The sequence below is a fragment of the Euphorbia lathyris genome, chromosome 9 (assembly GCF_963576675.1).
Source record: "Euphorbia lathyris chromosome 9, ddEupLath1.1, whole genome shotgun sequence".
NCBI lineage: Eukaryota > Viridiplantae > Streptophyta > Magnoliopsida > Malpighiales > Euphorbiaceae > Euphorbia > Euphorbia lathyris.
Genome location: NC_088918.1, coordinates 13,586,994 through 13,659,082, shown reverse-complemented (window position 1 = coordinate 13,659,082; position 72,089 = coordinate 13,586,994). Strand labels below are relative to the sequence as shown.

The 72,089-nt window shown below is 33.9% G+C and overlaps 3 protein-coding genes and 1 long non-coding RNA gene across 10 annotated transcripts; 1 reads left to right on the top strand and 3 right to left on the bottom strand.

Moving 5' to 3' along the window:
- Nucleotides 1-6,312: 6,312 nt before the first annotated feature.
- LOC136206669 (DUF724 domain-containing protein 8-like) lies at nt 6,313-9,422 on the bottom strand. The gene is made up of 4 exons (XM_065997812.1): nt 8,714-9,422; nt 7,499-7,696; nt 7,296-7,404; nt 6,313-7,220 (listed from the first exon to the last, which is right to left on the bottom strand). Exons 1-4 carry the CDS (start codon nt 9,227-9,229, stop codon nt 6,613-6,615), a joined length of 1,431 nt encoding a protein of 476 aa, XP_065853884.1. The 5' UTR covers nt 9,230-9,422; the 3' UTR covers nt 6,313-6,612.
- A 10,754-nt stretch (nt 9,423-20,176) lies between these two features.
- On the top strand, nt 20,177-30,257 carry LOC136205891 (uncharacterized). 7 transcript variants are annotated; one of them, XR_010676124.1, is made up of 8 exons: nt 20,177-20,402; nt 20,505-20,641; nt 26,531-26,616; nt 26,866-26,943; nt 27,042-27,066; nt 27,190-27,519; nt 27,699-27,799; nt 29,728-30,257. It is a non-coding gene; the product is annotated as an uncharacterized lncRNA (long non-coding RNA). The 7 variants fall into 7 exon arrangements; XR_010676121.1 differs by having other exon boundaries at nt 26,827-26,943; nt 27,385-27,519; XR_010676120.1 differs by having other exon boundaries at nt 26,827-26,943.
- Nucleotides 23,687-25,611, bottom strand: LOC136205890 (uncharacterized). The gene is made up of 2 exons (XM_065996733.1): nt 24,135-25,611; nt 23,687-23,820 (listed from the first exon to the last, which is right to left on the bottom strand). Exons 1-2 carry the CDS (start codon nt 24,955-24,957, stop codon nt 23,786-23,788), a joined length of 858 nt encoding a protein of 285 aa, XP_065852805.1. The 5' UTR covers nt 24,958-25,611; the 3' UTR covers nt 23,687-23,785.
- A 4,887-nt stretch (nt 30,258-35,144) lies between the features above and the next one.
- LOC136206089 (DUF724 domain-containing protein 8-like) lies at nt 35,145-37,489 on the bottom strand. The gene is made up of 4 exons (XM_065997012.1): nt 36,866-37,489; nt 36,229-36,432; nt 36,026-36,134; nt 35,145-35,950 (listed from the first exon to the last, which is right to left on the bottom strand). Exons 1-4 carry the CDS (start codon nt 37,379-37,381, stop codon nt 35,334-35,336), a joined length of 1,446 nt encoding a protein of 481 aa, XP_065853084.1. The 5' UTR covers nt 37,382-37,489; the 3' UTR covers nt 35,145-35,333.
- Between the last annotated feature and the right edge of the window lie 34,600 nt (nt 37,490-72,089).

Genomic DNA, 72,089 nt, shown 5'->3' with positions numbered 1-72,089 from the left:
ATTTATGATTTATGAATTGGAGTCTAGAATTTTTTAACTATGGTATAATATATAAAAAATAATGACATATTAAGAATTAAGTTTGGTGATATGACTTAGTTGTAATTTTGTACTTAATTATGATATTCATGTATTTGACCCATTCTTTATATATATATATATATATATAAATTAAAAAAAATGTTTATTGACTTTGTTAAATTAATTGATGCATTTTAATTGTTCATCATCATTTTTTAATTCTAATTTTTTTTTAATATAAATATATTTGTTGGAGGAGCTGGATTAAAGCTAGAAAATTAGTTTTCGTAATCTAATGCCCCAACCCGATCCCAGCCCGATCTGATATAAATATATTGCGGATCGGATAACATTCAAATCTAGGTAGATCCAATCTGATCCACCAATATACAAATAGGTGCCGTTTGGTTCATGGAATAGAATGGAATGAAATAGAATGACTATTCCAATGGAATAGAATAGCAAAGAATTGAATAGAAATTCCTAGAAATAATTATTCTTATGTTTGGTTGGTAGAATAAAATAGAATGGAATAGATAGTTTTTTTTATTCAAAAGACAACATTACCTTCAAATGTAATGTCTTATTTCTTTTAAAATTTTAATTATTACTATAAATTGTTCAAATATTTTTTTTTTGGTAAGAATAAATTGTTCAAATATTTAATACATATTATTTTAATATATATATATATATATATAAATTCCAAAAAAAACCCCTGTGGTTTCACCGATTTCCAAATAAACCCCTGTGGTTTGTTTTTACTAAAAAAAAGGAGTATGGTTACGCCGTTACCCGAAAAACAGAAAATGGGTTAACAGTGTTAAAAATGCTGACGTGGCGAAGGGTAAATTTGGAAAAAACGATTTTTCTTCTTCTTCTTCTTCTTCTTCTTCTTCTTCTTCCTCTCTTTCTTTTTTTTTTAATCGGAAATCCCCAGATTTCTCTGGAAATATCCAGATTTCTCCGGAAATCTGGAATTTTCCAGATTTCCGAAGAAATGTGAAAATTTCCGAAACTTAAAAAAAAGAGGAAAAAAAAGGTAGAAGAAGAAGGAGGAGGAAGAAGAAGGAGGAAGAAGGAAGAAGAAGGAGGAGAGAAGAAGAAGAAGGAAGGTGATGAAGGAGGGGGAAGAAGAAGAAGAAGGAAGAAGAAAGAAGAGAAGAGAAGAAGAAGGAGGAAGAAGGAGGAAGGAGAAGAAGAAGGAGGAAGGAGAAGGAGAGGAGAGAGAAAAAAATAAAAAAACATAAAAAAATATAAAAAATTCGAATTTCCAACTTTACCCCTGTGTCACGTCAGCATTTTAACACCGTTAAGTCATTTTCCGTTTTTCGGGTAACGGCGCAAACCACTGTCCTTTTTTTTGTAATAACAAACCACAAGAGTTTTTTTGGAAATCGGCCAAACCACAGGTTTTTTTTTTTTGGAATTTACCCTATATATAAACAGAAAAAAGGAAACATGAAAGACAGAAAAAACATGAAAAATTTTAAAAACGAAAAAACAATAAAAACATAATCATAGAGACATGGAAAGCTATGAAAACGCAAAAATAGAAAAAATATGTAGAAAAAACTCATAAAAACAAGAAAATGCAAAAAAACACAAAAAAAAAACATAAAAAGATGTGGAAAACATGAAAATGTTAAAAACACGAAAATATGAAAAACAGAAAAACGTGAAAAGACAAAAAGTGAAAAAACGAAAAACATTAAAAACACGAAAATATAAAAAATGTGTTTATTACGTTTTCTCATATTTTCATGTTTTTTGCATTTTTTTTACGCTTTTCCATATTTTCTAAGTTTTATTGTTTTTGGTGTTTGTTCATATTTTCGTATTTTTCGCATTTTGTCACGTGTTCGTGTTATTCATGTTATTTTTTTTTCATTTTTTTGTTTTTTCACGTTCTAGTTTTTCCGTTTTTCGTGCTTTTGTTTTTTTGCGTTTTTGTATTTTCCGTATTTTCACGCTTTTTCGTGTTTTTCGTAATTTTTCACGTTTTCGTGTTTTGTTTGCGTTTTTTGTATTTTCATGTTTATCACGTTTTTCATGTATTGTCAAATTTTTGTGTTTTAACATTTTTTATGTTTTCGTGTTTTTCGTAATTTTTCACGTTTTTAGTATCTTTCGTGTTTTGTTACTTTTTCGCGTTATTCATGTAGTTGCTTTTTTTTGCGTTTTCTTGTTTTTCCCGTTTTCATGTTTTTCGCGTTTTTTTCATATTCTCGTGTTTGTAAGTTTTTTACATTATTCACGTTTTTGTGTTTTATATTTTTCGTATTTTTACATTTTTTAGCCGTTTTTCTCATTTTTCACGTTTTTTTGTGATATAAATTATGGATTCGCCAAAATATATAGGATTTGAGAAATGGGCGAGAGAGAAGATTGATGATTTAATGAAGGGTAATTTTATAAATTACAAAAATACAAAATTAGGATTAAGCTATTTCTTTGATAAATTAAAGAATAGCATTCCATGAAAACAAGAAATATGGGTTCCATGGAATAACTATTCCATAAAAAATATTGAACCAAAGGTGGGAATAGCTATTTTTTTGGAAATAGCTATTCTATTCCCTCTCTATTCCGCGAACAAACGAGTCCATATAGTTAAGAGTTCTCTCTCCTTAAACAAAATCTAGAGCAAACGTGCAATATACTACATTCAGGAGCAATTTTACCCTTAACGTTTAAAATGATGTAATTTTACCATCTAATAAACGTTAGGCTTTGGATTGCAATCTTGTATACGTTAAGATTAAGTTCATTTCCTCCCAATAACCATAGGGTTTAATTTGTAACTCATTTTTTCTAACCAAAATAATACAGTGTCATTTCAACTTAGGGTTAAATGCATCATTTGAACTTATATGATTATTGAAAATGGTGACCCAGCTTCAATTTGTCTTAATAAAATCATTCAATTTTGAGTTTTTTCTCAATTAAGTCACTCTAGCGATTTCAGTGACTAATTTCAGTGGTTAAAAGATATCGAATTAATGACATGGGTGACAAGTCAATATGAGTCAAATTAGATATCTAACTGAAACGACATATGACATCCACGTATGCGGCACGTGGCTGTCACGTTTCGTTTTGTTTCGATCAAAGATCTGAGTTGACTCATGTTGACGTGTCACCCATATCATTATTTCGATGTCTTTTAACCACCAAAATCGGTGGAGTGGCCTAATTGAAATAAAGTTCAAAGTTGAGTGATTTCATTGAGACAAATTGAAATTGAGTGGTCATTTTAAGATAACCATATATGTTGATAAAGTACAAATCTAGCCTTATGGTTGTTAAGGAGGGACAAATTTAGCCTTCACATATAAAACAATGCAATTTCAAGCCTTATTAATAGAAGATGAATTCTTTTCATTAACACAAAATGCCGGATGTTGGAAGGTGGCCAGAATTTTAAATTGTACATGAAAAAACTCACGTTTCATTAATAAGACTTGAAATTGCACCATTTAATAAATGTTAGGCTTCAGATTGTAATCTTTTGTATATTAAGACTGAAGCCCTGTTTGATAACAAGTTTCAACACTTGAAATTAATATATTAAGTGATTATTGAGTTTAACCTTATTTGATAACACAACTTAAGTTAAGTAACAAAATCACTTATTTTGGTAAGTCAAAATATTTAACTTAAAATTTTAAACTGAACATTATGATATTTTCAAATTCAGTATTTATTTTTAGTATTTATCAAACACTTCTACCATTTAGTACTTTCAACCTTTATAATATTGAGTACTTAAAATTAAGTACTTATTTTTTCAACACTTAATTTTAAATTTTAACAAATACCACCTAAATTCATTTGCTCCTAATAACCATAGAGTTCAATTTGTAACTCATCTTTTTTCTAACAAAATAAAACGATCTCGTTCCAACCTAATAAAACATTAAAAAAAAAAATCTAACCCAATCTTTGAAATTCACAACAACAGACATCTCTACGACTAGTGGCGAATACATGATTATTTGGTTGGGGACCGATTTTACACATGCATTCGTAAAAAAAAAAAAATTGCTAAATCAAACTTGTTCAATTTTTTTTTGCGTGTTATAATTTGAATGGTTAAGAACCAATTTTTAAGTATTAATATACAATTTCTCAAAATTAGATTTTGTTTAAGAGTCAAAAAATGGATTTAGGGAGGGTCGAACGGGTAAAAAAAAAAATTAAAATTTTGATTTGAGAGGGCCTACCAGGCCAAAAAAAAATAAATAATTTGGATTTAATGAGGACCTAACAGGCCAAAAAAATAGAAATTTGGATTTAAGGAGGCCTAATAGGTAAAAAAAAATTAGAAATTTGAATTTAGAGAGACCTAACAGACCTAAGAAAATTAGAAATTTGGATTTAAAAAGACCTAACAGACCCAAAAAAATAAAAAAAAATTGGATTTAGGGAGTATCTAATAAGTCCAAAATATTAAAATTTTGGACAAGTCTAATACTTAATGGGCCATTTTGGGGGACAAATTCAACACCCCAATATTTTTTTTTAAATAGGGGGACGAAACTACCTGGGATCAAGGTGGTTTCGGTGGCCGGAGGGGCCCAGACCCCCCTGTCTATGCCCTTGCCTACGACCTTCACCTCTTTTCACACCGATGTTCCACTCATTGCAATTTCTTCAGCCGCTGCTCAAAAGTAAGGATTTTTAAACCCATAGCATCTAGGATCCTAGTTCCGCCACTTTCAATTATTAGATAAAGCATAGGTACTCATATATCTATTTATATGGAACACCTTTAAGAGTTGGAATAACTCCTTTCATTTCAATTTAGAAACAATTGAACTAAGTTCAATTCATATAGTTTCTTTCTTCCATTCATCCCCACCTAAAGAGTTGAGTTGTTCAATCCAATCAATTTCTAGTGTTAATGACAACCATATGCTCAAATTGGGGACCATTATATCTTTTCTTATTATAAGATTAATCAACATTAAGATTTAGAATAGAATCAAAGTTTATCATCACTTCGTTTAATAATAGAATCAAAGTTTATCATCTTTTAAGCAAAAATAATCACAACTTAATACTATTTATTATTTATTATAGTTTAAAATTACTAAATATAGATTAAACTGAATGTTTTATCCATTAAAACACTTTCATTCATTGAATTGAAAGTATATATAAGTTAAATATTAATAATATTTAGTTTTTTTTATTCAGTGCATATAGACACATTTATATAAATCGGAATGAGGTGGTGAAGCTCTTAGCCTAGTGGCTGAGAGCTTACCTATACATTGGGAGGTTATGGGTTCGAATCACATCTGGGTCTGGTGGGAATTTTTCTGGGTCTTTTACATAAAGATCAGAAATGATAAAAATATTTATAATTTAATCAAATTAATAATTTTATTAGTATTATATCAGATATTTCATTTTTTATTTTAAAACTATCAAATATTTTTGAATTTCTATCATCTTTTAACATTTTCTAACCATTTCTAACCAATCATTTATTGATAACTTCCTAATTGACAAAATGCAAAATATGATTTGCTATAACTGTAAATTACTTTTTATAAAGGCTTTTCTGTGTAATTTTCCCAATTTTTCTTTTTCATATAACTTATTATTATTGTTATTATTATTATTATTCTATAATAATTACTAATTAAAAAGCAACTAAAATAACAAAAAAAAAAAAAAACAGAACAGCCTGTAATAATTTAAAAAAAATTAATAATTATTTAAATAATTATGTATAGTTTAAAAGATAAAAATGAATCCATTATATTTTCTCCACTTTTATGGTATATTATCACTCGGTTATAAATTAAAAATATCAAAAATATCGTAAATACAAAAAAAAAATTAGAATACTCCAAATCAATTAATGTCATATGTACATAATTTTTTTCGTTACACTAATCATCTCCCATGAAGTGGTATATAGCACTATTTTGATTCGTTGTAAAATTTATCCATAGAAAACACGTGGTATCATACGAATTTCACTTTTTTTGAATTTTTATCATACGTTCTCCATCTCTTGAAAGAAAATAATTTTAAAATTCAAATATTTTATCAAGTTTAAAGACATTTCATCCTCAGGGGTCAGAACATAAAATTACACGTAAAAAAATACTCATCTTCCATTAAATTAAACTTAAAATTACACCATCAAATAAACGTTAATTTAAACTTGCATTTCATTTCATGTTATGTTTTCTTTTTAAGTAACATTGGTATTATAATACATGGTTTGATTTAAATTTCATTTAATCAAATAATAACAACAACAATTCATAGTTTCTGTACTATCGAGCCTTATTAATATTATAAACGTAAAATTTACATTATTATAGTATTAAATAAAAAATCATCCGAACAAATTTAACTATATATATCATTGAATTTTTTTTATCTATATCACAATATAAACTATCATAAAAAAAATGTATATACATAACCAAAAAACATAAACTAACAGTCAATTCCTATGTATCCTATTATAACAAGGTAGACTATGTTTATATACAGTTTCGTTTTCACTAAATACATCTAAACTCCGAACAAAATTATCCCAATGAAAATACCACTGCAAAGGCTCTAGACAACTCTCTGCCAAGGGGCTACGGACTTAACTTTAAATCTATTCTCCAAGTCAGAAATGATAATTTTTAGAGAAGAAATCTTCAGTTGTAGAAGATTCTTCTTTGAATCTTCCATCACCATCTCTGAAACTTTCGATGCTTGTTGCACTATTAAATCACTTGTCGACATCATCTTGTCGATTGCAGCAATTTCTTCTTCCAGTTTTGCTTTTCTCGCATCAGAATCTGCAATCGAAGTTTGATATCTCTTTGATCGATTGTCAAGCTGTTCTTTCTGTTCTTTGAGAACCAACAACTCGTTAACACGATCAGCCATTACCTTAGCATCGAATCCAGTCACTTCAAGCATGGCAAGAGCTTCCACATAGCTGTCAAAACGACTTCTTGGATCGTCAATCTGTAACTTGGTTACCTTCTCCGCCATGGAAGCAAATGTCAGCATAAGACCGAAAGCTGATCCTTCACGAGTCTCCTTGTTGCTATCCGATAAGAAACTGAAGTGTGGTTTCTGTGGTAGGATACGGAAGATTTCTAGAGCATCAATGTGGTTCCACATATATAAGCTCTTCACGAAAGGCTGCTCATTCGTCGTGTCTTCTCCAGCTGCAAAACATCGGTTTTTCAATAAGTAAAACGAAACTGACACTCATCAGCTAAATATATGTGCAGTGTGCTTACATGCAGTAGGAATCTGATACCCCGTAACTTGAGAATCCGGTTCTCTTTTCCTCTTCTTCGAGGACTCTGTCATTTCATTTCCCGATCCAGCTTCTTGTCGATTAGGACGCTACATTCATAAACAAAACCATTCCTATCCTATCAAAAAATTTGAAACTAATAGATATTTAAGAAGGATTGCCTGAGGTAAGCGGAGCACTTACAGAACTAGTTTCGGGTGCTGGCATCTTGAGGTTCGTACTTGTTAATGTTGCACAGGAAGGGCTTGAATCCCCTACCGGATTCTTCCTCGACTTCTTAACGGAAGATTTATCCTCAGCATGATTGTCTGCTGTGCTTGAATCCACAAATAAGGAAGCATCAGCTGATTGTTCTTCAGCATGAGTTCCTCTTGGTAATACCTGAAACAAAGGCAAGTTTATCAGTTGTCTAGATGTAATTCTGCAAATTAGACAAATAATGCAAAAATCCAATAAGTTCCGTTCCGTTCATTGTTTTCACTAGGGGGTAGGGGTGTAAACGAGCCGAGTCAGTATTAGCTTGTTAATATCTCGACCCTAGCTCTCTCAAATCGAGATTTGAGAGAATCCGACCGAGTTTTAACCGAGCCGAACTTTAGATTCATTAGTGCTCGAACTGATCTCGACTCGAACAAAACTCTATCGAACAGTTTGTGAAAAATCGTCAGAGCAGTTGGCATTACAACCTATATAGTGAGAGCAGTTGGCATTACAACCTATATCAAATATAACAGATGCAATTAAAGCTTTCTTTCCAAATGAGCAGAAGCAGAGATCAAGAAGCATAAAGCCAAAAGGAAAAACATGTCATATATTCCACCTAATCAAGCTGCTGGATCCTTGACCTTGAATACATAATACATAATTTAAAAAAAAAAGGCGGTCCAGTGCATTACGCGTCCCTAAGCTAGGGTCCGGGGAGGGTCTCACCATAAGGGTGTCCTGGAGCAAACCTTCTCCTCTCAATTTTTGACAAGAGGGGAACCCATACCTCTAAGTCACACGATAACAACGTTTTAACAGAATAAAATTCTAATTGCCATTTCATTTCAGGATGGATCAGTCTCAGATCTAGGATGAAGCTTCCTTAAGATGAGAGATCAGAATTCAAAGTTCCATCAAAGAAGAAGCAGAATTCAACTGACAAGTGCAAATGTTGCTTCATTTGATTTCAGTAATAAAAGGAGCAAAGTTTGAAATGGTTCTGACCAAAAAAAGAAAACCTAATCTTCTCATTATCAGAAAAACAAATGAACAAACCACCTTCAAAATTTGCAATTTCCAATCAAATTGAAACCTCGGAAAATCTCCATTAAAATTGAATGGTTCAAATGAGTTTGAAACTACTAATTAGATTCCAAGCAAATGAAATTGCAAATTTAAGATAGAGAAATTCACCTTCTGTCTAGGGCTTCTAATCCATTTTCTCCCAATCCAATCATGGTGAAACCTCAAAGCATTTCCACTATAATTGAATCGATCACTTGGATTTTCAAATTCCACCGTATACCTTCTCCTTAACTTTCCCCAACACATTCGCAACTCAACATTCCTCACCACTCCTTTCCACCACCCGTCGCGATGAAACGCATCAAGGACGTCGTCCACCTCATATATCTGATCGGCCTCGGGCGCCGGAGGAAGAGGCCTGATGAAAGAAACATCCACAGTCTCTTTCAGTAGCTCATTCGAATCCTTCTCGGAAACTAAATTCTTGTACTGGATTAAGAATTTACGTTTCCTATTGAGATAGGATTTGAGGATTTTGGCTTCAAACCAAGCTCCTTTAAACCCTTCTTCATCGCTCGTTACCTCCACGAGTGAATGAACCGCTAAAAATGGAAATCTCTTCTTCCTTGGCTCTTTGCCAATGTTCGGTATCGATTTTGGACGTTGCCGCTCTGTTCTTCCCATCGGTGCCGGAAGAGAGGAAAGAAGATCAGTGTCCGAGAAGAGTGAAGAAGAAGAAGATCAGTAAAAAAAGTTGCTTTGCTTTTTTACTCTAATGGTAAAATTAGCGTAAGCTTTTCACTTATTTTCCTTATATAAGGTAAAATTAGCGTTACATATAGTTAAGAATCATTAATGTCTTAATTGCATTGGTTACCAAATAAATGTGACCTGAAAGAAAAACTGTTAGTTTCAAGTTTATATTCTATAAAAACTGTTGCATTGTTTACGAAATTAATGAAAAACTGTTGACCCAAATAAGAAATAATAAAAAAAATCCAGGTGTACGTTCAGTTTAAATCATATACCAAACTGAACCGTTTAAATTTTATGTTTCAGTTCGTTTTTTTTTTTACATTTCGGTTCAACATTGATTTTAATATTAGAGATATTTTGAGATTTGGTTCGATTTGATAAAAATTACAAAAAAAAAATAAATAATTGAACCACGACGAATTATACATATTTTACATTATTATATATATATATATATATATATATATATATATAATTTTACAAATTTATTTTTTCTATTATTATTCAGATAATAAGCTAATATAGAAATATTTTAAAAGTATTTAATTTTTTTTATTGTTGAGAAAAATCTAATAAGGAAATATAGTGATTTTATTTATTGTTTTTTATTCTTTTAATTAAATTCGGTTTAAAACTGAGTATTCCGGTTTTACATATTATCCAATTCGATATCGATCTTAGTAATTTTGATATTCGATTTTTTCAGTTCGGTTTTGAATCAATGCACACCTCTATTTGTGCGGGATACTTTTGTATTTTTTGGTGAAATGAAAAAAGACCATTTTAATTTTGTAGTGATAATAAATTTTAAATTTTTGAGAAAAAAAACACCAATTAAAAAATAAAATACGATGATTGATAAATTTTTGTTAATTATACATAAAATTATTAAAAAATGTTAAGAATGTTAATATAATTGGAATATATTAAATCTGATTTAACTGACAATAAAATACGATGATTGATAAATTTTTGTTAATTATCCACTATCACTGTACTTATTTCTGCTTTGTGTTGAAGGGTTAACAACATTATTGATTACAGCTGAGAATAGGAGGTTATTGCATGGTTGCAGAGTTAAGCGAGGGGCGCCTGCGATTTCACATTTGCTCTTTGCTGATGATGCATTTTTATTTTGCCAGGCTACAATTTCTGAAATTAGAATGTTAAAACAATTACTCAGATCATATAAATTAGCTTCGGGACAAGCTATAAACTTTCAAAAATCTAGAATCATGTTCAGTAGAAATGTGGCAGAAGACCTGGCTATAGGAATTTCTAGCATTTTGGGTATTACTAGTTCGTTGAATACGGGAAGATATCTAGGTCTGCCATCATTGGTGGGCAGAACAAAACGAGCAATCTTTGCACACTTCAGAGACAGGTTATGGCAACGGCTACAACGCTGGAGAGGAAAAGGAATATCAAAAGCTGGTAAAGCTACACTTATTCGAGCAGCTGGTCAAGCCATCCCAATTTATTTCATGAGTGTATTCCTGCTTCCTATATCGTCGGCTGAGGAATTACAACGAATGTTGAATTCGTTTTGGTGGGGTAATAAAAAGTCAGAAGGGAGAGGACTGAATTGGATGGCATGGGACAGATTATGTGCGCCAAAATTGATGGGAGGACTGAGTTTCCGAAATTTCACAGCCTTTAATCTTGCTATGTTGGGAAAACAGGGATGGCGGTTATTTACCAATCCATCTTCGCTTGTTAGTAAAGTTTTTAAAGCTAAATATTATCCAAGAGGGGATTTTATGGGAGCCCCATTGGGGCATTCACCAAGTTTTATATGGCGAAGTATCTGGAGTTCTCAACTAATTATTAAAGAAGGAGTCCGGTGGAAAATTGGAAACGGTCAATCTATAAATGTGTGGAGTGAGAGATGGTTGCGTGATGAGGAGGATGGATATATACGAACCCCTATGGTGGAAGGGTTGGAGTATTTGAAAGTTAATGATTTGTTTATCCATAATTCCAGGGATTGGGATGAAGAGCTGTTGGAGGAAATTTTCGAGCATAGAGATATTACGGAAATTCATAAACTGTCTGTTGGTACTTTGAGTATTGAGGATCGTTTAATATGGCAATTCCATTCTTCAGGACGATACACGGTGAAAAGCGCTTATCGACTGGCTACAAAGATGGAAGCAGGAGATAGATTTCATGTTTAGGGAGCATGGAAAAAATTATGGTATGCTGAAATTCCACACAAGGTCCGGTACTTTGGCTGGCAACTAGCACGCAATTGTCTCCCCACGCGTGTAAATCTTCAATTTCGCGGATTACAGGTATGTAGTAATTGTGTGATATGTAATGAACCGTGGGAGGATGGATGGCATCTTTTTATTGAATGTGCAGGAGCTATAAGAGTGTGGCAGAAGGCGGGACTTCTAGATCAAATTAATGCTGAGGCAGCGGTGGCTGAGAACTTGACAGCATGGTTTCATAATATAATTAGAGTAGCCCCGGAACAAATTGTTAAATCATTCTTGATGCACCTCTAGAGCTTGTGGCAAGCTAGAAATACCCGTATTTGGAAGTATGAGATTCGCACAACAGATCAGATTGTGGCTCAAGCTTGTACTGTACTTAATGATTGGTCAGAAGCTAATGCCTTGAGGAATCGGACTGGTACGGGAGAGCAACAGATCGAAAATACAGCAGTAGGAAATATTTCATCTGCTGATTGCACGGCTTGGCATCCGCCGTCGGAAGGAGTTCTCTCGTGTTGTGTTGATGCCGCATGTTTTAACGCTGATGGTCGTGCAGGGATGGGAGCAGCAGTACGGGATGCAAATGGGCAGTTTGTAACAGGGAGATGTGCGGGTCTGTTATGTTGTCCGACAACAAGAGAATGTGAGGCCGAAGCTTTACTACAGGCTATGCAATGGCTAGAAGAAGGTGGAATAAGGAACGTGGTCTTCGAATCTGATGCTAAACAAGTAATTGATGCTATAAATTCTACATTTGTTAATGATTCTGAATTTGGGGATAGAATTATTCAAATACGATCGATTCTCACTTCAAATAACTCTTACTCAGTCAAATGGATACGGCGGCAAGCGAATGGGATGGCTCATGTGTTAGCACAGTCTTCTCGTTTATCCACTCGCCCTTCTTTTTTTAATTTATTACTGAGTTTTGTTTCTGTTTCATTGTTACAATTTTGCCAAGATTCGGCTCATTAATTTATCGTTATTTTTTATTCAAAAAAAAGTATTTGTTTTTTTTTGAAAGAAATAAAATGTAAGTGTTTCAGTTATATATTTATCTTGCCAAATTTTTAGGTGCAATTTTTATTTAATTAAATTCATATACTAAGTCACAGTTTGTTTTCAATTTTCGGAACTGCTTTTTGCTTTTTAAGTCTAAACATGAGACAAAAAAGGTTTAGTAAAAATTCGAAACACCTATTTTTTACAGAAAAATCAACTAATATCGGTTACCTATCAGTAACAGCAAACAACAAACATGAGTAGGTGAAACAAACGAGCCCTAATTGTAAATGTAACGAAGTAGAGTCATTAAATTTAATGACATAATTGCAATTGAAACATATATATTTATAATTAGGAATTTCAGTCCTAATATTTAACCTAGAACGTAACCATTACGTGTAGTTAATGGATCATTTTTGTTTTAATTGCACTGTTTGGCAAATAGATTTGATCGGAAGAAGTTCTCAATGTTATAAGTAATGAATTTGAGGGGTTATTTGGTTCATCTATTAGCTAATGATTGTTGTTGTTGTTAGCTGTTTACAGCTGCAGTAAGGTGTTTGTTGTTGTTGTTAGCTGTTTGTTATTAGTTGCTTAATTATTAATGTTTGGTAAAATTATATTGAAATGTTTATGTTAGTATTATACGAACTAATAAAAATAATCTAAATAATTAAAAATTATTGAATGCAATAAATCATTTTTTTTTTGTAATTATGTTATAGAAATAGAAATAATGTTAAAGAAGAAATATATTTTGTAGAAATAAGAAGGATAATTTTGTCAATAACAAATATCTACAAACAGTTGTTCATGAAAAGCTCTAAAACGTTGCAATTTCCAGAGAAAATGCTAAACACTGCGGTTATATAAACCTAACTAAACGATATGTTTCCTGCAGTTTGGAGTGAAATGTTAAACGCTTCTCCGAAAAGCTGAAACAAACACTCTCTAATTGTAAATGTAATGAAGTAGAGTCATTAAATTTAGGGACAATGTGCAAATTTTCCTACTGTTTTGGAAAAGTGTAGATTTACCCCTAGCATATGAAATTATGTAATTTTATTCCCAACGTTGTTAAACAACATCAATTTTACCCCTAACATTCTCATTAAAGATCAATTTGGGTGACGGATTTGGGATTCTTAATGGTAAGTCATTCTCTACACTGATGTATATATGGAAGTGATGAACCGACGTAAGTCACTTTTTTGTAAAGCTTTCTAGTAAAATATATTTGAGTGACAGATCTGGAGTTCTTAGTCGTAAGTCACGCCCTACAGTGATGTTGGGTAGTGAGGAACTAGCGTAATTCACTCTGTGTAAAGTTTTGTGTCAAAACATATTTAGACTAGCTGATGTGGGGTTTTTAGCCGTAAGTCACTCTTTTTAGTATTGTACGGTAGGCGGGGATTGACATAAGTCACTCTTTGTAATATTTTGTGTGTTACCCAATTTCCTCTTATATCACCATTGTTCTACCATCCCCAATCTGCCAACGAACCCCATTCTCAAGTAATTCAATTGAGCTCCACACGTTTCTTCAGATAAAACTGGGATTATTTCCCAGACTGGAAGAGAGGAAAGGTACATTAGGAAAATACTTAGCTTTGAACAAACGACTTACCAACGTATGGGGGCTATCCATGAATTTCCATCCTTGTTTCCCAATTAAGGAGAGAGTGTTACAGTCACGGAGGTCCCTGAAACCCAATCCACCTTTCTCTTTGCTTTGACATAGACGATTCCAGGCACACCAATGAATATTTTTGTCACACCCGACCCTAAACGACCTCAATCGGCATCGGGCGTGAAATAGAAAGATCATAATCAATACTTAGAAGTCTCCAATTTATCCAAATATCATTATATTACAATTGCAATACCAAAGTTCTAACCACAATTCTAACAATAAGCAACTACTTCCGTTCCTTGCCTAATCGGTCGGTAACCTTCTATCTATCATGTACTTTCTCACCTAAAAACATTAAAACATTTAAAAAGGTGAGACAAAAATCTCAGTAAGAAACTATCAGCCATAAAAACCAACTTTACTTAACATAGCTACATATATACCTTTATAAAGGGATTTAATCAAAACCTTATAAAATATACTCAAAACGTAAGTTCATAATATAGTCAAAGTAGTAAACCAAAACCATAAAAATATATAATCTTGTATCCATTCTTGAGTTCAAAACCTTGTAAAATATTGTAATCAAATAAGTGTTTTATCAAACCAAATCGTATTCAAGCAAACGTAAAACTTATATCAAAATCAATCATAACCGAAAACATAATCCAAATGAACTTAAAACATTGTATCCATCCTCGAGTTTCTCCCCTTAAGTATCAATCAATAACCACATATATAGTCGAGACGTCTCTTAACATTGCCTATCCCATATGGTCTTACCCAACACTTCGCTGCCATATCCAATAGGTCTTCACACTGTGTACACAGGCCATGTCCCTCACTGAACATGGTCTTCAAATATAAAACCACCGATCCGGATAACTCTCGATGGATATAAAATCATAAAATCATAACGTGCTCAAATTTCCTTTCACAATCAAATTCCAAACTATTTCATAATCATAAATCATTTGGCTTCAATTAGCCATTTGTATCATAAAAATCATATTTGGACTTCAATCCAAAATAATAACATCAATAACTGCAACAGATTTCTCAATCCAAAAACAATTCGTAAGAAATCATCAAATTCGTTTTGTTCAATATAGATATATATTGAAACCAAAAACATATATGTATATATGTAAATCAATCAAATTAAGCCTTAAATCAATATAATCAAGTAAAATCTGAAATTCACATAGAAGCATAGTCAATAGCTTCATTTGAACCGTAATTTCACAATAAAAGCAAAATCGTGAAAAACCTCAATTTTACAAAATTCCTGCATAACCTTAAAATATCACTTTCTGAAAAATCTTTGATATATATTTATCTATATACATAAAACTCAAAATATAGTTGATAATTACTTACATTGGCTACTAATTAAAGACCACAAACCCGTTCAATTCGCCTCTAAACTCTGTCTAAGACATTTATCTCCAAACACTGTCGAAACTCAAAAACTTCTCGGCTAAGACTTAGATCTATGTATAAGGATACTATGATTCCAATTTCGAGTAATTCGGACGGTCGAATCTCCATAAATCAAAGAAACGGTGGAGAAACGGCCGAAGAACGATAAAAATGACGAAAAATGAAAGAAGCAGAAAAGAAAAAAGAAATAAAAAGAAAATATGAAACTAATCTCCCACCTCTTCCGTATATACATATCCAAATCTGGTGAATATCTAGTTTGGTCCTCCATCTTTATGTAATCTTTTAAAAATTATCCTAACTTTTAATTTACACATAAAACCCTCAAATTAACTCCAAATTTTTCTATAGCACCAAATTAAAAATCATACACCTAATAATTATAATATATAGTACTATCAAGGTATAAATTCTAAAAATTTAGATCCGGGCGTGACAATTCTCCCCACCTTAAGAAATTTCGTCCTCGAAATTCACATTCTCTAATCTATCTTAATTTCCTTCCGAAACCATGATTCCTCATAATCATCATAAAGACCACAAATTGTAATGTTCCCTTCCATTAATTCAATGATTTATCCATATCCACATCACTGTAACCATTTTACATAACTCTTAGTAACTCTAAATTTCAACCTAATTAATTCCATCGTCATAATCCACAATAAAACTTCAAATATCAGTCCTATCTTCCTAACATACACCAAAGTTCACTTTAATAAATTTAAATCACAATTGATTCCATCAATTGCATATATATCAAATATATTTTACCTATCTCCAAATTCTATAGACTTCAAAAATATCACTTTTGAACCGCTAATATGTGTGATATTATATTTTTCTTAAACTTCAAATAATTCGAATCAATAAACATTACACACCTATAATCATATTTCATCATAATAATACTTAAATCTATAACTTTTCACTCCAATAACAATTTATATTATAATCTTCAATCATTAGCATCAACATCACTATCACTCTTATAAGAGTCATTTCATAAACATCAATATCAACATCACCAATATAAACCTCATTATGATTATACAATTTCCTATTAATAAGAGTCATTATCATTTCATAAACTCTTAAGATCAACATTACTCTTATAATTCTCCATTTAACTCCTCAAAATCAATCAAGCTAATATGTTTTTTTTTCTTTCCAAACTCCAAATAATACCTTTACACCCATAAAAGTCAATAAATCTATAATATCATTCGATTTTCTTATTTGACCTATAAACACTCAATTTGATCCTTATATAAACTTAAACCATAATCACACAAACTTCAACTAAAAATAACTTCTATTAACAATATATGTACTACAAAATTTCAATTATCAACTTATATATCCTCTTATATCATATCTCTTAATTTCCTACCTCAAAGTGTGCTTAAGATCAGAAAAATTTTGTCCTCAAACTTCATATCTTAATTATTTCCTCAAACATCAAATATATTCTCACACTTTACTTCTCATTGATCACTACTATCGGTATCTTTCTAAACATCATTTATATAACTCTCAATAATTCTAAACCCCAACCTGATAAAGTTCAACAATAGATCTGTACCTGGAATTTGGATATCATTTATTCCAATTAAGATTTCATAACTTGTTAAACTCTTATCATAATCTCCAATTTATAATCAACCTACAAAACAATTAATTGAAATCTCCACACTTTCGCTTTCTTAATCACATATATATTAACTTCAAAACTCATCATATCATTTCAAAGTCTCCTAACCTTACTTCACATCTGAGATACGTATATTTTTCAGCCACTATTAAACTCTCAAATATCAATTCCAAGTCATACTAAGGAGAAAAATCAAACAAAAACCAAATTCTGGTTTAAAGCTAAAATGACCAACATATGTTGTTTCCAGCATAACTTTTTCATACGGAGTCCGATTAAGGCGATTCAAAAACCCCTGGAAACGTAAGATAATAATAAAGAACTTTCATTTAGGACTCTATGAAAGATTCGGCCTCTATCTGGTCGAAAAATGCATCACAAGATTCAAGTATGAATCTGATTTTCCAGCAACACCTATATAGACAATTCTCTATATCTCTAGCTCAAAGTTATGATTTACTCATAACCCATATCACCAAATATCAAATAATTTACTATTTTTCATACACCTAGATATTGCTAACCATCAAATCTTATTTTTACACCTCATTAGCTAGTTACTCAATCCTCGAAAAATTCCAAATTATTTCTTAGCTATCACCAAATATTCATATTCCTCAATTACTATCCATCTTAGGTCCGAAGAATTTAACCTAGAGCTCTGATACCAAACTGTCACACCCGACCCTAAACGACCTCAATCGGCATCGGGCGTGAAATAGAAAGATCATAATCAATACTTAGAAGTCTCCAATTTATCCAAATATCATTATATTACAATTGTAATACCAAAGTTCTAACCACAATTCTAACAATAAGCAACAACTTCCGTTCCTTGCCTAATCGGTCGGTAACCTTATCTCTATCATGTACTTTCTCACCTAAAAACATTAAAACATTTAAAAATGTGAGACAAAAATCTCAGTAAGAAACTATCAACCATAAAAACCAACTTTACTTAACATAGCTACATATATACCTTTATAAAGGGATTTAATCAAAACCTTATAAAATATACTCAAAACGTAAGTTCATAATATAGTCAAAGTAGTAAACCAAAACCATAAAAATATATAATCTTGTATCCATTCTTGAGTTCAAAACCTTATAAAATATTGTAATCAAATAAGTGTTTTATCAAACCAAATCGTATTCAAGCAAACGTAAAACTTATATCAAAATCAATCATAACCGAAAACATAATCCAAATGAACTTAAAACATTATATCCATCCTCGAGTTTCTCCCCTTAAGTATCAATCAATAACCACATATATAGTCGAGACGTCTCTTAACATTGTCTATCCCATATGGTCTTACCCAACACTTCGCTGCCATACCCAATAGGTCTTCACACTGTGTACACAGGCCATGTCCCTCACTGAACATGGTCTTCAAATATAAAACCACCGATCCGGATAACTCTCGATGGATATAAAATCATAAAATCATAACGTGCTCAAATTTCCTTTTCACAATCAAATTCCAAACTATTTCATAATCATAAATCATTTGGCTTCAATTAGCCATTTGTATCATAAAAATCATATTTGGACTTCAATCCAAAATAATAACATCAATAACTGCAACAGATTTCTCAATCCAAAAACAATTCGTAAGAAATCATCAAATTCATTTTGTTCAATATAGATATATATTGAAACCAAAAACATATATGTATATATGTAAATCAATCAAATTAAGCCTTAAATCAATATAATCAAGTAAAATCTGAAATTCACATAGAAGCATAGTCAATACCTTCATTTGAACTGTAATTTCACAATAAAAGCAAAATCGTGAAAAACCTCAACTTTACAAAATTCCTCCATAACCTTAAAATATCACTTTTTGAAAAATCTTTGATATATATTTATCTATATACATAAAACTCAAAATATAGTTGATAATTACTTACCTTCACTACACCATAGATTGCTTATTGCAACTCATTTTCAAAACATGTTGCCTTAAAATGTTGCTTTTACTAAATTTATTTGATTGCTACTATTCATATATGTCTAACGCAACATTTCAATTAAAGGTGTTGTTTTTTATATTGTTTTTGTTGTTTTATTTGATCTAATGTAACATTCAGACAATATTTACAAATAATGTTGCATTTCCTAATTTGATAATTAGATAAAGCAACATTTAAATATGTAAAAAATATTTAAATGTTGCAATAAGAATAATAAAAGAATAAGTATATTTTATTTTGGCAAAAAACATATTTAAGTCCCTGAACTCTACATATTTTAAGGATCAAGCCTCTGGTCAATTATTTTTCCATATTAAGCCCTTAATAATTGATTATGTTATGCATTCAGCCTTTATTTAAACTTTTCGTCGAGTTTTGGTGGCACGCATTGTTATAATAGCGATTCGGCTTCTTAGCATGAAAAAATAAAAATAAGAGTTTATTGATTAGGATAGATAGAGAGTAAAAAGTAACAAGAAATTATAGAAATTAATTTCGAATATGTTTTTCTAAACTCGATCTTCTCCTCTCCCATTTTGTGATTTTCAGTATTAAATTGCCAAATCGATTTTTTCCTCTCCCAAATCGATCTTAAAACATGTAAAGTTCAGGAGCTTAATTATATTTTTTTACTTTAATTTTATGTAAAAATGTAAGATTCATAATACATTATATCTCTTTTGGAAAAAATAACAATGGATTATATTTAATTAATAATTTTATTCTTTAATTAAGTCCATTTTTGCTCTAAAATTTTCCCTCCAAATAATTTGACTCTGAAATTCACCAATTAGTTTTCAAAAATTTCACCAATTAATTTTGACTCAAAAATTCCCATCAATAAGTTTTCAAATTTTCACTCCCTCCAATTATTTCCCTCTAAAATCTCCAAGTAATGAAAAACAAACACGTGTGTTTTCACTCCTTTCCCTCACCCTCGATCTACTTTCCATAACCCTCACCCTTTCTCCCTTATCGATTTCTGCTTTCCCTGACCGTCACCCATTCTCCCTCGTCGATTTCTCACCCTTTCTCCAGCGATTTTTGTTTCTAAACACCAATTATTTTCTGTTTGATATTTCCCCTGGTATGGAGTGACTGGTGGCAGCATTAGGGAATCAGTTCCAAATTTAGGGGTTTTCTTGTTATTTTTCCTTCACGATTGAGGTCAGTTTTTTTCTCTAATATTAGATACTTGTGTGTTTATCAGTAAATTAAACTTAAATTAATTATGGCATCAAAGATTCACTTCATCTGTATTTTTCCTAGGTCTATTTCCCTTTCATTCAGATGCAGAAGTTAATTATCTAGAGCAATTGGAAGCTGATTGGTTATTGTTTCAATGAGCTAATTACGTTAAGCACTAAGTATCGAGACTTAACTATGCACTCTCAGCCTGCTGTACAGTAAGTTTGCAATTTTAATTACTCAAGCCCCTTTACAGACTTGATCATTAACCGATGCTCTGGAGTGATTAAATTGTACCCAATTTACAGACTTGATCACTGATAAAGATCGTACCCAATTTATACATAGATTCATAAACTTGTCTCTATGTTTTTCCAGATAGATAAATACTTTAAGCAATGTTGGATTAGAATCTTTGAAGAAGGGCATTATTTCTTTCACATAAATATTTTAATGCTTTCACATCTTAACACTCATGATTGAAGAAAGAGATCATGTATCATTAGTAAACTTGAACAAAGATTACAGAGTGCTTAAAGGAGAAGATGAAGATAGGGAAAAAATTACATAGTCTATACTCCTAATTACCTATATTTATAATAACAGCCCTTACAACATAACTGGACTGTGTACATAATTACAAAAATATCACAACATTAATTAACTAAAGATAAAGTGTTTACAACATATTATAAACAATTATAATAGGCAATAATAGTTACAAACAGTAAAGTAATAACCATAAATAGTAAATTAAAACAGTAAAGTAATAACCATAAATAGTAAATTAATAACATAAGTTAACAGCCCCCCTCAAGCTGGAAGGTGCACATTAATAACCCCTAGCCTTTGTAACTGAAATTTAAAAGCAGGTGTGTGAAGAGATTTGGTAAAAAAGTCAGCTAATTGTTCATTAGACCTAACCGGGAGTAAGTGAATCTTTCCAGCTTGAACCTGTTGTCTAACATAGTGACAATCCAATTCAATGTGTTTCGTTCTCTCATGAAATACACTATTTTTAGCGATGTGAATGGCGGATATGTTATCACAATATAACGTGGGGGAATGTAACTCAATCATATGTAAGTCTTTAAGTAAGTACTGAAGCCATTGAACCTCACCACAAGTGAGTGACATGGCTCTATATTCGGCTTCCGAAGATGACTTGCTAATGGTTTGTTGTTTTTTAGATTTCCAGGATATGAGGGACTTTCCTATAAAGGTGCAAAAACCAGTAATAGATTTCCTGGATTCCGTGCAGTTAGCCCAGTCAGAGTCAGTATAAGCCTTTATATGAATATCAGAGTCGACATATAGCATAATACCTTGGGCAGGATTGCCTTTTAAGTACCTAAGTACCCTGTGAGCAGCAACCAGATGCAATTCAGTAGGTTTATCCAGATATTGTGAAAGCTGTTGTACATCATAACTAAGGTCAGGTCTGGTATTGGTTAAATAGAGAAGCTTCCCTACAAGTCTCCTGTATAGAGTAGTATCTTCTAGTAAAGGCGATCCAGAAAAGTCTACTTTAGTCATGGATGTAGGTGTAGAGCAGGGCTTACATTCTAAAAACCCAAAGTCAGCAAGCATGTCAAGAACATACTTCCTTTGACATAAATGTATACCTTTAGAAGTCCTAGATACCTCAATACCTAAAATATATTTAAGTTTTCCTAGGTCTTTGATGGTGAATTCTCTATCTAGGAAAAAGCTTTAACCTCTCTTATGTCATCACGGTTATCACTAGTAAGAATTAAATCATCAACGTACACAGTAATGGCAATAAAACTATGATTTTTCTTCCTGATAAAGAGTGAAGGGTCTGCCAAAGATTTGATGAAACCTATAGATTGCAAAGCAGTGGCAAGTTTTATGTTCCACTGTCTGCTGGCCTGTTTAAGCCCGTATAAAGACCTGGTCAGTCTACAACTAGGATTAGAGATATCACTGCTAATGCCAGGAGGTAACTTCATGTAAATTTCCTCCTCAAGGTCTCCATGTAAAAATGCATTGTTAACGTCGAGCTGCTCTAAGTGCCACCCCTTGATTGCGGCACAGGCAACAAGAACTCTCACAGTAGTTAACTTAGCAACAGGGGAGAAAGTATCGAGGAAATCAACCCCCTCTTGTTGGGTAAAACCCTTAGCAACTAACCTAGCCTTATACCTATCTATAGTCCCATCACTTTTCCTTTTTATCCTAAATGTCCATTTACAATCCACTTCCTCTTTCCCCTCAGGTTTGGTACATATTTCCCAGGTTTTGTTATTATTTAAAGCATTCAGTTCTTCCTGCATAGCTTGCCGCCATTCAGGGTGAACAACAGCTTGTCTTTACTAACCAGTTCTTGATAAGGAAAAATGGCTTCATAAAAGATGACATTTCTAGTGATAGAGACCCTGTAAGAGTCCAGGTTAAGCACCCTATAGCCTTTAGTTCCAGGGTGATATCCAAGGAATATACACCTTTCAGCCCTGGCATCAAACTTCTTCCTATCTCTATGTAACGTGGAGGAAAAGCAAAGGCAACCAAATGATCTTAAATCATCATAATTGGGGACTTTACCATTAAGAAGCTCATAAGGCGAAGCAAAATCAATTACTTTGGAAGGTAACCTATTAATTAGAAAAACTGCGTGAGATATGAAGTAAGTCCAATAAGTGATAGGTAATTTACTCTGGAATTGTAAAGCTCTGGCTATGTTCAGAATGTGCTAATGCTTTCTCTCAACAAGGCCGTTTTGTTGAGGAGTCTCAACGCAACTAGTTTGGTGAATGATGCCTTTGTCAGCAAAAAAGGTATCTAACTTGAACTCTAGGCCATTATCAGTTCTAATGATCTTAATGGTTTTATTAAACTGAGTTTCAACCATGGAAATGAAACGTTGAACCAAAACAGACACAACAGATTTAACTTGAACAAAGAAAATCCACGTGTACCTAGAATAATCATCTACCACAGTGAGGAAATATCTGTTTCCATTAATACCAGTATGAGTGGGGCCCCAGATATCCATGTGAATAATATCAAAGCAACTACTAGTCTTGGACCTGCTAATAGGAAAGGTAGGCTTCTTCTGCCTGGCTAGATGACATATATCACACACAATGTTACCAATGTCTAAATTACCAATATATTTATTCACATGTCCAAAGCTAGACTGCCCTATATGTCCAAGGCGATTATGCCACATCAAACCAATATCATATCCATTATGATTGTCAACATTGTTCAAAGAAACATTAAAAAATTGATTAACAACATCATGATTCACAACATCCACATTATTAACGACATGCTTATTAAAAGAAACATCAGCATTCAAGTAGGGTCTGTACAATTGATAAAGTCCATCGTTGGATTTAGCTAAACCAATCATCTTCTTCGTCTGTATATGCTGTATAATGTAGTTGCTATTAGTGAATTTAACTTCACAATTCAAGGTATTGGTTAGCCTAGAAACTGAAATGAGATTGTAAGCAAAATTAAGAACTAAGAGTGTGTTATGAAGAATAAAATCCTCTGTGAATCTAATGGTTCCTATGTGAGATGCATATATTTCAGTTTTATTAGGCAAGAGGACATTCCAGTTGTTCACAGGTCTCAAGTCTGAAAACATATCTTTTATACTTGATATGTGGCAACTGGCCCCTGTATCAACTATCCAAGAGATTTTCTGAGTTTTAGCAAGAAGAGATATGTTTGACATACCTTCAGTGACATTTGTCACAGGGCAGATGGATGCAGTTGCACAATTGATGTGCGAGGTATTACTGGATGATGGAAGAAGCTTCAACAGTTGTTGAATCTGATCATTTGAGAGTTGATTCATTGCTGGATTGAGGCTGGCTGGAGCTGCTCCCAAAATCCCGCTTGAGTTGTTCTCCGTATCATCTTCAGCACCAACAAGATTTGCTCTATTGACCTTGCTCTTGAATTTGTAACCCGGTGGGTATCCATGCTTCTTGTAGCAACTATCCACTGTATGGTTCTTGAATCCACAATGAGTACACTTCTGGCCATTTGACCCGAACTTCCTGTTGCCCCTTGTGTTTTGTACAAAAGCAATAAGATCTTGAAGATCATTATTCTGGTTCTTGGGGTTCTGAACTAATGCTAACAGGTCTTGACCAAGATTAGTAGCATCTGAGGCTTGACTCTGGCATTCGTGTTGAACAATCAATGAGAAAACCTTGTTGATGTTTGGAATGGGATCGGTGACCATAATTTGAGATCTAACAGTAGCAAAGGCATCGTTCAGCCCTTTTAGGAAACAAACCATTTGATCCGCATCCCTGTTTTTCCTGATAGTATTCAACGCGTTACAAACGCAACCTTCGCATACACATTCAGGAATATCCTTAATGGAGATATATTCGTCCCAAAGCATCTGCATCCGAGTGAAATAATCTGATACCGATTTGTTACCTTGTTTTAGAGTATAGATTTCTCCCTGAAGCGCTGCTATACGGAAAACATCAGACTGCGCGAATCTTTCCTTAAGATTGACCCAAACTCTTCTTGCATCTCCCATCCACAAAACGCTTTGAGCGATTGAGGGCGACAATGATCTCACTATCCATGATAGAACAAGGTTATTGCACCTTTTCGAGGTGACAAATTATGCCGAACTGCTCGCCGGAGCTTCAATTGTGCCGTCGACGAAATCTAATTTGTTCTTTGACAATAAGGCCATCTTCATGTTCTGACTCCATGAATGGTAGTCGTTTGTTCCGGACAGCGGAGGGGTAACAAGAACGAGAGACGGATTTTCACTAGAATGAATGAAGTAGGGGCTGGATTCGTCAATTCTGTTCACCATAGTTGAGATTTGAAGAGTATAAACGAAAGATCGAAGGAAATTGAACAAGAATTAAGGAATTAGAAGCTGGGAAAGGAAAGAGATTAAAAGACCCAAAGATTGGGGAAGAGAAAGAAGAAGAAATCGAAAGGACTTCAAAAGATGAGATTCTTGAACCGATCAGTGACCGATTTCCATAGAATTGGTACGGAAGTAAAGAGAGATTTGCTCTGATACCATCTTAACACTCATGATTGAAGAAAGAGATCATGTATCATTAGTAAACTTGAACAAAGATTACAGAGTGCTTAAAGGAGAAGATGAAGATCATTGATGCTTCATCTGATATCCCAATACAAAGAAGGGAAAGAAAGGGGAAAAATTACATAGTCTATACTCCTAATTACCTATATTTATAATAACAGCCCTTACAACATAACTGGACTGTGTACATAATTACAAAAATGTCACAACATTAATTAACTAAAGATAAAGTGTTTACAACATATTATAAACAATTATAATAGGCAATAATAGTTACAAACAGTAAAGTAATAACCATAAACAGTAAATTAAAACAGTAAAGTAATAACCATAAATAGTAAATTAATAACATAAGTTAACATCACATATGTTATCTTTGTCATCATGTCATTCGACTTCATAAAGTTTAATTATTTGAGTGATATAATTTCACTACCAACATTTTGAGTGGAGTCTTAAGGATGCATCAATTCATTGTTTATTCTATTTATTTTTGGATTAGTTGAAATTGTTGGAACTTTCTGAATTGAGAATCCTTTTTCTTGTCATTATTATTACTTCCAAGATGAGAATTAATATATGGAAATATTTTTTTAATTGAAAAAATGCCAAGTTTGAATATATATTTTTGACTAATCTTTAGCAGTCAATCTTCTAAAAATATAATTATTTCTTACCTTTTTTGATTTGCCATTAGTTTCCTCTGATTGGATATTATACTTGTCATGTTGATTTCTGCTCTAATTACAAATAAGGTAAAAGATTACTATCTAGTCTCAAAGTAAATTTACCATAAATTGATATAGTCTGAACAAAAGAAGAGGTTAGCCCTGGTTAGGGAGAGGTTGTCATTATAATTTTAAGTAAAATCTCAAGTAGTATACAACAATTGCGTGTATGCTTATTTGTTAATTTCAGTTCTATATAAGACAACAACTAATAGTTTTTTCAACATATTTTTTTAAGTGTGTATTGGGTTTGATTTGAAGTGTTTGACATATTGGGGAAGAGAAGACTAAAGAAATGTATTATTTTTATTCAGGATAATGTAAAAAAAATACCATTGACGTTGTCAATCAAGAGCAATATTACCCCTAACGTTGGAAATGGTACAATTAAGGGTCCAAGGTTAGTCATTTGGTCCAATTTCGGACACTCCTAACAAATTTACTAACGTTGTTAATGTTCTTATCCCCTAGTCTATGTGGTTGCTATATTTGATGATTTTTTTTTTTGTGGAAATCAGTATCATAATTCATCCTCATAATCCTCTCTAGATCTTGATTACTATTATTTCTCATTAATGATTAATGCACTTAAATTCTTTTCTCATTTCAGACGATTGCTTCTTCTTTCTTTTCTTTCTGTTCTAACCAGCTCTTGGCCGGAGGAGGAACAACGCTATATAAGCAACAAAGCATTGAGTGGAGGAGGAACAAAAACTATTTCATATTGGTAAACTATAAACCATTTTTAGAACAGCTCTTGAATCCTCATTCCTGTCTCTTCCCTCTGCTCCATCTTTGTTTTGATTATCTGCCTCTTCTAATTAGGTACTAGCTAGCAATTGGACTATAGGTATTGGCCACAAAGACAACTTATGGTTCAGAGATATTGCATTTATTTATCACTTTGATACATGACAATAAGCATTTATCACTTTGATACACTCAATTTGCTAAGTTAAAATTTTCTTCACAGGTATGTCATACTATACAGAAAGAATTGGGGAAAATGATGGATGACCTTTTCACAGATTTTGACAAAACTCCTTTAACAACAACATCAATAAGATACTCAAGATTATATTCCTGTGATGGGAAGATACATACATCATATAGGATGAAATGTGTTTAGCTTTAAATAATTCTATTTCCCATATTGTATTCCATACAGATTGCACAAGTTCATCGTGCAACACTAATTGATGGGCAGGAAGTGGTCGTTAAGGTTCAACATGAGGGCATAAAGTCAATTATTATGGAGGTTTTCCTCTCTTTGGCTCATAAGAGTTGAAAGTGATTGCTGAAGGTTTGCAATATTTATTTATCCTTTTTTCATGTGGTGACTTATAACTGTGAAGGAATTCTTATGATTATAGATGCTAGACTTAATGAATAAATTATTGAAAAGAATTCTGAGTTCATTCCTATCCTAGTATATGCTCATTTTTTAGCTTGCTCTTAATGAAATTTGTCTCCATATTATAGAGAACACCAGGACAGTAGCCAGCAATCTTGGATGCAGAAACAATAAGGATGATTCCAAATCTGCCAATCAAGTAGATGTTTGGATTCCAGAGGTTATTCAGGTAATTTCTATTTAAACATTCGGTTAAATGCAGTTTTTAATTATAAAACAACTCAGGATAATATGAAAGCCCCACGAATATTAGATGGTTTTATGCAAAAAAGTTTGTAATATTTTAGGATTTGTCTTTCTAAGGGAAATTATATCAGCATTGTTCAGTTCTGGAAAACAAATACAATCTTTCAGGATATATCTCTTAGGGAAATTGTATCAGCACTGTTGAGGTTTATTTTCCCTCTCTTTGGATAAGGCCGATAATGCATGTGAATTTATAGCATTGAACTTCACTTAATTTAGAGAGTTCAAGTCTTTCATGAGAACACCAGTTCTAGCTACAACTTTACTCTTGTTTTGTGTGCCCATGCTTACATTACATGTCTACAACCTCCTCTTCATCTTTATTCAATGTCCTCTACCTACTATATAAATTGTATTCATATTCATCAAAATTTTCTAAGGCGAATATTTCTTTTTAAAGTTTGTTAAATAATAGCATTGTGTGTTGTTTGCCCTCTTTTTCATCTTGATTTTTCCATTACCATATGCCCATTCAGGCCATTTCTGTAATTTGCAGTTTCTTCATTCTGTAAAACTATTTTAAATGGTTTCAATTGGTTTCAATACATGCTTAACGTTTAAAAAATATACCAATTTAGGTCTCTATAATGAAACGAGACACGTACAATTGATAGAACTTAACAGAGTAATATCAAAGACGTGTTTAGTTCTGTTATCGAGGCCTAAATTGATACATTTTTTAAATGTTAAGCCTATATCGATACCATTTTGTACGTTGAGCCTAAATTGATACTTTCCCTAAAACCATAGGCCTATTTTGGTACCTTATCTCTTGAATATATAGAAATTTATAGATAGAGACTTTTTGCATTGAATATATAAAAACTTAGTAGTTTGAGAGTCAAATACATGTATTAACAGTTTATGATTATAAGTTTCGGACTAAAAAAATCTACTCTACTTCTTCTGGGATTTAAAATTCCAGACTTAAGTACCGAAGGTCCAATCCTTAAAATCCTGAAAAATTGAAGCCTTGATTGTGTTTCCCTCAACTAAATATAACTTATAAGTATAAATGTATAATCACAATAATGTCTTTTTATTTTTCAAGTTTGTGCAAATTTAATGTATGGTTTCTAACCCACACGAAGACCTTGAAAACTATATCCTATCTATATCTTTGTTAAGGAGACTTGGGATTTCCTAAATTGAGTCAAAAGTAAATTTAGGCACAATTGGACTTTCTTTGGATAATTGGAAAATAACCTCAGATTTTGACCCATTTTAATCCACTACAATTAACGGTAATAATTCAAACTTAAGGAAACTAAAGATTAAGATACGTAATTGGCAACTATGACTGCTACCCATGTCCCATGATCTCTTTCGGTTACTATTTTAAACTATATTGTACAGATCTATCCATTGATCAATTCAAAATTCAAGTTTTATGAATTATGATTACTTATTTACTTTGATATTTTTATTATGTATTGATTTGTAAATTGTAATTAATTATAATTTCAAAAGTTGACCAGAAAAATAAGCAAATTAGAATTACAAATTGAGAAATTTCATATGAGGCTTTAACAATTTAACAAAATTCTAAAGCAATTTAGATTGCTAAATTAAAAGTCTTAAGCTATTAGTCTAAAGAAAAATAGTAATTTAGCAAAAGTTCTTAGCAATTATAATGTGTATTTTTTTGGGATTTGTTGTAGACATTTATTTGATGTATACATTTCTTAGTGATTTTTTATTTCCTGTATACATTTATTGGTGATTAGGCATATGTATGTGTTTGTGATTTGCTAAATTAGGCATTTGGGCACGTGTATGTTTTTGTGATTTGCCGATTTCTCTGAGAATTTTTTATTTTCATTCAATAATTTTTAGTATTTGGATATATAGACAAGGATTGAAGAAAAATTGTCATCTGGAGGGGAAAACATTGAGATAATTGAGGAAATATTTGGAGAAGGACCATGATGGTTCTTCATGGCTTGTTGGTAGGACGGGCCACATCAAGAAAAAGAAACAAATTGGTGAATCTTCAATTGCTACAAGTAAGAAAAACATTTCAGGTGAGGAAATCGAACAAATAAAAGAGGAAGTTCGAGAGGAAATGAGAAATGAAGTTAGAGAAGACATGCAAAAAAACATGCAAGCTCATCTTGGAACTATTTTACAAAGGTTGTGCCAAATGAAACCAACACTCAATCTAAATTTGGATAGGGTTGTTCTTACTCCCGACACCGTCGACTATCTTCCTCCAAATTCATGTTAATGAATGAAGAATTGTTTATTTATGCTTGTAATGCTTAGATATTAGGTGCTTTTGTTGCATTCTAATATTTTGTGGTTTTGTTGAATTCGAATATTATGTGCTTTTGACAAACAATTTTCTTTTATTTTTGTACTGTTTATGTAAACAGATGTTAAGTTGCAATTTATTTAAAAAGTTACCTTTTTTTATTATTAAGTGTTGCTTTACATATTTGCTTTTGAAATCAAATAATGTTGCTTTCACATTACAAAAAGTTGCATTTGTTAATAGAAAAGTGTTGCTTAAATCGAAAATTTTGTTGCTTTAGTTAGCAGGAAAGTGTTGCTGTTTATAAAAAAAATGTTGCATTGTCTTAAAATAGCATTGCATTTGTCAAATAAAAATCATTGCTATAGGTGACAAAAATGTTGCCCTTTTTCAAACAATCGTTAATTATGTACACAAATTTTGTGTTGCTTATACTTAGAGAGTGTTGCATTTTTTGTATACAAGTGTTGCATTAACTATAAAATGTTGCTAATATTAATATTAAAAGTGTTGCTTTTACATGGAAACAATGTTGCCTCTTATTATTTTGTGAGATAATGTTGCAATTGCTGTAAAATATGGCAACACGTTTCTTGGTGTTGCATTCAGTAACATAATGTTGCCTTTAACAGCAAAGGCAATGGCCACAATAGCAATACTTTAAATATGTCCTAAAGTATTGCGTTATCCCTTTTTTTACCTATAGTTACATTTTTAGGGCCAATTGTAACTCATTTACGATGTTGCAATAGACCATTTATGGTGTAGTGCTTGGCTACTAATTAAAGACCACAAACCCGTTCAATTCGCCTCTAAACTCTGTCTAAGACATTTATCTCCAAACACTGCCGAAACTCAAAAACTCTTCGGCTAGGACTTAGATCTATGTATAAGGATGCTATGATTCCAATTTCGAGTAATTCGGACGGTCGAATCTCCATAAATCAAAGAAACGGTGGAGAAACGGCCGAAGAACGATAAAAATGACGAAAAATGAAAGAAGCAGAAAAGAAAAAAGAAATTAAAAGAAAATATGAAACTAATCTTCCACCTCTTCCGTATATACATATCCAAATCTGGTGAATATCCAGTTTGATCCTCCATCTTTATGTAATCTTTTAAAAGTTATCCTAACTTTTAATTTACACATAAAACCCTCAAATTAACTCCAAATTTTTCTATAGCACCAAATTAAAAATCAACACCTAATAATTATAATATATAGTACTATCAAGGTATAAATTCTAAAAATTTAGACCCGGACGTGACAATTTTTCTTTCCACCCTCCTTCGTACCCCACCAAAAAAAATTCATCATTTTTTGTAGTTTCTCGCACATGGATTTGGGGAGCAGAAACGTACTCATATAGAAGGTAGGCAAAGCTTGAGCCACAGAATAAGAAATAACGAATAAATCAAGGATAAAATCTTAATAAAGACAAACTTAAATTTTTCTTAATAAAAACTTAAATTCTAATTAATAAAAACTTAACTTAGAAACAAAATAATAAAATTGCATTAAAACTAGACATTAAGACTGTAAATTAATTCTTAAAAAACCCCCATAAATTAAATTTGGAATAATAAAATAATAAGTTATTTTAAATTAATAAACTCTAAAACCAAAAATACTAAAAATTAACTAAATGATGTGAAAAATAGCATATAAATTATCTAGTTAGTCTCTTGAACTCGTGTAAAGTAGCATATTAACTCTTTAAATCCATATGATAGAGAAAGAAGAAATTGGACAAATCAGGTTAAACTGGGTGACTGGTTGGATCGGTCTGACTTTAACAACCTCTGACTTAATACACAAGGATCCCTCTTACTTCCCCAAAAATTGATTAACACAATGAACGTATGGATTGTCTAGTTAGTTTGTTGAACTTGCGTAAAATAACATGATTAACTGTCTAAGTGTATGTGGTAAAGAATAAAGAAATTGCACAAACTAAAATATATATTACTTTAAGCAAGTTCGGAAGAACAATAGATCATATAAGCAAGTTCAGAGAGCTAATAAGGTTAATATAAACAAATTCAAGTGGTAAATAAGTCATTTTAAATAAATTCAAGAGGCTAATTAAAATTCAGAGGATCAATCAATTATTTTATCAAGTTCAAGGGTCACTGATATATAAAACAAGAAAAAGGATAAGGTAAAAAAGTAGTCCAATCTTAACCGGTTGAAAACAATTTTGCCCCGAATAATATAAATTTTGTCCAATCTTAACTCTATAAAAGCTCGACTGTGTTTGGCTTTGATCTACAAACGAGTCAAGTTTGAGCACAGTAAAACTTCAGTCAAAAGCTCACAAGCAGGCTCTATTATAGGTTCATGAACAAACTCGATTATAATTTCATGAATACACTCGTGAGCAATCTTAGTTTTTTTAAGGGTTAATACACATATTTGCCCTTGTGTTTTCTCGGAAAAAACAGATTTGCCCTTAAATCAAATAAACCCACAAAACTACCCTTGAACTTTCCATAAACCTGCAATTATACCCTAATCTGACGGAGCTGCTAACGGCGATGACATCAAACTTTCTTATCTCCAGAAAAACTTCAGAAAAGAACAACCAATCACAAACAGAAAAAAATATGCACATTCAATTTCGATTAAAAGCAAGTTAGAAGAACAGATTGGTCAAAATTCATTTTCATAAAAGCTCAATCAACCTAATAAAATAGCGTTTAAACCTCCTAATTAATCCAAAAGCAATAACAATAGAAAACAATAAGAAACCAAATGAATTTTGATTGTCGTCATCCAATTTTTTTTGAGACAGGAAGGTTTGATGTCATCGTCGTTTAGCAGCTCCGTCAGATTAGGGTATAATTACAGGTTTATGGAAAATTCAGGGATAGTTTTGTGAGTTTATTTGATTTAAGGGTAAATCTGTTTTTTCGCGAAAACATAGGGGCAAATATGTGTATTACTTTTTTTTAATAATAGTATTTTTTTTATAAATGGATAAATGTAAAACTATGTGCTTTTGTGTAAACTTTAGTTTTGTGTTAAAAAAATTCACTTGAACATAATTAATGAGTTTTTCGTTAGCAAAGTTCATGAACATAATTAATAAGTCGTTCGCTAGCAAAACTCGCAAACAAATAAACGATCAGTTCACGAATTGGATATTGAGCTCTAGCTCGCCAATTTTCCGACGAGCAGATCATATGATCAGGCTAAAGCTCGGTTCAGTTACGCCTTATCTAAATGGCCATTGTAAATACTTATTGACTGTATGAAATGCCGATAAATCCTACTTCTTGAAGTGCCATGTTAGTAACCTCAAAATTATAAGGGGCCTTCATATTAGTAAAGGATTGTGATTTAGTCGTATTTTACGTGTTCAACCGATGTTTATACTGATCAACTGTGATTTGGACTTTTGATTTTATGTTAGTATATGTAAAATTCAAAAACTTTTATATCCAATTTTGGAAGTTAACTAATTATCAACACAAAAATTAGGGGGTCGTATGTGCATTTTACTCAAAATCAAATGTGAAGTTGAGTCTCCTCAAATTTTAATCACAGTTGGTGTATTTTAACTAGATGCTCTGTCCGCTCTTTAGAAAATTGATGAGCTAGAGCTCAATGATTTATTCACCAACTCCTCATTTATTTGTTCAAGAGGTTTGCTCGTGACTAACATTAATTTTGTTCATGAATGTTGCTTGTGAACAGCTCATTAATTATATTCATTTGATTTTTTTTAACATAAAACAACATAGTTTTGAAACTAAAAATTCATATAAAACTGCATAATTTTACATTTCTCACTTGATAGAAATAATAAAAACGGACAAAACAAGGAAACAGACACAGAAACTCACACGGAAAACATTATTTCTAAAGCATACAAATCAACATAGTTTTGATCTATAAAACTAAAAATTCACATAAACCTACATGTTTTTACATTTCTCACTTTATAGAAATAATAAAAACGGACAAAACGTGGAAACAGACACATAACCGAAAACTCGCACGGGTAACGTTATTTCTAAAGCATAAAACATTATTTCCAAAGCATAACCTTCTTAAAATAGCTTCCTACAAACAAAAACAGATACAGATGTGAAATGGACACGAACACGAAACGCAGAAATGTCACTAAAGTGACATGAAAATGGACACATAATCGGAAACTCACACATGAAACATTATTTCTAAAACATAACCTTTATAAAATAGCTAAAATAAAATTTCAAGTTTTTTATCAAAAAAAATAAAATAAAATAAAATAAAATTTCAAGTGCATTTTTTTTTGGTTGAAATCCCATCTCCAATTATGTAAATCTAACACTCAAATGGTCAACTGGTCACCGTAAAAACAGTGGTATTGTGTGAGTTTCATTTGTTCGAATTTTTATCATATGTTCCGCATCTATTGGAAAAAAAATTGTCAAATCGCACCTATTTTATCAAGTTTTAAGACATTTCATCTCTCAATGGTAATCCGAACATAACTTACACCTTAAAAAAATCTCATTTTCCGTTAAATTAGGCTTAAAATTGCACTATGAAATAAAAGTTAACTTAAACTTGCATTATTATAATATTAAGTCCAAATTAAAAAAAAAAATCGTTCAAAATTGAAATAATGATCCAAACGACATTCGCATGGGTGTTAAAAGACTTTCGGTGGAGTCTGACAATTTGGAGGCTATCAACAGGATTTCGGATAGACAGGCTGTTTGTCTTAAGAGTCAGAATCTCATTAAAGCCATCTTGAGGCTTCGTCCTGCCTTCGATTCTCTTATCTTCTCCCATATTTATAGGGAGCAAAACCGCGTGGCGGATCGCTTGGCAGCTGCTGGGCATGGGGGGATGTTAGGTGTTTCTACCATTTCCGTTCCTCCTTCTTTTCTGTTACCTTCTCTTCTTGAGGATAGGATTGAGGTCAGTCTTCCTAGACTGATCCCGGGTTAGGTTTTTGTTTGTTTGTTTTTTTTTCTTCCCTTCTTACAAAAAAAAAAAAAAGAAATAATGATCCAAACGAATTTAACTATGGAATTTTTTTTATCTATATCACCATATATACTATCGTCAAAAATGTATATACAAAACCAAAAAACATATAACATAGTTGATACCTATCCGGTTATAGCTAAGTTAACAATGTAGACTACGCATGTAGACAATTTCGGTTATGACTAAATACATCTAAACTCCGACCAAAAGGCTCTAGATAACTCTCTGCCAAGGGGCTGCAGACTTAACTTTAAATCTATGCTCCAAATCAGACATAACAATTTTTAGAGAAGAAATCTTTAGTTGTAGAAGGTTTCTCTTCGAATCTTCCGTCACCATCTCTGAAACTTTCGATGCTCGTTGCACTACTAAATCAATCGTCGTTGTCGTTGTCGTCATCTTGTCGATTGCAGCAATTTCTTGTTCCAGCTTTGCTTTTCTCGCATCAGAATCTGCAACCGAAGTTTGATATCTCTTCCATCGATTGTCCAGCTGTTCATGCTGTTCTTTGAGAACCAACAACTCATTAACACGATCAGCCATTACCTTAGCATCGAATCCAGTCACTTCAAGCATGGCAAGAGCTTCCACATAGCTGTCAAAACGACTTCTTGGATCGTCAATCTGTAACTTGGTTACCTTCTCTGCCACGGAAGCAAAAGTGAGCATAAGACCGAAAGCTGACCCTTCGCGAGTCTCCTTGTTGCTATCCGATAAGAAACTAAAGTGTGGTTTCTGTGGTAGGATTCGGAAGATCTCTAGAGCATCAATGTGGTTCCACATATATAAGCTCTTCACGAAAGGCTGCTCATTCGTCGCGTCTTCTCCAGCTGCAAAACATCGGTTTTTCAATAAGTAAAACGAAACTAACACGCATCAGGTAAATATATGTGCAATGTGCTTACCTGCAGTAGGAATATGATACCCCGTAACTTGAGAATCCGGTTCTCTTTTCCTCTTCTTCGAGGACTCTGTCATTTCATTTCCCGATCCAGCTTCTTGTCGATTAGGAAGCTACATTCATAAACAAAACCATTCCTATCCTATCAAAAAATTTGAAACTAATAGATATTTAAGAAGGATTGCCTGAGGTACGCGGAGCACTTACAGGACTAGTTTCGGGTGCTGGTGCTGGCGACTTGAGGTTCGTACTTGTTAATGTTGCACAGGAAGGGCTTGAATCCCCTACCGGATTCTTCCTCGACTTCTTAACAGAAGATTTATCCTTAGCATGATTGTCTGCTGTGCTTGAATCCACAAAAAAGGAAGCATCTGCTGATTGTTCTTCAGCATGAGTTCCGCTTGGTAATACCTGAAACAAAGCCAAGTTTATCAGTTGTCTAGATGTAATTCTGCTAAATCAAATTAGACAAATAATGCAAAAATCTAATGATCTCCATTCTGTTCATTGTTTTCACTAGGGTGTAAACCAGCCGAGTCGAATCTAGGCGTCTCGGTGGTGTTGGCTCTCGAGCCGAGAGCTATCGAATTGAGTTTTGACAGAGTTTAGACCGAGCCGAGTTTTAATTAAACTCCTCATACAGAGAACCCAAATTGACATTAAAAAAAAAAAGATAAGTTTCTAACTAAAGATCTAAAAAGTTCATATGACCCTCAAAAAATCTCCATCAAAATTGAATTGTCAGATGAGTTCAAAAATACCAATTCGATTCCACATTTACTCTAATCAATTCTCAAACAACAAGCAAACCCAGAAATTGCAAATTTAAGATAGAAAAATTCACCTTCTGCTTAGGGTTTTGAATCCATTTTCCCCCAATCCAATCATGATGAAACCTCAAAGCATCTCCATTAAAATTGACTAGTTCACATGGATTTTCAAATTCCACGGTATAGCTTCTTCTCAACCTTCCCCTACACATCCGCGATTCAACAATACTCACAACTCCTTTCCACCAGCCGTCGCAATGAAACGCATCAACGACGTCCTCAGCCTCATAAATCTGATCGGCCGCAGGTGGCGGAGGAAGAGGCCTGATGAAAGAACCGTCCACAGTCTCTTTCAATGGCTCATTAGAATCATTATCAGAAACTAAATTCTTGTACTGGATTAAGAATTTAGGTTTCCGATTGAGATAGGATTTGAGGATTTTGGCTTCAAACCAAGCTCCTTTAAGCCCTTCTTCGTCGCTGGTTACCTCCACGAGTGAATCGACCATTAAAATTGGAAATTTCTTATTCCTTTTCTCTTTGTCTATGTTCGGTATAGATTTCGGACCTTGCCGTTCTGTTCTTCCCATCGGTGCCGGTAAAGAGGGAAGAAAAGAAGATCGGCGTCGGAAGAGAGGGAAGAAGAAGATCTGTAAAAAACGCCTAAGCTTTGGTTTGGAAATTACTCTAATGGTGAGTAAATTATGCCAAAGTTTTTCACTTCTTTTCCTTATATAATAAGGTAAATATATATACATAATTAGGAATTTTTAATCCTAACATTTAGCATAAGGTTAAACGTTACATATAATTAAGAATCATTAATATTTTAATTACACCGTTTGTTAAATAAGTTTGACCCAAAAAAAAAAACTACCGTTGTCTTAAATTTTAGGATTAAGATGTAAAAATACTCTTAACGTTTTGGATTAGAAACGATTTTATCTCTAATGTCTAAAATGCTATAATTTTATCCTTAATGTTGGAAGACAAAAGTAATTTTACCCCTAATATTGATAAATTGGGTCAGTTTTAGAAATAATTCATCCAACTGTATTCTCGATCATGAATCTTGTCATCTGCACTCCACACGTGCGTTATTTTATCGGTAACAAATCACAAACATATGTTGGGATGTGAAAAAAATAAAAAAAAATATACTGTCTTTTGTACGAATTGGACAAAAAATTCAAAAAATTCATCGAATTTATAATATTAATCTCCAATTCTATTATTAAATTATAAAAAATATGAAATCTTTTTTAGAACGAATTAATATGCAATTGGTGTAGAATAAAGAATAAAAATATATATGTTTTATAATAGGGGTAAAATTAATCCAAATTATCAATGTTAGAGGGTAAAATTGCTTTTGGCTACCAAAGTTAAGGGTAAAATTGTACCATTTTAGACATTAGAGATAAAATTGCTCCTAACCCAAAACGGTAGGATATTTTGCACCTTAACCTTAAATTTTATGTTCCGCTCATAAAAAAAATGGTCACCGCTTAATTAAAACCAATGTAAAATCCATGTGTAAGGGTATGTATTGGTTCGGTTTAAATTGTATATCAAACTAAACCGATTAAATTCGGGTTTTTTTTACACTTTGATTCGGCATCGATTTTAATTTTAGGAGTATTTCGGTATTTGGTTCGATTTGATAAAGTATAAAAAATATAACCACATTGAACTACATATATTTTACATTATTTTTTATATATACATATATTTAATTTTACAATTTTTTTATTATTATTAAAATAATAAACTAATATAGAAATATTTTTAAAATATTTAATTTTCTTTTGTTGACATAAATTTAATAAGGAAATATAAAGATTTTATTTTAGTAGAGCTTACCAACACGTTGGAAGTTACGAAATAGGGGAATTCCTATTGATGCCGATTGTGTTGTCTGCTCTTTGGATTTGGAAGATGTTTGGCATCTGTTTATTTTGTGTCCCAAAGTAAAGGAGTTGTGGAGGGAGGCGGGATTAAAATCTATAATTGATATTGCAAGTGATGATGCGGAGAATTTTGCTGCGTTTTTCTTTCATTTTTGCAGGATAGGCGGGACGGAGCAAGTGGAAAATTTCATGATGCTCCTATGGAGTTGGTGGCGATCGCGAAATGAAAAGCTATGGAAAAACATTATAATTTCTGTTGCTAGTTTAATTGTTGGTAGCAGTAGATGTTTGGCGGAATGGAAAATGGCAAAAGAGAGAAGAAGTTTGAATCGACCTGCTGTTTCTGATCTGCAGTTGTGCAAGGCTCTGTGGCATAGACCTCCGACGGGGGTAATTTCTTGTTGTACAGATGCTAGTATCTTCACTATTGCTGGAAAAACTGGTTGCGGGGCTGTATTCCGTGATGAAAATGGTGGTTTTAAGGGTGCTAGATCGGCGGTCAAGGAGGGGCTGATGGAGGTAAGGGAGGCGGAGGCCTGGGCACTGCTGCAAGCAATTATTTGGACGTCGGAAGTTGGCTATGAGCGGGTGTTATTTGAGACGGATTCACAAATTTTGACAAATGCTATTGAGTCGGATAAAGAGGATCAGTCTGAATTTGGGGATATGGTTTCTCAATGTCGGAATCTCTTGAATACTAACAACGGATTTACTATCCACTTCATTAGAAGACAAGCAAATGGAGTAGCTCATGCCTTGGCTAGAGCGGCTTCTCAAAATGCTAGTCCTTGTTTGTTTGATACTATTCCAAGTTCTATTTCTTTTTCGATGTTAAACTTTTGCCATATTTTGGTTCATTAATGAAACTTTATTTAAAAAAAAAAAAAAAAATACTAGGTTTAGTATATGATTGAAGGGTTTACGCTTAATTATTGAACATGTGATTTGGCATAATAAAGCCTTTTGGAATGTTGATTAATTATTGTTAAAATATGTTTAGACTCCTGTTTAATTTTATTTTCCTAATTATAATAAAAATTGGAAAATTCAACATTACTAGCAAAAATATTATGTTTTTAGGTTTTTTCAAGTAAATGTTATTTATTTATTTATTTATTTACACCGTGAGTTTTGCGGTTTGTGATTTTGGTACAAACATATATATGTATGAAATTTTGTTTGGTCGATAAAAGTTTAGGTAAGAGTAATCCTATCAATTTCTAAGGTCATGATAAACCACAGACTTTGATGAGAATTTAAAGTGAAATTTACAGATTATCTAGTAATAGTTAAATTTTAACTAAGCGGAGGAAATAAACCTTTTTTTTGAATAAAGGTTGGGACGCGAAGGCAGACCGGACATCCCAACTAGGTTGGCAACCCCGACACAGCCAACAACCCGAATCTTATTAAAAAAGGAAAAAAGAATACAGAGGGAGAGTCAAAAAAGAAAAAACAGAAAAGAGTAAAACAAACCAAATTAGAGAAATCGAACGTGAGCCACATTGTTCACATCGTCAGACACAAACTTCTGACAAGAGTCCGGAACCATCGGCCACCAGAGCAGAGATTGAGCAGATTGCCCAAGCTCAGCGAGGCGGTCAGCCGCTTGGTTGCCTTCCCTGTAGATGTGCGTTACCTTCCAATTCATTTCAGAGAGCTTGAGAAGACATTTGCACCAGTCCCTCCTGATTCTCCATGGAACCTCCTTTGAGGAGGTGCTAAGGAGCTTGACATCATAGGAGGAGTCAGATTCAATCCAAAGGTTGTTCCAGTTCCTCTCCCAGGCAGCATTAACTGCTAAAATGATTGCATGCAGTTCAGCTAACTGTGCATTAGAATTCGACAGCGGGGACGCAAAACATCCAGTCACAAAACCCCGGTAATTCCGAAATAATCCTCCAGCCCCAGCTCTTCCGTCTGAGCTATAGGCTCCGTCTGTATTGACTTTCCACCAATTAGGAGGCGGGGGTATCCATCTTACGATAATGTAGTTCGGCTCAGGCGGTGGGCACAGGCGAGCAGCCACATTCAACGCCCCTTCTCTGATTAGGAGCAGAAGACGGTAGCATAAACTTTGGATTGAAGGGAGATCTTGATCAAAAATGGCTCGGTTGCGTATATACCAGATGTACCATATACAAGTTAAAGCCGAGAAAATCCAACGTTTTTTCCTTGTTGGACTGAGCTGAACCTCTCTGAACTGATTGTAGAAGTTATTGATAGAAAATCCCTGGAACCTTACAAGGTGCTCACTGCAGACCATCCTCCAAAGCCTCTCCGCCGTGCGACATTGAAAGAACAGATGTTCTAAATTTTCGCCAGCTTCCTTGCATAGTTCGCACCTCTGAGCTAGGGCGAAGCCACGACGTTGCATGAGTTCCTGAACCGCAAGCTTACCGTGAATGATCATCCAAGAGGTAAGAGCACGCCTGGGAGGAATAAAAGAGTTCCATAAGAGTTTGCTCCAGCTAACAGGTTCGCCTTGCTTCAGATTAGCATAAACCTCTTTTACCGACAAAGTTCCTGATTCTGCAGGAAGCCAAATACAGCAGTCCTCATCAACAAAACTATCAATATGCCTAATATTATCCTGAACCAGAGTCGGTAGAAGATGCAAATTAACCCAATCGCCCTGATTCCTGAACTCATGTAAGGGCCTGTAGAGCTTAGCTTGAGATTTCTTGGGGATGTCCAATTGCTCCGCAATAGTGGGAGATATCCATCTAGTCGTCCAAAAATTGAGCCTGGAGCCCTCGCCAAACCACCAGATGGCGTCATTTCTGATTATGCCAAACATAAATCTTAAGGAACTCCAGATGGAGGAGTTGGAGATGGTCCGTTTTTCAAGCCCAGAAATGTCCAAAAACCGAGATCTTAACAGAGATATAAAAAATCCCTGACCCTGCAGCAGGTCCCAACAGAGTTTAGATAGAAGGGACGTATTGAAGATCTTGAAATCTTTGAGAAATAAACCTCAAACCTAACAAACAGAGATTCAGTTCTTTAAGAAATTGAAAGTTAATAAATTGAAAAAAAATATATGTACTCTTATACCATGTTAACATTATAAATTGGATTAATGACAAGTGGATGCCATGTGGTTATATGGATTTACGAATAGGTATTTATGATATTTTTCTTTACAAACGCAACCATGTGGTTTGCAAAATTTTCTATTTTTTTATGTTACCAAATTTGGCCGATAACGACTTCAAATAAAAAATTTCAAGAATTAAATTATATTTTAAGCAATTTTAATTCTTCAACCTTTTAGGTTTGAGGTCATTTAGGTGGTGTTTTTTTTATGAAAGGCAAAGTTAATGTTTAAAGAGAGAAAACTTCAAAAATGATGATTTTGAGAACTTAAAAATACGATTCCATAGTAAATATGATATTAAACAACTTTAATTCTTGAAAGTTTTCATTTTGAGGTTGTTATCGGCCAAATTTAGCAAAATAAAAAAAAATGTAAAATTTTGCAAACCATAGGGTTATCCATCTGCAAATCTGTATAACCACATGACATCTACTTATAATTAATCCTTATAAATTATAGCAGAATCATGTATATTTTTTTTATGGAAAAGAATCACGTAATTTTTGTCTTAATACCTTCGTAATCTCTTCAACTTGTCTTTTCTTTTCACTTTGCCCCCTTAATTTAGAGGACAAACTATTAGTCCTCTCAACTCAAATGTAATATTTCGTGCCCTTTTATGTGTCTACATGATATTGATTAGTCATCTCAACTCATCTTGTAAATCATATTGACCCCTCAACCCATCAAATGTAACACTTCTGCCTCTTAGATTTTTATATTTGCTTCAAAGCAATGAAAGAAGAGTTCGCATTAAGATGTATAAAGTATATTGGAAATGGATGCATAATGTCTTAAATCTATTTTTTTATTCTTATAATCATTATATATATAGTTTTTTGGTTGTATTGCATATCAAAATTATTATGATTGATATAATTCATCCAATTTCTAACAATTATAAAATTAGATTAGGACAAAGTAGACGATTTGTCGCAAACTTGGGCATTTGGGTTTTATTTAAGGGTAAATAATTTATTAGTCCCCTACTTTTTAACTAATATACTATTTAGTCCCTCTATTTTGGAAAACACATTATAAGGCCCCTAACTTTTGTCAATATTCCATTTGATCCTTTTGTCTAGTTTTTTTAGATTTGTAATCGTTATATTTTAGCATAAACAGATATATATAAACTAACAGAGTAACATGGTCAATTTGTACAGTACTGTGGTTGTCTTAAAAGCTAAGATATGTTCGGTTAAAAATCTAAAAAAATATATAAAAGGACCACAAGGTTAATATTGGCAAAAGATATGGACCTTAAAATGTGTTTTTCAAAATAGAGGGACTAAACAGTGTATTAGGTAAAAACTGGGGGCCTAATAAATTATTTACCCTTTATTTAATAATATAATCAAAGAAAGGAAAGGTGCTTTATTAGTTAAAGATTTTATGTATTGATGAAGTGACTTCTACACATGGCTTGTAATGAAAAGAAGGGATTGAAAATATGTTTTTATATGAAATTAATTAATTAATTAAATTATGTGATTGAATAAACCTTTATATGAAAACTAGGCCTTCTTCATTTCATCTTAGTTTTTTTTTTAAGACATAACATTAATTTCACCCTAAACTAAAAATTCAAAGTTAATTCTTTGAATTAAAAAAAATCATTAATTGAATCATCATTCTATCTTAAAATAAGAAACCGTGACTATTTGATATGGATTATAATGATCACTGTGTTGTCTCAAAATAGATTTGAAGAAGAAAATCTATTCAATCGAATAATTTTCGATGATGACTCAATTGATAATTTTTGCTTAAAATGAGGACTCAATTGATGATTTTTACTTAGCTCGTGGATTTGATTGATGATTTTGATAGTTTAAGATATTAACTAGCTTTTTTTTGGAAGAAAAATAAACTTCATTAAACGGAATCAACATATAAATAAAATCCGGAGGAACAGTACTTCACTCCACAAGTTCTGACAAAGAATGAGAAAACATAAATAAGGTATGAGTCACCTTATTCACAGAACAACCTATAAATCTGATAGAAATGCCATTCATACTAAAAATAATATAAAATCGCACCTTTTAATTCAACCATCGATGTTTTTTGATTAGTAAGTGTATCCAACGCTGGTTTGCACCTTTATAGGTGAGACTGCTGGCCACGGAAATTCTTTTCATTCCTAAAGGCAAGGATCGAACCCTAGACCTTTGGTTAAGGGAGGATGAGCATTTACCACTCTACCACAACCCCGTGGTTTTCAACCATCGATGTTTGATATTTGCTATTGTTACTAATTTTTTTATGAAAAAAACATAATTGTTTTAATGTAAGTAATTAAAAAATTATAATTCAAAAATATATTAGAAGGGTTTGAATTTGCATTTTTAATATCATAGATTATAATATAGTAACGATAGACAGTGTTTGAAACTGTTTTGACATAACGATGAGAAACAAACTCTATTTAAAATTGACTTCAGAGTCTTTTTCTTTAGGAATGACTTCATAGTCTTTCAATGAGCCAAATATGTGTGATGGTAGACAAAAAAAATCTACTTTTTCATGAAAAAGAACATGATAACACTTCTATAGATAGAGAAATCACAACCACCCATATATGGAGAAATACAAAAAAGAGGAAAAAAATTCAAATAAAAGAGAAAGTATCAAACCTAAAGTAAAGTAAAGAATGAGCTTATCTTCCTACTAAAAGCCTGTAGAAAACCTCAAAACTTGAACGAAGAACTTGAAAGTCCAAACCCATCGCCAAATACTCACGAAAAACTAAACTTCGAGGCCGTAACGGGTCATGATAAAGAGGCATTGTACCTTGAATGTCCGAAGACGAAGGATGTCAACCGCGACGTCGTGTGCGAACCACATAATCAACAGGAATGGCTTGCATGCGAGCGTTCTCAGCCACCAGGCGATGCTCCACCCACAACCCACAAGGGATGGGGCTCCAAACCTCTGCGACCAAATCGAGGACGCCTCCGAAACCGACGATCATTCCCATAAGTTTCAGAACAAGCATCGGACAAAGCCCTATAGACCTAGGATCCTCATCTCGAGTCGAGGCTCCCGAGCCCGTACAACTCAACACTTCCCCAACATAAGAAGACATTGGGGTTCGAGGCAACACATACTCGAAGGCAGGTTGACGAACGGAGGACTAAGAACCTCGCTCAGTGGGTAGATTCGGCCATGCCTCCCAGGAAGGAGCGGGGAGGACACGACCAAATCTTCGGAAGGATCAGACTCATAGCTCCCGGACTCCTAGGATGGAAGGGAAGAAGGGTGAACATTTCGACCAGGAATGCCTCTCGGAGTTAGGAAAAGACATAATAGGAAGATAATCCCAGGCAAGTCCTCATGCAAACACACCGCTCATTTTCTCTCCACCTTTTATAAGAACAAAAGCGGACTGGACCCATCCCAATTGAATTTGGATTTTTTTTTCAAAAGCTATAGACAGGGGCAGAGACAAAGGAGGTTTAGAGGGGTTAGACCTCCCGGCCGTCGAAATCACCACTACTATGGATAGTTTCGGCCTCGGCCATGGAAACTACCTCTATCATCAATGATTTTGGCCTCTATTTCCTATAAATTAAGGTTTGAAGTAGTTAATTAACCCATTGAGTTTGTATTTAATTATAAAATCCAACTTAATTAAATGTATAATGGACAATAAATTTTTCTAAGTTTATTCAAAACGATCCAATCTTACTTTTGTAGTTCAATTCTAGTTTACTTTAGAGAAGTTTTACATTGATACGTAAAAATTAGTTTTACACTCCTAAAAAATAACATGTATATACATAAAAAAAAAAAGTTTGATTTAGCATTTTTTACGGACACACTAAACTAATAAAATTGGAGAAGACCAATCATCTATTCACCAATTGCTACAAATAAAAACAAACGAATGTAAAAGTTTAGTAGTGTTAATTGAGATTTTTTTTTTCGAAATAAGCGTATGTTTTTTTTTTTAACCAAAACAAAAACTCATATTACTCAATAGGAATATTATCCTTCATTATTACATCGCTAAGTCAACTTGGCAAAAAATCAGAACCTAAATCGTTAGCATTGGAAAGAGCTCGCCTCGCAATACGATGGGCGGCTTCATTCGCTAAACGAGGAATGAATACGACTGAAAAGTCGGGATTTTCTAACAAAATTTGCCGGCAATCTTGAATGACTGACCCAAATTCAGATAAGTCTGCCTTTCTTGAATTGACAACATCCGCCATAAGTTTGGCATCGATTTCAAATTCCACTCTGCTGATATTACGATTTTGCATATGGATTCCACTCTGCTAATATCCGCCACAAGTTTGGCATCGATTTTGCGTATGTTTTTTTTTTTTTAATCCTAACTCTTGACATTTATTATTTGAATAAAATAATAAAAAGAAAAAAAATCAAAGTGACACTAAATTTATTTATTTATTTTTTGAATCGACACTAAATTTATTAAAATTTGGAAGTATGGATATAATTATAATATATGGTCTAAAAACAAACTTTATAGGGCATGATAGACTAGTATGCAAGTAATCATGAAGTAAAAAGGAGATATTGGACCCACCCATTTAATTGACTTAAACTCTAAATACCCTGAATTTAAGGCCCATGTTCTTTGTCTTTTAAGGTATACTTTATTTTTTAGGGGATTTTATTTAATAATGCATTGCAATTATTTAAAGACATTTATCTAAGATCTATAATTGGATATCAATTATCAGCTCCGAGTTTTTAATTCAATCAGTTCTATGATATAATATCAGAGTCTTTTTTACTATACAGTGAAGGATTCGAGTCCCGACAACCTTATAGACGCTGCAAGCCCAAAAAGCATTTACATATGAGGATGTGTCAGAGATTAATATAAAATCTATAATTGGACCTCAACTATCAGTTTGAGTTCTAAATTTTTAAAATAACATATCACATACCTATAGTTAACTTTAAAAATATATCACACACCTATAGTTAGTTCATTGATCTCTTATCTTTATCAGATAAGATGACATGTGTGTGCTATATAAAAAAACGCGTGAATTCATTTTATATGCCACCTAATTTGTCAAATCGTAAATTTAATCTATTAAAATCAGAATGATCAAAGATCTGAAAACGTTTTTTGGCAATTGAAAGATATTAATCGAGGAGTCAAAATGTGTTCGAATTAAAGGAAATAAATGTATAAAAAAAGTCATTAAGTTGGAGTGTTATATACTTTAAGAAAAGGGATAAAAGATATGTATCATCCCTCATTTATAATGCTATTAATATTAATGACCCCTAAACTTTATTTTTCAGTATAAAAATCCTTAAACTTTATATTAAAATATAATCAACAAAAATCCGTTAAAGAATTAAAGAAATGATGATTTTGATAAATTTAATTACATCATTGACTGTTTTTTATCCATATCATTATAACTATAATTAAATATCTATTTTACATCCGAATTCAGAAAAGGCCCAATATCAGGCCCATCATATTAGTCCATTTCATAAATGATTCATAAGCTCAAACCGCCTCATCAAGAGTAAACTGATCTTTTTTTTTTTTTTTTACGTTAACTGGACATATATAAAGAGTAAAACAGTAAAGGTAATGTTTTCCACTCATATTTACACAGTAATTTTCACCTGATCAGTGACTGACTAAGTGAATTTGGTCAATCACCATTAAATTTAAACTTATTAAAATCATATGGTGGAGATTAAAAGCATCGTAAGACTTATATTCACACCTTGTAGATCTAATAGTAACTGACCAGGTGAAAACTACCGCATATTTACATTATATTGTTTTCTCTCTTCTATTTAAGGTTCCAACTTTAGTATCGAAGTGTACATATGATCCTACCTCAACACAGATCAGATTCAGTACCTCGCAAACCTACCTCTGGTCATCTTTATATAATTCTTTCTTTACATTTTTTTTCCCTTAATTGTCTTTATATATTAAGGGTAAAGTATTGTATTCGACTATAATTTATGGTGATATATGTGAAAAATAAAATTAATTAATGATATGATCAAATTCATGCATATTTATTATTTTGCTAATTTTTTAATGGATGTGTTTTTTTTTTAATTTTGATTTTAATGTTATTAAGCTCATTCAATGGTAGAAAAAATAAAGTAAAGCTTACTTTGTTAAAAACAAAGTAAGCATAGAAAGCACCAAAGCTGTAAAAAGTATTATGTTAAAAAATGAAGTTATAGTTTAAAGGCCATATAGTTTATAAAAAAATAATAATCAAAAGTTGAAACTTTTGACCATTTAGTTGAGCCATAAAATTGAATGGGTTAAGATTTGAGTCTTTGAATAGCAAAGTCATTTGGTGCAAATGAGACCCTGGTTGCCAAGTCTAAATCATCAACCAACATTACTTTAGAATTGGTATCCGTCGTAACTGAAATAGATTAGGTCAGATTATAAAATAATTAGGTTAAAATCAAATTACGAATCAAATAAGATATTGGAATGGTAGTCGGGTTAGAATCGATATCCTCCATAACTGAAACAAATCAGATAAGATTCTAAGGTAACTAAGTTAAGACCAAATTGTGAATTAGATAAGGTTTAAGGTACTTTATTAAAGACCATAATACCCCTAATCTCTCCTAACCTAATTTCAATAATCACATCTATAAAATTTGGTTTTGTGGTGTAAAACTATCAACATATTCTGAAGAGATAAGACACTTTAATTAAGGATAAGTCATACTCCTATAAATACTCGTACTATAAGCCACAAGTGTTTTTACAGAAAAATTAAAGGCTGGACTCCCTTTCTCCGCAACTTATTCCATTTAGTTTGTGGATTTATGCATCTCTTTTCCAAGTTAATTGACATAGGAGTTGTGTGGTTGATAATACAGGATCGTGATTCGATTTCTTCCGTTGTATAAAACGTGAGTAAATTACGCCACAAAAGGTAACCCGATTACTTATATATTTATTCAGATTTATATGAGAATAAATCTAATATTTTCTATCATAGAGTAAGATAAAAGTAAAATTAACATTTTATATCATAGAGACAAAATTGAAATGTTTTATAAGATAAAAGTAAAATTAATTTCCCCCAATAACCTTAGAAGAAAATTTAACTCTTATTTCAATATATAATTTATCATATAAAATGATGGAACACCACTTCAATTCTATAAAATAAATAGATAAATAAAGCCATAATACACATTCTGCTCCCTAAACTAAGGGTTCAAAGTCAATTAGGACCTTAAACTATCAAAATTATCAATTAAACTCCCAAAATGCAAAAATCATTAATTAAGGTCTCATCGAAAATTATTTGGTTGAACAGTTTCAGACCCTCTTCCTCAAGCTCATTTTGAACCAACACATAGATAATTGCAATCTATATCGAATAGTCACAATTTCTGATTTTAAGATAGGATGAAGAGTTAATTGATGATTTTTGCTTAATTCAGAGACCTGATTGATGATTTTGATAATTTAAGGTCCTAATTGACTTTGAAGTTTTAGTTGGAGGAGCTCAATGAGTGTTATGCCAAATAAAGGGTTAAATGCATCATTGGTCACTGAACTTACATAGTTGATTCAAAATGGTCACTCAACTTCAATTTGTCTCAATAAAATCACTCAACTTTGAGTTTTGTCTCAATTAGGCCACTCCGGTGATTTCGATTATTAAAAAGGATCAGAATGATGACATGAGTGACACATCAGCATAAGTCGCTGAAGATGACACATGGAATCCACATATGTGCCACATGGCAACCACATGTCGGTTAATTCTATGAAAAAAAAAATAAAACTTAATTATTTTCATAAAAATAACCGACATGTGGCTGTCCCGTATCGTTTTGGTCAGAAATCTGAGTTGATTCATGCTGTCGTGTCAGCCATGACATCATTCTGATGCATTTTAACAATTGAAATTATCGGAGTGACCTAATTGAGACAAAACTCAGAGTTGAATGGTTTTATTAAAATAAATTGAAGTCGAATAACCATTTTGAGACAACCATATAAATTCAGTATCAACAATGCATTTAACCCACCAAATAAATAGACAAGCACAATAAACAAGGGAAATTTACAAAGAAATTCAAGTTTGAAAACTTATCTACAATCTTGTCATTTACTTATTTGAATTATGTCAAATCCCAAAATTCTATGACAGTTGAAAAAAAAACCCAGGCTGCCATTATATAAAAAACTACTTTGATATTTGTAAACTAAAAATCAACAGTCTTGATATGTTGCTAATTAAATTAGCAATATTGATAAAATATAAATATCATTATTATATATGATTTTCATGTAAATGAGCCAATAAACAATTAGTCCAATAGATATAGAAGCCATATGTGTTAAAGCCATACTTGTTTTTCCTAAAATAAGTAAGTTCATGTTTAAAGCTAAAAGACAACCTTTTGGGTTTGGTCTAAATGAAGAGGGACATAACTTTTGATAATGCATGCTAAACACTAAATTCCCCAAACATTGAATTGATCTAATTTAGATAACTCTCCAACAACATGTGCATTATGTTCCAATTTTAAACTAATTAAATCATATCATTATACTTTTTTTTAATTAAAGACGAGGAAAGGAAAGGCGGAAGACGGAAATCCCAACTATGTTGGCACCCCCAAACGAACCATCCAACCAGACCCGATATTATTAATGAGAAGCAAAAATTACAATGATTTAACAAAACCTGTAGGCCAAACGGCCAATAGCATTAAATTTGACAACTAAAAAAGTGAGGTTAACCAATCATATCATTATACTTTTTTAACAATAATGTTTCCTAATGTTCTTCTATAATGTCATTCTGGATTTTCTTTCTATTTTCCAACAATAATTCCAAAACAAGCTATAATTCATGTGAAAATAGAACTAGCTTAATCCATATGGTATTTTTTAGAATTATTATTTGATTTTTAGTAGATGGATATATATCTTTTACAACACAAAGTAGTAATTATAATTTGGTAAATAATTTTTCGGTTCCTCTATCTAGTATGTTGTTAATTTAAAGTTAAATTTGATATAAAATGACAAGAACATTACGAAACATTAAAATAGTTTCTAATAAATGAGTAAAATAGTTTTTGATAAGCGAGTAAATTTGTCATTTTATATAGATTTAATGTTGGATAAATTAACTAATAGTTGATTCTTACTGACTATATAACTGACTATATAACTGACTATATAATGTATTATTTAAAATAAAAGAACTGACCATGTAATATGTATGTCCCTAAAAAAAATCGATAAATGATTTATTATTATAATTTATGTAACTCTGTTTTTTTAAAAGGATGAATTCCAACTCACAACCTTTCACATCGGAAACCAGAAAAGTACCAACTAAGTTATGCTCTTTTGGTTATGTAACCCTGTTTTGAATAAGGGAAAAATTAAATTTGACAACTAAAAAAGTGAGGTTAACCAATTTATTCATTAATTATTAAATCAATTTTAAAAGAATGGGTATATTAATGCAAATCAAAGTACAAAGTTGGATAAATCATGACATAGAATATGCAGCTCTAACTAGTTCGTGAGTCACACATTCGCAGAACGACCAACAAACTTGACACTAACGTCATTAAAAAAATAAGAAAAGATTTACAATCCTGTAAAATAAGGTCGTATGCTAATCGAAAATGAGTTTGCCCAATAATCTCAACCACTATTGATGCACCAGTTTCAACCAAATAATTATACAAGCCATAATTTTTAGTCACCTAAGAGCATCTCTAATCTCCATGGTCTCTCCATCTCTAGCCAAATAATTACCCAACAATAACTTCGAAAAAGCTCTGCAGAAGCATTGTTACTATCACGCAACACATCCCTAAAACCAAGTAAACCTAATCCTAGAATAATCAATCGTCAATGTTAATTAATGAAATTAATGAAAGTGTGATATATCTCATATTGTTTAATACATGTAATCTTTCTCTTTTAAGGTACATTTTAAAGCGAGTTAAACATGTTTTTATATGATATTAGTAACAGTTCGGTCTACTATCATATAGATATTGTCCGCCCTGGTTCAAATCCAACACCTTAAGCATCACGACTTTAAAACACGTCTACATGTATTAGATATACACCCTATAATAATCTACAGGCTTTTTACCTCAGCACTACCCACTGCGGATCAGGTCGTTATCGTATACAAGTCTTACATTGCATTCATTGTTATGTCACCCATCAATATTTGTTTCACGCTCTAAATGCTTCTGAACGTGAGGAAAGTCTCTTTTGAATTACCTTTTAGGGTGAGCTTAATGTATTAGTGACCCTTAATAGTTGTATATATTATCGATTGGTCCCCTGAACTTTAGGGACTCCTCATTAACGATATGAACTTACGTAAAACGATATATTGACCATTTGAACTTACTTAAATTGATTTATTGGCCTCCCGAAGTGGGTTACAATGATCTATTAGCCTTCTAAAACTGTTTAAAGTGATACACATTTTAAGTTTTTTTAAATTCTCTCTTTGTTCTTCTGCATAGACTTATGGGACTAATGAGATATCTTTAAAAGTTGAGGGAACAAATCGGATAATCCGGTGTTAAGCCTTTGAAGTGAGTTAGATTGTATGATTAGTAGTCTAATCCTGAAATTAAGGTTGCAAAAGATGTCAAAAATTAAGGATTAGCAAAAGAACTTATTGATTTGATGATGATTAACATCAAGAGTAGCTCTTTAAGCAGGCCAATGGACCCCACCTTTTTTTTATAAAAGGTTGAGATTGGGCCGGAAGCCCAATCTAATGCATGCCGGCATGGTACCACTGGGCCCACTATATCTTTTTCTTTTTTTTTAATAAAATTAGTAGCGTTTTATTAAGCTTGATTTTTCTTAATTATTTTCTTTTTTAAAAATAATCATCCGAACCTGATAGAGGTTCAGCTTCGGACCCGAACCACATGTTTGAATATATTATGAACGTTGGAGGGAACGGAATGGCTTGAATTGACCATGATAACCTTCCTTTGTCGGTATATTTGGTATAATGTTTTCCGAGTAGGAGGGTTCAAAGGAAGGCTAAATCAGGAAACTAGTAGATCAATATTTTTTAGATTATTGCTATTTACCGCTCTTCTTTGGATAATTTTGCCTTTTTAATAAAAAAATTCAAAACTGAATTTTTTTTTAGAGAATCGGCCAAACTTTGGTCCATGGCGGGGCCGGATGCGGCATCCGTCTGAAGCCAAATTTTGGCCGGTGAAAAATCGTAAAAAAAATTTAGTGACAAAAAATGTAAAAATTCTTTAATTTTTTTGTGAAGAAAAATGCTAAATCGTTATAAAAAATATGTATTATTTTCATGAGTTCTCTAATAAAAAAACATAAAATTTAATGTTTCTGACTCGTAATCATCCATTTCCAGGGTTTAGATTATCACACATCAATTATTTTCATAATTTTAATTATTGTTGTTCGGGTTTATGATTTTGGAGATTTTTTTTTTTTTGATCAAAATTATGAGAAAGGCAAAAAAGTCGGTATTTAGCAGCCCACTATTTTTATTTTGGAAAAGTTGATACTTCAAATTTAGTTCTCATTCATGACCCTATTAAGGGATTAATTACAACTGTGGCCATTAAAAAATATATTCGCTTTAACAGTATAGTCACTAAACTTCAAAATTTAATATAAAATCCACTTAATTTTACACTTTCTAATATTATGGACATTAAACTTCAATCAACGCTTTAAAATGACCGTTGATGACTCCAAAATAAAAAAATTCAAAAAATTAATGATATTCTAAGCAACTTTTTAATTCTTCAAAATTTTCGTTTGAAGGTCATTTATGTGTTGTTTGGTTATAATAGAGAGAGTGATTTTTTTTTAGAGAAAGCTCCATAAACGGTGATTTTGAAAAATAAAAAATATGGTTTCATAATAAATGTCGTTCTAAACAACTTTAATTTTTGAACATTACCATTTTGAGGTTGTTAACAATCATTTTGAGACATTGGTTAAAATTTAGTAGTCATAATGTTATAAAATATAGAGTTGAGTGATTTTTATGTTACATTTGAAGTTCAGTGGTCATACCGTGAAAATAAGTAAATTTTAGTGGCCATGAGTGTAATTTACCCCTATTCAGCGAAACAAACAGATTGCTTCGATTTTATTTATTTATTTAACACATAATAATAATAAGGGTAATTAATTTATTAGTCCCTATATTTTGACAAAACACACTGTTTAGTCCCTGTATTTTCAAAAACACACACTAAAGTCCCTAACGTTTTTCTCGGTGAACTGTTTAGTCCCTAATGTTTTTCTTGGTGAACTGTTTAGTCCCTGCCGTTAGACTCTCATGAAGATTCTGTTAGTCAATTTGGATTTGTGTTCTTCTTTTCCTTTATTTTGCTTTCCTTTAAACTCTAATGCATCTGAAATCAACTTTGAGTGTTCTTGTTCTTAATTTTCTTCTTAATCGTTCAAATTCGTAAGCGTTGAGTCTGTTCTTTTTATTGTTCTCCATGCAAATAGCTTCTTCTTCTAAATTGGATTACTCTTCTGAAGTTTGAAGGTAAATAGTAAAGGGTAATTTAGTCATTTCCGAAGTCATAAACGGTAAAAAATGTAACAAACAGACGGAAGGACTAAACAGTTCACTGAGAAAAAGGTTAGGGACCTTACCATGTGTTTTTGAAAATACAGGGACTAAACAGTGTGTTTTGTCAAAATATAGGGACTAATAAATTAATTACCCTAATAATAATAATAATAATAATAATAATAATAATAATAATAATAATAATAATAATAATAATAATAACAACAACATTGCTTCTTAAAAGAGAAGATTTTTTTAATAAAGCATTCACAAACTTCTCAACTTTATTGTTTTCACCTTAAACTCTTTAATTTTCAATCAATACTTGAAATGTTTAATTAATTTGACTCATTAATTGGAAAAAATGTAGAATACTCTGGGAATAATATACATAACAAATTAATTACATGTACATTTTTTTTGACCAATTATTTTTCATAAAATGGTAACTAAAAATATTTGATTGATTAGATATATTACTTACGTAGTAGTAATAAAGTAAAATTTCTAAATCGATTGCCCTTATTAACTAGTGACAAAGTGATTCACGCTTGCTATTCGAAGCTTTTACTCCTAAAATAACGAGAGAATGAGGGGATTGGAGTTAAAACCAACGGTTTACGACCATATTTGCATTTTGTATCTTTAGTAGTCCTAAAGGAAGGATGAACAAATGACACATCCATAACTTGAAGAGTAGGACTCGCTTCAGTCACCATAAGGTCTAGAAGGGGAACTCTAGACAGAATGGGAAGCAACTGGGAACCCACTTGTGTCCCAAGATCAATGTGGGTCTCCACATTGGGAGCAACGATCCCCATTGAAGAATCACCTCCGAGATAGAAATAATTGTTGGTCCCGTGTAATGTAATAGGATTAGTTCCAAGGGGGTTAGGAACTAATGTAATTTTTTCGCTTATTTATGCTGACTAAATTTAATCCTTTAAATAACTTCACTCAGTTTCAGGTCAGCAAGGCTCAGCGTGATGTAAGACAGCTTTAGTCAGAAGCTGACTAGAACTGTTTTACTTGTGAGTTGGGAAATAACACTTAGGCCAGTTTCCAACTCAGCACTCTGTTTACTCAGCGTCGGCTTTTACAGACTATAAACTGAGTAGTTTAAGCAAGCAACACACACACACACACACACACACATATATATATATATATATATATATATATATATATATATATATGAGATCAGGTGTGACACATTTTTTATGGTGTGAGAAGCCTTATTGTGTGATAAGGACCAATTTTGTAATTAACCAAAAGGAGGTGGCAAATTTGTAAATAAAAGGAAAGAGAAAATTGTTTTATTTTTTTTCTTTAAAATACATTTTCCCAACTTTTCCAATCTCGTTTTTCAAAAACTTTTATACCGTTGGACTCGTCTTAATTAAACGGTCATTTTAAGATCCATGAAGCTCAAGTAAAAAAAATTCCGGTGAACGGAATCCGGGTGGGCGTTTTCCGGCAAGCAAAAAAGTGTCCAGAAAATTCTCAAAAAATTCCAGAAAATGTAAAACATTATTCTAAGAAACTTTAATTCTTGGGTCGAAACGAGATTTCTTATGGTTTAGTCCCAATAAAACTTTTTTCTTAATTTTATCTATTTTACATGCTTCAACAATTTGTTGGGTAAAAACTATAAGGAATCTCGCTTTGAGCCAAGAATTAAAGTTTCTTAAAATAATGTTTTACATGTTTTGGAATTTTTTGATAATTTTCTGGATATATTTTTTATCCTACTTACGTTGTTCCAAATCAATGTACCATTTGTTCCAACATAATATTTATATTGTTCCAACAGAAAATTGTTTTATTTCTTTTCTTTAAAATACATTTTTCTGACATTTCTAACCTCGTTTTTCGAAAATTTTTATACTATTAGACTCGTCTAAATTAGACAGTTATTTTAAGATCCCTGAAGCTAAAGTAAAAAAAATTCCGGTTAACGGAATTCGAGTGGTCGTTTTCTGGCAAGAAAAAAAGTGCCCGGAAAATTCTAAAAAAAATCCAAAAAATGTAAAACATTATTCTAAGAAACTTTAATTCTTGGGTCGAAGCAGGATTTCTTACGGTTTAGTCCCAATAAAACTTGTTCCTTAATTTTATCCATTTTACATGCTTCAACAATATATTGGGTCAAAACTGTAAGAAATTTCGCTTTAAACCAAGAATTAAAGTTTCTTAAAATGATGTTTTACATGTTTTCGAATTTTTCGATAATTTTCTGGGCACGTTTTTTGTCCTACTTATATTGTTCCAAATCAGTGTACCATTTGTTCCAACATAATACTTGTATTGTTCTAACATAAAATGTTTTATTTCTTTTCTTTAAAATACATTTTCCCGACATTTCTAACCTTATTTTTCGAAAAAATTTATACTATTAGACTCGTCTAAATTAGACGGTCATTTTAAGATCCCTGAAGCTCAAGTAAAAAAAATTCCGGTGAACGGAATCCGGGTGGGCGTTTTCTGGTGAGAAATAAAGTGCCCAGAAAATTCTCAAAAAATTCTAGAAAATGTAAAACATTATTCTAAGAAACTTTAATTCTTGGGTCGAAGCGGGATTTCTTACGGTATAGTCCCAACAAATTGTTGAAGCATGTAAAATGGATAAAATTAAGGAAAACGTTTTATTGGAACCGTAAGAAATCCTGTTTCGACCCAAGAATTAAAGTTTCTTAGAATAATGTTTTACATTTTTTGGAATTTTTTGAGAATTTTCTGGGCACTTTTTTTCTCGCCGGAAAACGCCCACCCGGATTCCGTTCACCGGAATTTTTTTTACTTGAGCTTCAGGGATCTTAAAATGACCGTCTAATTTAGACGAGTCTAATAGTATAAAAATTTTCGAAAAACGATGTTAGAGATGTCGGGAAAATGTATTTTAAAGAAAAGAAATAAAACAATTTTCTCTATCATCTCTTTCATTTTATTTACCAATTTGCCACCTTGCCATTTTTAATTATCATCAAAACTACGTAGTTTTGTTATGTCACACAATAAGTTCCTTGTCACAACTTAAGCCCTTGTCACACTGGATCTCACCCCTATATATATATATATATATCAAGAGAAGGGTTAGAGATTACTCAGCAGACTTATCCTGGTTCGGCCTCACCGCCTATGTTCAGTCCCCAGAATCCTTCCGGGCTTTTTCAATCCACTACTGAGCTCTTTAAAGGTAGAGCACAAACCGTTTACAAAGCAATTGAGTATGCAAGAGTACCGTCCTCTATTCGTCTACTCAATCCTACTGAGCGTTATAACCGAACACTCAGATTTTCTCTACCACTGAGTACTAAAACCGAGTACTCAACTCCACTCTTCTAACCTTTACAGTTGATACACGATTGTTCTCTCTAAATGAAGAACACTTTAGATGAATACAAATTCACTCTAGACTTTTACACAATGATTGGAATTGGGTGTAAGAACTTGCTTTTTCTAATCAGACAGCTTCTCTTTTGGATCTTTTAACTTAGTGAATATCTTGCTTGTCTTTTTTCTTTTTTGTAATTCGGCAAAGGATCCAAGTGATGAACTTGTCCTTTTATAGCAAAATCTGAAGCTTCAATGATTTGAATTCGAACATATCCGTTGAATTCAAACGGTCTTCTTGCGTCATTCATTGGTCAGCATTCAGAATTTGCAGGCCAATCCCGTCATCTGAATTCAGCAGGCGTCAGGCTTGCCAGTTTCGTCTTCTTGCGCCAAGTTCATCTTCTAGCGCCAGTTTTGTCCTCTTGCAAAATGCCAGTTGATCCATGCGTCTCGAAAAGGTTTCTAGGCGGATTTTCGAGACTTCTGAATTGTTGCAGGCCTGTGTCGGGCGTTTGTCTTTTAGTCAACGGATCATTGGCGCTGTCCTGACGAATACTCAGCTTGATCGTTTTGCTTTGCCTTTAAGATATCTTCTGACGGGGCTGAGTTACGTTCTACTCAGCTTCTTCGGTCGGCTTCGCCTTCAAGCGTTATTTTGAAGAAGACTTTTCTTTCATAATGCTGAGTTTGTATTTCACTCAGCTTTTGTGACTTATGCTGACTTCGTTCTGTCCTACTTTTGGTTCCTATTCTCGTTAATTAAATATACTCAACATTGAACAAACACATTAGTACAATTAAACCAAAGCATTTAAATTTAATTATCTTAATCATGAGATTAACTTAAATAATTTTGTCAAATCAAAATCTTGTGGAAAGGTGTTTCAACAAACTCCCCCATTTTGATGTTGGCAAAAATATTTTATTAAGGAACTCAGTTTTGAGCATCCCTCATGATTGCCTTATTCTTCTGAAATTACTCCCCCATAAGGGTTGCATCTATTGACTCAATTCAACTCTAAACCTTCTAAGATCTAATCGAGTAAAATTAAGACATGCCTTTACTGACTTAGTTCAATTCTAGACCTTCCAAGATCTAATTCAGATGAGCCTAAGGTCGGTTTTCAGAAGTTGGTCAATGCTTGGAACATTTAGTTATTACTCAGTTTTAAATATAGTTATCAGAGTTTACGCTGAGTATATTTTACTTGTATATTCCTTATGTTCACAAGTTTTAATTTGTTGTTCAATGAATAGTTAAGTATGACAGATCATCATATAAGCACAAGTAAGCATCGCATAAACATAGTCAGTTTTGGATAAAGGATGCATATATATTAGATAGTCAGCTCAACATATAGAACACGCCAGATATAAAATTACAAGTCATAAACTAAGACTATTTCTAATCTATTTGCCTTTGCCCTTGGCTGTTCTTTGTTGCTGACTCTGATTGCCCGGGACAATAGAAGTTGAATCAGGCTTCTACTGAGTTCCGGCAGCTGGCTGCTTGGCTGTTGCCCTCATTCTCTGCTGAGTTCCAGCTTGCTTCGTTTGTGCTGTCTCCCCCGTTTTGCCAGCATCATGAGATGGAGGAGGAGGATAGAATGTCCATTGAAGAACAGCACGAGTTAGTATCGATGAATACTGCTGCATTTGGCTTGTACTTTCCCGTACACCTTTGAAGACCTGCACGCCATCGGCCATACTTGAGGTGGGAATTTTTATATTGGCACTGAGCATACTGAGTAAATACTCTAAAGATTTCCCGATCCAAGTTATTGATTCAGTCATCCGTGCATAGGATTGATAGTACATCCTGAGCAGCGCAGTATCACAAGACTGATGTTGAACATTTATGTGTCGGACATGTGCAAGTGTGGACTGAGTGCATTGCAGAATCTCATTGGTCTTGACCTGGTCAGTGTCCATCTCTTCTTTGCTTAAGTTGAGTAGGCGAATGGCTTCACCAATTTGTTCTATCGAGCATTGAGAGGAAGAGGAGATAAGGTCACGAGCTCCGGTCAGCTCAGAGGTCAGCTGGGAGAAAAGGTGATTGACCTCAGAAGAGGTTGCAGATGTTGAGTTCGCAGCTAATAAGGTATTGAGTTGACCCTGGATGGAGTTCATGTGATTGACCATCATCAGGTGGAGTTCAGACAACTTCATTATTGACTCTTGCTTGGGCTGTTGAGACACGAAAGATGTCATGACACTCATCAATTCTTTGAGACCCTTAATTTTGGTCAGAAGTTGAGTGACAGAGGATATTTGGGTTGGCTCAGCAGGAACAGACCCAGCAGCTTCGGCGTGAGTCTGATGAATATCGTGAAGTAGAGCTTGAGCTGAGTCAATGATTTTCCTTCCAGACTCAGAGGCATTCAGATAAACGTAGGATTCATCAGTGTGTTGCTCAGCGGTCAGAATGTTGTCAGCACCGGATGGAGGAGGTGTTTGGTGCTGTCCGGAAGTGGAGGTGCCAGCTTGGCCAGCAGCTGCACTTTTATTCAGGTCAGCAGCTGGTGCTGACTGGTTTTCGTTCTGCTTGGTAGGAGTGGAAAGAGGTTGATCAGCAGAGATATTAACCTGCTCAGTGTCAGTCTGAGGCTGAGTTGAAGTTGGAGGTTGAGGCAACTCAGAACTGGCTTGAACAGGAGGAGTTTCCTTTGCTAACTCGTTGGGTTGAGCAGCATGGACTTCGAGCACTTGCTCAGTGGAAGGATGAGCAGAAGTGTCGGCAGAAATTGGACCCTTAGAAGCTTTTGGGTCGGCTTGTTCCTCAGCGTGAGAAACAGAGGCTTGATTTTCCTTCACTTGGTCAAGAGAAGGTTCAACGATGTCTATGAAGAACTGGAATTGAAGCCCAGTAAGATCAGTGATAGGGTCCCTCAACGGAGATTCATCCAATAAGTCTATGACTTTGGGTTTCAGAGCTTTACGTTTGAACCGCTTTTCTGTGCTGTCTTTATTGGTTTGAGGTGAAGGATCAACAGCAATAGAGTCAAGGGACTCAGAGGAAGAGTTGACTCCAAGGTCAACATCAAGGCCTTCCACAAACTTGTCCTTCACTGGTGGCTCAGCTTAGTTCTCAGCAGGTTGCTCAGCAGTACCTGTGTTACTTGGCTCAGCATAGCCTATCTTGTCAGTTTGAGGCTGACCCTCAGTATCACCCAGTTCTTCCTCCTGATCACAGGGAGTCTTCTCCAGATCAATTTCTTGACTCTGCACGAAGTGTGATTCCTTTGTAATCACAAAGTCAAGTGGGTTAGCATCGATTGACTTTAACCCAGAGGTTTTCTTCCTCTTCAAAGGCTGATCAGGGGTTTCCTCACTTTCTTCCTCAGGCTCAACTTGCCTTTTCTGTTTCTCAGTTGACTTAGGTTCCCCTTGAGCTTGCTCAGCAAGAGCAGCCTTCTTCACACTGGATACAATCCTAAGCTTCTTCGAAGCTGAGTTAATGTCTTTAATTGAGGATTGGTCAGCTTTCCTCTTTTTGTCCTGCCTAGTGCGCTCAGCGGGTTCCTTTTCAACCACAACTTTCTTCCCTTTCTTGGTCAGCTCTGCCTATGCTCCTTCAACCATATTATCCCCTTCCATATCTTCCTCAGCGAGTTCTTCTTCACCCATAGCCCCCTTTCCTTTCTTAGGTTTTATAGGTTGATTGTAGGCTAAGCCGAACCGCACTGCTGCAGTGATTTCCCTACCCGAAATCTCAATTTCTTCTACTAAGCTCACCTGGTGATCCTGAAGTATCTTTGTGATGAGAGAACCCATCCTGAGGGTCCTGGTACTACGTTGGAAAGCACCGATGAGGAATACGGGCATGTTGAGCGGCTTGTAGTTCAGCATGTGCTAGATAAAGCACTGCTCAAAGTTCGACGCTGAGGAGGAGGAGTTGACCTTGGGGAACAGGAAGTTAGTCAGGATATAGTGGGTCATTTTCTGAGGCTGACCCATGCAGGTACTAGCAATTTCTCCTTTGTGGTTCTTTGGTTTACAGAACTCAACAGGGTAATCAATTCGCAGGTAGTCGTTCGTGCTCCTGAGTTCTGATCCTTCTGCCTTCAACTTTAGCGGTTTTTTAAGATAGGACAGAGTGATGGTAATGTCCTTGTTTTTGACCTTGGTGACTAAATGGTCAACATCATCATTGGCAACCCTTAGATTTGCGTAAAATTCTCTGACCAGCTGTGGGTAAGTGGTTCTAGGGAGAGAGAAGAGTTTGGACCAGCCATTCTTGGAAATCCACTCGCAAAAGGGTTTCTCAGCTTCTACGAACCCTTTGGAGAACCAGTGGGAACGAAAGACTTTAAGATTTTTTACGTTCTTGAAGACTGGGGAGAACGTCCTTTCCTTAGTTTTCTCCTTCTTCTTTTTCGACGGAGTTGCTTGGTCAGCTTTAGGGTTTTTGCGGGGCATGCTGACCTTAGGAGTAGATTGGTCATACTGACCATGTGCTTGAGACTCAGTGGAAGTCTCTTGATATTCATGCTCAGTATGAGATGGAGGGTTCAGATCGGAGCGATTTTCGTCGTATTCTTGGCCGGAGTTGTTCTGTGAATCGCTAGACATGGTGTTCTTGAGAATTAAAGAAGTGCAGAAGATTTGGGAATTTAGAGAGAGAGAAATTGAATGCCAAAGATTTCAAGTGTAAAGAGAAGTTAGTGGGAAATCGTCCACTATTTATAGTCGTTTTGAGTTGATCTAATAGGTCGGAATGGCGGTTTCACCTCGAGTTGATTAATCGACCGTTATCTCTAGCATTAATGACACATTCGGTGCATGATTTTCTAATTATTATGCTTACGTCATCCTAGGTGGCTACTTAAATGCGCGTGCTAGCATTAATTGTGCAAGCGGCTTTACTCAGTATCTAGAATACTAAACGTTTTGAAGTTCTGAGTGCTCAGTTTTGCGTAGAAGGGATTTTAGCATGCTTAGTAACTCAACACATAGTAATCACTCAATATGTATGTCTACTCAGCATAAGGTGATTTTATATCATTCATATTAGCTCAGCATACAATAGTTACTCATTAAGCAATAATCACTCAGCATATTATAATCACTCAACATTTATTTAGCACAGAAAACTTATTGAAGAGGATTAGACATACCGATAACTTCCTTTAGTATGTTAAACTGCTCACGAGCCAAGGGCTTCATAAAGATATCCGCAAGCTGTTCATCTATTGGAACATAGGTCAGCTTGAGCTCACCCTTGAGTACATGGTCTCTGATAAAGTGATGCCTAATGTTGACATGCTTCATCCGGCTGTGTTGGATTGGATTTTTGGACAAGTCAATGGCACTCTTGTTGTCGCATTTGACTTCGATTGTTTTTGTTTGTACTCCATAATACTCCAGCTGTTGCTTAATCCATAGGACTTATGCCACACAGCTTCCAGTCGCAATGTACTCAGCTTCAGTGGTTGACAGGGCAACTGACGACTGTTTCTTGCTGAACCAAGACACTAGACAACTTCCAAGGAAGTGACATCCTCCTAAAGTGCTTTTACGCTCCAGCTTGTCTCATCCATAGTCAGCGTCAGTGTATCCAATGAGTGTGAAGTCATTTGTGTAGTGTATCCAATGAGTGTGAAGTCATTTGTGTTTGGATACCATAAACCTGCATTAACTGAGCTCTGCAAATATCTAAAAATTCTTTTCACAGCTACATAGTGAGATTCCCTGGGGTCAGCTTGATATCTAGCGCAGTAACATACCGAGTACTGAATGTTTGGCCTGCTAGCAGTTAGATAAAGTAGAGAGCCAATCATACCTCGATATAACTTGCTGTCTACAGACTTACCTTTCTCATCAGCACAAAGCACAGTGTCAGTACCCATTAGGGTAGATATGGGCTTACATTCATCCATATCAAATTTCTTCAATATTTCTTTGGCATACTTGGTCTGACTAATGAAGATGCCATTCTTTCCTTGTTTAATTTGAAGTCCAAGGAAGAAGTTGAGTTCGCCCATCAAAGACATCTCAAACTCAGTTTGCATCTGTTTGCTAAATTTCTTGCACATAGATTCGTTAGTAGCACCAAAGATAATATCATCTACGTATATTTGTGCCAACAGGGTATCTTTACCCTTTTTCTTAATGAATAACGTTGTGTCAGCTTTACCTCTGACATAGTTCCTAGTCAGCAGGAAACTAGTCAACCTTTCGTACCAAGCCCGCGGTGCTTGTTTCAGGCCGTACATGGCCTTTTTGAGTTTATAAACATGGTTTGGAAATTTTGGATCTTCAAACCCTGGAGGCTGACTAACATAAACCTCTTCATTTATAACTCCATTAAGAAATGCACTTTTAACATCCATTTGGAACAACTTAAAGTTCATAAAGCTAGTATATGCACATAGTATTCTTATTGCCTCTAATCTAGCTACGGGTGAAAAGGTCTCACCTAGTCAATACCTTCCTGCTGACTGTAACCTTGAGCTACAAGTCTGGCTTTGTTTCTGACTACGTTTCCCTGTTCATCTAGCTTATTTTGGAATACCCACTTTGTTCCTATGGTCTTTTGATTCCTAGGTTTTGGCACTAAATCCCATACCTCATTTCTCTTGAATTGATCAAGCTCTTCCTACATCGCATTAATCCAGAATTCGTCATGATCAGCTTCGGTGAAGTTCTTTGGTTCATGGATTGAGACGAATGCAACATTACTAAGATATCTCCTGAGTTGATTTCTGGTCATCAGGGTGTTCTCAGCAGCATCAAGAATGGACTGTTTTGAGTGTCCTCTTGGAATTTTGATCTCTTTGGGCAGTGTTGAGTTTTCAGGAGCAGGTGTTTCAACAATCTCTGTAGTTTTAGATTGGTCAGCAAAGGTAATTTCAGGTTCGTTTTTTACCTTTGGTCAGCCCTTGTGGTAATGACTCAGCGGCTCCATTTTGGTCAGCGGAAGCTAAGCATGGGTCATCTTCGGTAGGCTGACTTACTTTTCCTGCAGGGCCAGTTTCATCGAACTCAATATGTACAAACTCTTCTACGACATGAGTTCGTTTATTGAACACCCTATATGCTTTACTGTTAGTTGAGTACCCTAGAAAGATCGCTTCGTCAGCTTTAGAGTCAAACTTAGCAAGGTTGTCTTTCGTATTGAGTATAAAACATTTACAACCAAAGGCACGAAAATATCCAATGTTGGGTTTTCGTCCTTTCCAAAGTTCATAGGGGGTTTTCTTAAGTATAGGTCTAACTAAAGCCCTATTGAGTATATAGCAAGCTGTGTTGACAGCTTCACCTCAGAAATACTTTGGAAGCCTATTCTCACTCAGCATTGTCCTAGCTATTACGACTAAGGTTCTGTTCTTCCTCTCAACAACCCCATTTTGTTGAGGTGTTCTAGGAGCAGAAAAATTGTGGTCAATGTCGCTGACTTCACAGAATTCATCAAACTGTTGGTTTTTTAATTCTCCGCCATTATCACTTCGGATGTGAGCTAATTTTAGGTCTTTGTCATTTTCAAGTTTTCTAATCAGTGTTGAGAACATCTCAAAAGCTTCATCCTTGCTACTCAGCATGATGACCCAAGTATACCGAGAGAAATCATCTACAATGACCAAGGAAAATCTCTTACCACCCAAGCTCAGCAGCTGGACTGGTCCGAAAAAATCCAAGTGTAGTAATTCCAATGGACGCTTGGTTGAGACTACATTTTTACTTAGAAAAGACTTTTTGGTTTGTTTACCTTGCTGACAAGCATTGCATAATTGATCCTTCTCAAATCTAAGTTTGGGCAAACCCTCAACTAATTGCTTTCTTGCTAATTTGGCATGGAGGTCCATGCTTACATGACCAAGTCTCCTATGCCATAGCCAGGAATTATCTTCCTTTGACACTAAGCATATATTTTTCGAAAACTTCTTTTCTAAACTCAGCATGAAGACATTGTCAACATGAGGGGCAGTTAAAATCAAATCATTTGTTTTTCCCTCGAGTATCCGACACTCAGTGGCATCAAATACAACCTTTCTACCGCTGTCACACAGCTGAGCAACGCTCTGTTGGGGTTTTGGTGTCCTATAGACAATTGTTCTAGGATACAAACTTAATGTAAATGAATTGTTCTTTATATCATTTGTTTTAATGAGATATATGTTTTATAACTATATAAAGGCAATCCCTTTTAAGCACTAAATAAAGTCTAATAAAAGGAAATCCGTAAGTTTGTTTAAAGTGATTATAAAGTGTTCATACAAGCATGAAGTGAGACAAAACTTTATAATAAACTAATAAACTTAAAACCACCCCAAGTCAAGTGATATGTTTAGGATTGATATATCACCGTTGAGACTTGTATGTAACAATGTCTTCTGTCCGACAGAAAGCTGATCTCACAAGCTTCATATATATAGATATCTGGACAGTTACATAGATCCGATGAAACGTCGTTCATTAGGATTGGGGATCCGATTTGAGATAACAGGATGGGTAGATTCATCCTTGTCACATGTTCATCTCATTGGTATTAATAGGTATAACTAATCCTCAGACTCAAAGGAATGTTAATTGGTCATCCTGAATTACTGAATGTGAGACTTTGATCCTGCTGTCCCACGATCCTTAACAGAGATGACTCTGGGGTGTGAACGACAAAGGTTGGGTGTCACAGGAGGTAATGTCAGGGTAGTTATACATTGGATTGAGAATTTATCACTCCCGGATAATGGGAGATACATCCAAGGATCGCTTTTGGAAGACTCGACTCTAAATCCTTGCAAGGTGATAGCTTAAGAGTAAGAAATACAGATTTCACTTAACCTATCTATTTGAGTTGACTCGGCCTATACAAGTAAAACGAACGTCTCGCTATATGTGACTTGACATCACCCATAGTCATAAGATTCAGTTCAAGGATGTAGTTGATAAAGGATAGAATTATACTGTAACTAATACGGAAAGGTTAACGACAGAATCAACCTGTCTTCTTAACGGACTCTGGGGGAATGATTACAGACTTGCCAATAACATACTCAGTACATCATTCCGTTATGCAAAGATTAAATATAATTCTTGAAGAAATTAATTTAATAGTTGCATACGGCCAGAAGTAGTAAGAACCTAATGGATCACATATAAGACTTGGAACCAAAAGAGAGATGAATGTTATTAATTGATGGAAGCCCAATTGAGCCCAGTAAGGCCCATTTAATAAGAGGGGGGCCGAAATTTATATATAATAAATAAGGAATTATTTTAATTCTATTAATCCTAATTTGATTAGGAATATGAATTAAATTAATTAAGAGATAATTAAGTTAGGAGTTTTAATTAGATTAATATACTCCTATTATTATCCAATTAGGTTATTTATTATTATCCTAGATATATTAGATATATAATGAGATAATAATTGGGAATTCTATTTCGAATTGAATTCCTATTAAGTAACCTATTCCTATCTAACTAGGGTTTAGATACAAGTGATTATATATACCCCCCTACTACATGAATTTCGACTAACCCTCTCTAACTAGCACAAGTGATTTTCGAAATCCCTACCTTAGAGAAAAAGAAAGAATTCAACCCCCCCAAGTTCGAGGACAAGAATTCTTACGGCTTCCATCGATCGATTAATTTCATCTATCTCCTTCTTCTTTGATCTTGTGTTGGTTAATTAGAGGCAATCTATTTTGGTTGCATCTCATACGGTTGATTCTAACTTAACCTCACCGTGTTTTACTTCGTGCTTGGGAACTCGGAGAAGAGTTGTGGGCGCTTCATTAACAACGGTAGATTGTTCTTCAAAAGGTATTTCTTTTTATCCCTCTTTATATGAAATAACGATTAACGGATCCTATGGTTAAAAGGAAGTAGGCTAAAATTTTATATTTCCGCTGCTATACCTTAGCCTAATTTCCTTCACGCTCAATAGGTTATATTTGAGACCCCTGACTATGGAGATTGACTCAATAGTAGGATTTCCTCCTATAGTACCTGATCCTACTACCTTACCCTTTTTGTTGTCTCCAAAACTTACATTTCCACCTCGTTTATGCACAAGTGTGATGAACTGAGTTTCATCACCAGTCATATGCCTCGAGCATGCAGTGTCAATGTACCATAGCTTTGACTTCTCCGCGCACCTCAGGCTCACCTGCAATTTAAACTAGTCATCTTTAGGTACCCAATTCTTTTTGGGTCCTCGTTTGTTAGTGTGAACAGGTGAAGCATCATATTTTATTTTGTGACGGCATACATTTATGGTGTGGCCATCTTTACCACAATGGTCGGCACGATGGTGCTGAGCATACCAACACACATTTATAGTGTGTCCTCTCTTTCCACAACAGTCACACTGACTGTTCTACTGAGTGTACTGTCTATGCTGACCGGTACTTTGATACTCAGTATTTGGATAGAACCTTTTCTTAGCCGATGTACTCAGCTGGTTCTGTATAGATGTGATGTCCTTTCTCAGCTTCTTAGAGTCTGATTGGACTTCCGAGACAAACCGATGCATGATTTTTAGATTTTCATCTTGCCTGGTATTGTCTTGGAGAAGATGTCGGAGGTCACTCAGTTTGACCTCTTCAATCTCATCACATCGCCTGCTGAGTGCTCGTATTTTCTTATTACATTTTTTGGTCAGTGTATAGAGATCGCTCAGGGAATTAACCATTTCATTTTTGAGCAAAAGAAGAGATGTTACCTCATTGGAGTGTTCCTCTTGGTCAGATCCATCTGAGAGGTCAGCTTGCTCAGATCGGCAGTGGTCAGTAGATTCGTCAGCCATGAAACATATGTTTGCTGACTCAGTGGCATCAGCTTCTGATGAGGTTGACTCATCACTATCACTCCATGTTGCCACCATAGCTTTTCTGCTACCTTTCTTTTCTTTCTTCAGAGTGGGACAACTTGATTTAATGTGCCCAGTTTGGTGGCATTCAAAGCATGTGACATGCTTCGAGTTGTCCTTCTTGTATCTGCTGTCGTTGGACTCAGCTTTGTATTTATCGCTTCTTTTGAATGGCCTTTTGCTGTTCTTATCATTCTTTCTAAACACCTTCTTCATCTTTCTGGTGAACATGGCCATCTCCTCATCATCTGATGAGTCAGCCTCCATTGAGTCAGCTTTCATAACAAGAGATTTTTGCTTCTTGTCCTCAGACTTTTCTTTAGCCTCAAAATTCTTCATGGAGATCTCGTGGGTCAGCAGAGATCCAATCAGCTCGTCATATTTGTACGTGGTCAGGTCTTGAGCTTCTTCCATAGTTGTCTTCTTAGCCTGCCAGCTCTTGGGGAGACTTCTTAAGAATTTCTTCACTTGTTCTTTTTCTGTGAAGTTCTTGCCGAGTCTCATAAGCTCATTTATGATATTGGTGAACATTGAGTTCATCTCAGAGATGTCTTCATTTTCGTTCATCTCAAACAATTCGTATAGTCTCACGTGTTGATTCACCTTGGACTTCTTGACCTTCATTGTTCCTTCATAGGTCACCTCTAGCTTCTTCCAGATTTCCTGTGCTGACTCACAACCTGAAATTTTGTTGTACTCTGCAGCATCTAACGCACAGTGAAGCATATTGATAGCCGAAGCATTATTTTGCAATTTTTTAAGGTCATCCTCTGACCACTTAGACTCACTCTCGACAGACTTTACTCCGTCAATAATTTCATAGGGAACAAACGACCCTTGGACAATTGCCAACCATGCACTCATGTTTGTTGCCTGAATGAAGTTTTTCATCCTGTTCTTCCAAAATGTATAATTTGACCCGAAGAACAAGGGAGGCCGACTAATAGATAATCCCTCAGGGAGTATCTGTGTTGTTTGATTTCCTAGAAGGAAACGAGTGCTATTCTCAGCCATTTACAGGGATCAGCTCAAGATAGTTTTATCTTGAATAGTGAGCTACTGAGCTCTGATACCACTTGTTGGTCCCGTGTAATGTAATAGGATTAGTTCCAGGGGGGTTTAGGAACTAATGTAACTTTTTCGCTTATTTATGCTGACTAAATTTAATCCTTTAAATAACTTCACTCAGTTTCAGGTTAGCAAGGCTCAGCGTGATGTAAGACAACTTTAGTCAGAAGCTGACTAGAACTGTTTCACTTGTGAGTTGGGAAATAACACTTAGGTCAGTTTCCAACTCAGCACTCTATTTACTCAGTGTCGGCTTTTACAGACTATAAACTGAGTAGTTTAAGCAATCAACACATACATATATATATATATATATATATATATATATATATATATATCAAGAGAAGGGTTAGAGATTACTCAGCAGACTTATCCTGGTTCGGCCTCACCGCCTACGTCCAGTCCCTAGAATCCTTCCGGGCTTTTTCAATCCACTACTGAGCTCTTTAAAGGTAGAGCACAAACCGTTTACAAAGCAATTGAGTATGCAAGAGTACCATCCTCTATTCGTCTACTCAATCCTACTGAGCGTTATAACCGAACACTCAGATTTTCTCTACCACTGAGTACTAAAACCGAGTACTCAGCTCCACTCTTCTAACCTTTACAGTTGATACAAGATTGTTCTCTCTAAATGAAGAACACTTTAGATGAATACAAATTCACTCTAGACTTTTACACAATGATTGAAATTGGGTGTAAGAACTTGCTTTTTCTAATCAGACAGCTTCTCTTTTGGATCTTTTAACTTAGTGAAGATCTTGCTTGTCTTTTTTCTTTTTGTAATTCGGCAAAGGATCCAAGTGATGAACTTGTCCTTTTATAGCAAAATCTGAAGCTTCAATGATTTGAATTCGGACATATCCGTTGAATTCAAACGGTCTTCTTGCGTCATTCATTGGTCAGCATTCAGAATTTGCAGGCCAATCCTGTCGTCTGAATTCAGCAGGCGTCAGGCTTGCCAGTTTTGTCTTCTTACGCCAGGTTCGTCTTCTAGCGCCAGTTTTGTCCTCTTGCAAAATGCCAGTTGATCCATGCGTCTCGAAAAGGTTTCTAGGCAGATTTTCGAGACTTCTAAATTGTTGCAGACCTGTGTCGGGCGTTTGTCTTTTAGTCAATGGATCATTGGCGCTGTCCTGACGAATACTCAGCTTGATCGTTTGGCTTTGCCTTTAAGATATCTTCTGACGGGGCTGAGTTACGTTCTACTCAGCTTCTTCGGCCGGCTTCGCCTTCAAGCGTTATTTTGAAGAAGACTTTTCTTTTATAATGCTGAGTTTGTATTTCACTCAGTTTCTGTGACTTATGTTGACTTCGTTCTGTCTTACTTTTGGTTCCTGTTCTCGTTAATTAAAATACTCAACAATGAACAACCACATTAGTACAATTAAACCAAAGCATTTAAATTTAATTGTCTTAATCATGAGATTAACTTAAATAATTTTGTCAAATCAAAATCTTGTGGAAAGGTGTTTCAACAATAATTTCATTCACATGAGGGTCTTTCTGAGACTCGACATCTAAAACGGACATCTCTTATGTAAGGGTGAGAAGTCCTTTGGAAGTAACAACTTACTTCCCTCTTTCGATAAGTAACAACTTAAGCAAAGGGAATATTAGTTGATTTCCCCACCACATCTTAAGGCACTAGAATTTTGGCGTTTGGTCTTCCCGCTATTGCTTTTGCTTGCCTCTCACTACCATACGAGCACGGGCACTCTTTTTAGAAACCATATCTGCAGCTAAAAACATAAAAAGAAAGCAAAGTTTTTTTTCTTAAAGAATCCCCTTCAAGAATTTCTTTGTAACGGTCTTTTGTGGCCAAATGGCCTATATTTTCTTCTTTCACGGCACAAAGACGCCCTTCATTGATCATCTTTAACATATCCGTCCAATTCTAGATTCATGGAAATGCCAAGATAGCCTTCAAAGATCGGTCTTCCTTTAAAGTTAAGGTTCACTGTTTCTTCCATGTATTTTTTTTAACCAGATTTAGATTTCGGGAGGTCTTAAAGGTAAAGCCCTCAGAGTACGGGATCTCAGGAGAACTTTCTTTGGTCCCAGTCAAAACCACTTTTGTTTGAAGTCCTTTATGTTGTCTACCTTGCCAAATAGGAAGGCAGACTTCCAGTTTCCCATAGTCTAAAAGTAGATATCATCCCCCTTTCTCCTTGTGAGTTTTCAGAATCGATGAAAAATTTCCCTAATCATCATTAAACCTAAATTCACACAAAACTTGTTCAAAGCTAGCAATTCCAAACAAGCATTAGGTGATAATTGGTAGGGCCACAAGCAAAACTCATCCCGGACATCAACAATGAGGTCTGGAAGGGGGAATCTTATACCATAAAGCATCAGTTAAACATAAACTCTGATGAAATCATCTTTCTCGTTATTATATCCATCGCCAAAATATTGGCCGGGATCGAGCAGGTGCATCTCCATCTAGCCATGTTTCAGATAGTCTCAAGCCAAATC

What these genes read in the sequence shown, in the direction of transcription:
- LOC136206669 (XM_065997812.1), bottom strand. Translation starts at nt 9,229, where the DNA reads ATGGGAAGAACAGAGCGGCAACGTCCAAAATCGATACCGAACATTGGC. An exon ending in TTAGAAGCCCTAGACAGAAG is followed by an intron (nt 7,697 to 8,713) that starts GTGAATTTCTCT and finishes CCTTTGTTTCAG; the next exon opens with GTATTACCAAGAGGAACTCA. An exon ending in CAGCACCCGAAACTAGTTCT is followed by an intron (nt 7,405 to 7,498) that starts GTAAGTGCTCCG and finishes TTATGAATGTAG; the next exon opens with CGTCCTAATCGACAAGAAGC.
- LOC136205890 (XM_065996733.1), bottom strand. Translation starts at nt 24,957, where the DNA reads ATGGGAGATGCAAGAAGAGTTTGGGTCAATCTTAAGGAAAGATTCGCG. An exon ending in TGTGACAAATGTCACTGAAG is followed by an intron (nt 23,821 to 24,134) that starts GTATGTCAAACA and finishes TACATTATACAG; the next exon opens with CATATACAGACGAAGAAGAT.
- LOC136206089 (XM_065997012.1), bottom strand. Translation starts at nt 37,381, where the DNA reads ATGGGAAGAACAGAACGGCAAGGTCCGAAATCTATACCGAACATAGAC. An exon ending in TTCAAAACCCTAAGCAGAAG is followed by an intron (nt 36,433 to 36,865) that starts GTGAATTTTTCT and finishes GCTTTGTTTCAG; the next exon opens with GTATTACCAAGCGGAACTCA. An exon ending in CAGCACCCGAAACTAGTCCT is followed by an intron (nt 36,135 to 36,228) that starts GTAAGTGCTCCG and finishes TTATGAATGTAG; the next exon opens with CTTCCTAATCGACAAGAAGC.